This window comes from Dipodomys spectabilis, unplaced genomic scaffold, assembly GCF_019054845.1.
Source record: "Dipodomys spectabilis isolate Male_0828 unplaced genomic scaffold, ASM1905484v1 ptg000552l, whole genome shotgun sequence".
NCBI classification, from domain to species: domain Eukaryota; kingdom Metazoa; phylum Chordata; class Mammalia; order Rodentia; family Heteromyidae; genus Dipodomys; species Dipodomys spectabilis.
This window is the reverse complement of record NW_024871229.1, coordinates 627,096-688,043: the sequence shown is the minus strand read 5'-3', so window position 1 is coordinate 688,043 and position 60,948 is coordinate 627,096. Positions and strand designations below refer to the sequence as shown.

At 59.7% G+C, this 60,948-nt stretch overlaps 4 protein-coding genes across 4 annotated transcripts; 1 reads left to right on the top strand and 3 right to left on the bottom strand.

The window, feature by feature from the left end:
• The first annotated feature begins 404 nt into the window (after positions 1 to 404).
• On the top strand, positions 405 to 2,170 carry Mesp2 (mesoderm posterior bHLH transcription factor 2). Its single transcript, XM_042670458.1, has 2 exons — positions 405 to 1,058; positions 1,574 to 2,170. The coding sequence occupies exons 1-2, from the start codon at positions 405 to 407 to the stop codon at positions 1,841 to 1,843; spliced, it is 924 nt and encodes a 307-aa protein (XP_042526392.1). The 3' UTR covers positions 1,844 to 2,170.
• Positions 2,171 to 8,736: 6,566 nt separating this feature from the next.
• Positions 8,737 to 19,986, bottom strand: LOC122099993 (alanyl aminopeptidase, membrane). The gene is made up of 20 exons (XM_042670431.1): positions 19,324 to 19,986; positions 18,681 to 18,823; positions 18,411 to 18,550; positions 18,104 to 18,230; positions 17,823 to 17,977; positions 17,618 to 17,731; positions 17,308 to 17,451; positions 17,154 to 17,219; positions 17,005 to 17,070; positions 15,866 to 16,041; positions 15,608 to 15,684; positions 14,916 to 15,052; positions 14,751 to 14,806; positions 14,214 to 14,361; positions 12,358 to 12,449; positions 11,775 to 11,885; positions 11,520 to 11,687; positions 11,183 to 11,323; positions 10,429 to 10,510; positions 8,737 to 9,274 (listed from the first exon to the last, which is right to left on the bottom strand). Exons 1-20 carry the CDS (start codon positions 19,929 to 19,931, stop codon positions 9,122 to 9,124), a joined length of 2,904 nt encoding a protein of 967 aa, XP_042526365.1. The 5' UTR covers positions 19,932 to 19,986; the 3' UTR covers positions 8,737 to 9,121.
• Positions 19,987 to 32,658: 12,672 nt separating this feature from the next.
• On the bottom strand, positions 32,659 to 49,328 carry LOC122099998 (AP-3 complex subunit sigma-2). Its single transcript, XM_042670444.1, has 6 exons — positions 49,076 to 49,328; positions 46,282 to 46,373; positions 45,728 to 45,839; positions 44,133 to 44,204; positions 36,023 to 36,130; positions 32,659 to 33,180 (listed from the first exon to the last, which is right to left on the bottom strand). The coding sequence occupies exons 1-6, from the start codon at positions 49,142 to 49,144 to the stop codon at positions 33,052 to 33,054; spliced, it is 582 nt and encodes a 193-aa protein (XP_042526378.1). The 5' UTR covers positions 49,145 to 49,328; the 3' UTR covers positions 32,659 to 33,051.
• Positions 49,329 to 52,258: 2,930 nt separating this feature from the next.
• On the bottom strand, positions 52,259 to 56,878 carry LOC122099999 (arpin-like). The gene is made up of 6 exons (XM_042670445.1): positions 56,786 to 56,878; positions 55,696 to 55,771; positions 55,020 to 55,152; positions 53,876 to 54,082; positions 53,607 to 53,767; positions 52,259 to 52,823 (listed from the first exon to the last, which is right to left on the bottom strand). Exons 1-6 carry the CDS (start codon positions 56,875 to 56,877, stop codon positions 52,815 to 52,817), a joined length of 678 nt encoding a protein of 225 aa, XP_042526379.1. The 5' UTR covers position 56,878; the 3' UTR covers positions 52,259 to 52,814.
• Between the last annotated feature and the right edge of the window lie 4,070 nt (positions 56,879 to 60,948).

Genomic DNA, 60,948 nt, shown 5'->3' with positions numbered 1-60,948 from the left:
GGGTCCGGGCGGGGAGGGGTCCGGGCGGGCGGGGGTCCGGGCGGGGAGGGGTCCGGGCGGGCGGGGGTCCGGGCGGGGAGGGGTCCGGGCGGGAGGGGTCCGGGCGGGAGGGGTCCGGGCGGGGAGGGGTCCGGGCGGGCGGGGGTCCGGGCGGGGGTCCGGGCGGGGGTCCGGGCGGGCGGGGGTCCGGGCGGGAGGGGTCCGGGCGGGAGGGGTCCGGGCGGGAGGGGTCCGGGCGGGGGTCCGGAGGCGGCCCCGGCGCCCCCGGGAGCGCGGGTCGCACCTCCGCACACGGCCTTTCCCAGGCCGGCCGCGGGCTGGCACCTCGCGCCCGCGGGGGACCTCGCACCTCCGTCGGATAAAAGCCCCGCGGCGGCGCCGGCCGCCCAGAGCCCGGACCGGCCATGGCGCAGTCGCCGCCGCCGCCGCCGCCGCCGCGGGGCCCCGCGGGCCCGGAGCCCTGGGTCTTCGCGCGGGGCTGGGCCCGGGCGGGACACGCGGACTCCGCGTCGCCGGCCTCCTCCTCGGACTCCTCGGGCTCCTGCCCGTGCGACGGCGCCCGCCGCCCGCCGCGGCCCGCGCCCCCGGCCGCCGCCGCCGCCGCCCCGCCGGCGCCCCGCCGGCCTCGAACCCGCGTCGCGGGCGGCGGGCCGCGGCGCAGCGCCAGCGAGCGCGAGAAGCTGCGCATGCGCACGCTGGCCCGCGCGCTGCTGCGCCTGCGCCGCTTCCTGCCGCCGTCGGTGGCGCCCGCTGGGCAGAGCCTCACCAAGGTGGAGACGCTGCGCCTGGCCGCGCGCTACATCGCGCACCTGTCGGCCGTGCTGGGCCTCCGGCGCCGGCGCCCGGACGCGGCGGGGCCCCGCGGCTGCCCGCTCTGCCCCGGCCCGGGCCCCGGCCCCGACGGGGCGGCCTGGGGAGACCCGCCCGCCGCGCCGCCGCCCCCCGGCTGCCCGCCGTCCCCGCCGCGCCCGGCCCCCGCCGCCCCGCTCTGGACCCCGCCCCGGGCCGCGCCCTGGACGCCGCCCCCCGCGCCTCCGGAGCTGGCCGAGGTGTTCCGGGTAGGCGCCTGCTCCCCACCCCGGGGGGGGGGGGGGGGACGGGAGGTCGGGGGAGGACGGGGGATCGGGGAGGGGGGACGGGGGGTGGATGCCATCCGGGCCACCTGCGGGGGGGGAGGGGGGACGGAGCACGCTGTCCCCCCTCCTGGGAGGGAGGGTGCTGAGTTCTGAGTACTGGAGCCGGTGGCCTGCTGCGTGGGGTTTTGTCATTCATTCATGCATGCATTCATTCATGCATGCATGCATGCAGGACTTGGGGGTCCAAAAGAGAGGGTGTTCGTCACCAGATGGCTTTAAACAGGGGCCCCAGGGGTCTGCGCGTGCCTTTGTTTACCCAGCCCTTCCTGGGGAAGCCGGTTCCCACGCTCCCTGAGCTGGGATTGCGAGGGGGTCCGGGCCGGGTCGGCCTCTTTCCGGGGTGTGTGTGTTGGGGAGAGGGGGGAGATCAGATTCCTGTCCGCAGACTCCCTGCGCCATCCGCTGACCGTCTGCCCCGCGTCGTCCGTCTCTTGCAGAACGTCCCTGTGTCTCCAGAGCCCTGCCTGTCCCTGGAGAGCCCCCCCCTCCTGGCCCTCCCTTCCTGCCAGAGACCCCAGCCTCAGCTCCAGTGGGGGTGCTGGGGTCCCGACGTCACAGAGCTGCTGCCGGGTCCCGGGGACCAGGAGCCGGGCCCCATCTTCCCGCTCAGCGTGGTGAGCCCCGGCCTGAGCCCTGGCCTGAGGCTGGGCGGCTGCCCTGAACTTTGGCACGAGGATCTGGACGGGCCACAGCTGGGCATCTTCTAACGACTTTGCTGCCCCTGGGCAGCCCCATCGGCCCGCGGCGTGAATGCCTTCCCTTCCTCCTTGTTTGCTTCCCGGGGGGCTTTTGAGCTCTCTGGCAGCCACTGGTTTTTCTGAAGGATGCCTCAGTGCCAACAGACGGACAGATGGGTGGTGGGGTCCTCCTTGGCTGAAGGGGGCGGAGGGGGGGCAGGAGCACCCTCCACTGCCTGGCACCCCCGTGCTCTGACCCCAAAGGCAGCCAGGCTGGAAAAGGGGGGAGGGGCGGGGCCAGGCCTGGGCTCCCCACCCTTGGTCAGTGCAGTTCAGAATCCTGTGGTTTATTTTGTAATTGTTTTAAAGAGCAAAAGTACCCACCCAAAATTCGGTGTTGTCTGTGTTTTCTTCTATCAACCCCGGCTCTTCTTGGAGTAGGAAAAGTGTCTTTGTGTGGGGAAGAGCCTGCTCCCTTCCCCCCCATCAATCCGGGCACGCCAGCTTCACGCGGGCCTTCACAACAACTGGACGTTGGTTGTGGCCAGGGGTCTCTATCATTAAGTTTCTGTTCCCCAGTCCTGCGGCTGTGACAGGAGCTAAGAATAAAAGGCAAGGGGCTGGGGGCTGGGAAGGTGGCTCAGTGGTAGAGTGCTTGCCTCAAGGCCCTGGGTTCGATTCCTCAGCACCACATAAGAAAAAGCTGGACATGGTGCTGTGGCTCAAGTGGTAGAGCGCTCACCTTGAGGACAAAAGCTCAGGGGACAGTGCCCAGGCCCTGAGTTCAAGCCCCACAACCAATTAAAAAATAATAATAAAAGGCAAACCAGGTGTTAGCGGCTCACACCTGTCATCCCAGCCACTCAGGAGGCTGAGTCTGAGGATCGAGGTTTAAAGCCAGCTTGGGCAGGAAAGTCCGTGAGGCTCTTCTCTCCAATGAACCACCAGAAAACCACAAGTGGTGCTGTGGCTTAAGTAGTAGAGCGCTGGCCTTGAGCAAAAAGAGCTAAGGAACAGCGCCCGGGCCCTGCACCGCCAGGATCTCAGAATGGAAGCCGTCTCCAGGTTGCTCTTGGCATTTGAGCCAACCCAGCGTGATCTGGTCTGCTGGCTCAGGGAGACGCTGGTGGCTTTGCGGCCGGCATGATGGGTGTGGGCGTGCGGGAGTCTGATGCGCCAGGCCAGGGCAGGTGACAGCTGATGCAACCGTGCGCCGGGAAAGGGTTAACTGGAATTGGAGGAAAGGCCGGGGAGGCTGGGCCTCGCTGGGCCTCGCTGGGCAGGGGCGCAGCCAGGCGGTTGACCTCTTTGCTGGGTCGTGGGAGGCAGTGGAGGGTGACTTGGCTGAACTGGCCAGACAGAACTCTTGGACCCTTCATCTGGTTCACAATCAGGGAGGCCGCAGTTCAGGCCAAGCTGCGTTCGGCCACCCCGAGAAGCCTGCGTGGCTGCCGGCGTCCCGGGCATCGGGCCTCCCTTCCTCTCCAAGCCTCCCTTCTCCCCCCTTCTAAAGCAGAAACTGGCAGGAGTGGGCACCCAGACACCACACCTCCTTCCTCTAACCTTCTAGAACCTACTGTCCCCTGGAACGGCCAGCCAGGATGACGGCACACACAGCGGGACTGTGTGGTGACCGCCGTCCCTGGTTTTGTGCACGTGAAGACACGGAGCTGCCAGAGGGAGAGGACCGTGGCTGGGGGGGGGCTGCAGCCCCCCTCTCCTCCCCAGGAGGTCCGTCAGTGACATCCTGGGCCACACGCCCCGCCCGCCCGGGCACCTCTGGAGGGGGGGGGGCTGAGGCGGGTCCCCACCCCCATCCCCACCCCAATGACAGCTCGCTCCTGGGGTCCCTGGCAGACCCATGGGAATCAGATATGGCAGAGCCTGCTCCGGACCTCCCGAGGACCGCGTGACCCGCGTACCCCCGCCGAGGGCAAGCGCCCAGGGCAGGCCGAGCCCTCCGCTCATGGGGTCCAGACTGCACCCTCAAGGCGTGACGGCTTCTCTAGAACCCCTGGAGGAGCCGGGACTGAGACACGGGTCCCCAGACCCCTGCCAGCCTGGCCCCCACCCCGCCTACCTTTCCCTTCACTGCACCCTGCAGTGTACAGAGGTTAGTCTCCTCTCCCCGCACGCCACTGCCTCTCTCATTGCTGTAATGAGACAGCCGTTGCGGTGTGGTGTGGTGTGGTGTGGTGCAGTGCGGTGCGGTGCAGTGCGGTGTGGCGTGGCGTGGCGTGGCGTGGCGTGGTGTGGTGTGGTGCGATGTGGTGTGGTGTGGTGCGGTGCAGTGCGGTGCGGTGCAGTGTGGCGTGGCGTGGCGTGGCGTGGCGTGGTGCGGTGTGGTGCGATGTGGTGTGGCGTGGCGTGATGTGGTGCTGTGCGATGTGGTGTGGTGTGGTGCGGTGCAGTGCGGTGCGGTGCGGTGCAGTGTGGCGTGGCGTGGCGTGGTGCGGTGCGGTGCAGTGTGGCGTGGCGTGGCGTGGCGTGGTGCGGTGTGGTGCGATGTGGTGTGGTGTGGCGTGGTGCGGTGCGGTGCAGTGCGGTGCAGTGCAGTGTGGCGTGGCGTGGCGTGGCGTGGTGCGGTGTGGTGCGATGTGGTGCGATGTGGTGTGGTGTGGTGTGGTGCGGTGCGGTGCGGTGCAGTGTGGCGTGGCGTGGCGTGGCGTGGCGTGGTGCGGTGTGGTGCGATGCGATGTGGTGTGGTGTGGTGTGGCGTGGCGTGGTGCGGTGCGGTGTGGCGTGGCGTGGCGTGGCGTGGTGCGGTGCGATGTGGTGTGGTGTGGTGTGGCGTGGCGTGGTGCGGTGCAGTGTGGCGTGGCGTGGCGTGGTGTGGTGCGATGTGGTGTGGTGTGGCGTGGCGTGGTGCGGTGCAGTGCAGTGTGGCGTGGCGTGGTGTGGCGTGGTGCGGTGCGATGTGGTGTGGCGTGGCGTGGTGTGGTGCGGTGCAGTGCGGTGTGGCGTGGCGTGGCGTGGCGTGGCGTGGCGCAGTGCAGTGTGGCGTGGTGTGGCGTGGCGTGGTGTGGCGTGGTGCGGTGTGGCGTGGTGCGATGTGGTGTGGTGTGGCGTGGCGTGGCGTGGCGTGGCATGGTGTGGTGCGGTGCAGCGTGGCGTGGCGTGGTGTGGTGTGGTGCTGTGCGATGTGGTGTGGTGTGGCGTGGCGTGGCGTGGTGCGATGTGGTGTGGTGTGGCGTGGCGTGGTGCGGCGTGGTGCGATGTGGTGTGGCGTGGCATGGCGTGGCGTGGTGCGATGTGGCGTGGTGTGGCGTGGCGTGGTGTGCTGTGCGATGTGGCGTGGTGCGATGTAGCGTGGCGTGGTGCGGTGCAGTGCGGTGTGGCGTGGCGTGGCGTGGTGTGGTGCTGTGCGATGTGGTGTGGCGTGGCGTGGCGTGGTGTGGTGCGATGTGGCGTGGCGTGGCGTGGTGCGATGTGGTGTGGCGTGGCGTGGCGTGGCGTGGTGCGATGTGGCGTGGTGTGGCGTGGCGTGGTGTGGTGCTGTGCGATGTGGCGTGGTGCGATGTGGCGTGGCGTGGCGTGGTGCGGTGCAGTGTGGTGTGGCGTGGCGTGGCGTGGTGTGGTGTGGTGCGATGTGATGTGTGGCGTGGCGTGGCGTGGCGTTGCGTGGTGCGATGTGATGTGGCGTGGCGTGGTGTGGCGTGGCGTGGCGTGGTGTGGTGCGATGTGATGTGGCGTGGCGTGGTGTGGCGTGGCGCGTGGCGTGGCATGGTGTGGTGCGGTGCGATGTGATGTGGTGTGGCGTGGCGTGGCGTGGTGCGATGTGGCGCGGCGTGGCGTGGCGTGGTGCGATGTGGCGTGGCGTGGCGTGGTGTGGCGTGGCGTGGTGCGATGTGGCGTGGCGTGGTGTGGCGTGGCGTGGTGCGGTGTGATGTGGTGTGGTGTGGTATGGCATGGTCTCATCTGCTGAGAGTCTGGGAAAACCAGAAAGCCATGGCTCTGACCCTAAAACGAGTAACCTCTGGGCCGTTTCTGCTGGATGAGCTCAGCGGGTCCTCTTCCCGCAGGCCTTGGTGCTGGGTCTCCCTGGGGTTGGGGGGGGGGGGAGAGTTTCCTGCAGCCTAGGAAGGCCGGCAGCCTCTACTAGAGTATAACTGACCCCACCTCCACCAGCTCCAGATAAAGGATGGGCTTGGCTTCGCTCAGCTGGGGCATGGCAGCTAAGAGTTGTGACTCACCCTCCTGTGCCTCAGTTTCCTCATTTGTAACACGGAGGTAGGGCTGGGCTGGCGGTATAGCTCAGTGATAGAACACCAGCCTCGTTAGCTAGTGGCCCAACACTACTACTCAGGAAACTGGAAACTGAGATCTTTGATGTTCAAAGCCACCCTGGCTGACTCATCTCCAATTAACTGCTAAAAAGCTGGAAGCAGCACTGTGGCTTACGCTAGAGTAGAGCAACATAAAGGACAGCGCCCAGGCCCTGAGTACAAGCTTCAGGACTGGCACATGCGTGTGTGTGTGTGCGCACACACACACAGAGGAAACCCTAGCTTAACCTGCCTGCACCCAAGTTCCATCCCAGGACGGCAATAAACAAGAGCTTGCAAAGCAGAGCTAGACAGTGGTCACTTAGCATCAGATGGCGGTGCCAGGCACAAAGGATGAAGACTCTTCCCGCAGCCCCCAGCGCGGAGCCTCCGTGGACTCAGACGGGGAGGGAGAGGCAGGCCCCTCCCCCAGCTAGATCTCAGTCAAGTGCCAGCCGAGGCCGCTGGGCCCTGGCGACAGGAAGCTTGGGCTGGGCAGTACCCGGGGACTTAATCTGGGGCCTTTGAGGTGCAAATGGTGGAGAAGATGGGGTTGCTTCTCACCTGGGAGGGGAGAGGAGGGGAGGCAGCAGGCTGGGAGGAGGAGGAGGAGGATGTGGGACAGAAGTTGTTCAGGCCCTGCTCCCTAGTGTCAGGCCGCCCTCCCAGGCTAAGTATGCAGATGCCCAGAGTCACAAACCCACTCCACAGTCCTGTCCCCCCAACAGCAGCTGGGCATCGTCTAGAACCAGAACCCAACATGCCTGCGGGGTGCCCACCCACCCTTGCTGCTGTCGGTTACCTCCAATTTGCTGCCGTCAAGCTTGGGATTACCCAGGGCATGGAGAAATACCGTGTGTAAGTGTGTGCATGTGTGTGTGTGTGTGTGTGTGTGTATGTGTAGTGCGTTCCTGGAGTGCAGACTTCTCAGCCACCCCGCGTGATAGGCAGGGTGCACCCTCATTTCCTGAGCCCAGATTCCACATGCCCTCCCCATGACCTGGAAAAGCACAGCTCAGGACCCCAGTGCACACAGCATGGAGAAGGGTGGGACCAGGCACTGATAGCACCCACTCCCATCCCTCCTGTAGGGGAAGGGCTTCCACTGCCCTGCAGAACCTGCCCTCACCACCTTGGGGAGACACCACGCCCTTACCTGTCCCCCGCCTCTGGCCAGGTCACCTCCTGGACACCCCAGTACCCAGCCCCCCTCCAGCCTCCATCAGAAGTGTGGCCTCAGGTATTGGGAAACAGGAGTTGGGGACCTGAGCGGGAACCTGGAAGTCTCTAATTTAGGACTTGTGCCTGGCCACGACTGCCCAGTGGACTGGATCTAGGGAGATGAATTCCCAGGAGCTGTCACCAGATGTGCTCAGCCCCCAAGGCTAAAGCTCTTCTCCCACTTTTTTGTGTGTTTTGGTTAGTTGTGGGGCTTGAACTCAGGGCCTGGGTAGTGCTGTCCCTAAGCACTTTTGCTCAGGACTAGCACTCTAACCACTCTGAGCCACAGCTCCACTTCCAGTTTTCTGGTGGTTCATTGGAGGTAAGTCATACCGGGACTTTCCTGCCCGGGCTGCCTTTGAACTGTGAATCCTCAGATCTCAGCCTGCTGATAGAGACTACTCTGTTCCTGCCTGGCAACTCTGCCTCCATTCTGTGTTTCTCTGTCCTTTGTTCGAAGCCATTCCCTCCCTGGTTTCCGGAAGGATGGCACGGAGAGGCCTTAGCCAAAGTACAGCCATTCTGGACTTAGACTGCACTGTGAAGGCCTTTACCGAAAGTAAGAACTGGGTTCCTGGAAAAACTATGAAATGTCCCAATAACGTTCCGCCCGTAACTGCCCTAGCGTAGCTAACATAGTTTGCTGCTTAGCCGCTTAGCCTGCACACGCTGGCCAGTAAGACTGTTACAAAATTCGCTCACTCAATGTCAACCAATCATGTAACTGCCAAGCTAGGAACCCCCTTAGCTCAACCCTATACCCTATAAAACCCTGTTAACTGAAGGGTTGGGCTCTGATGGAGGTGAGTCCAGGCTCCAGCTTCCAATCAACGGCTCTGACTCTCTTGGGCTTGCACTGGAATCGGCAACTTGGTGGTCTTTGGGGATCCTTATCTGGGCACAGGATCTCCTTTATGACAAAGGCCCAAAGACCCCGCAGAGCCCTGCAGGACACAGCTCCCCCAAAGAGAACAATTACCTCGAAGGACCAGGCTGTGCCTTGAACCAAGAGCTGTCATTGCATGGAGCCAGATGCACCCCCCTCCAGTGAAACCAGCCATACTCATTCCCTGGAACCCCCAAAACCAGCACCCAGAGATGACCAGCCAGGCCACGCCCGTCTACCCTGCCCCAAACCGACTTAACCCCGAAGCCCCTGTCTGTACCCAGATGATCTGAGGCGCTGTCTCCCCGCGGCCGGCCTTTCTGATGTCTCCTCAGAAACTTCCTGGTCACTTGAGGAAGAGTCTTCTTTTCCTCAGTTTCTCTTGTGCAAGATGGAGGTTGAGTGGCTATGAATCTCAGCAGCAGGCCGGCACCTCCGCCTCTCCTCTCTGGGGTCCCAGACTCCCCCCAGTGCATCCACATATCCCGGGCGTCTGATTGCTGCCTACCTGCTCGGGCTCCAGCTCCGGCTGCAGGACTGAGACTCGAGGCTCATCTACAAATTCTTTATTTACATTTTTACTTAGAAAAAAAAATATACAGATCTGGTGTGCCATGGATTCCTTGGGTTTGGGGTCCTCACGGAGAGGCGAGGGGCGAGCCCCCGCAAGGCCGCCGCTGTCCACCAAGGATTTCTGTTCACTTGGCCCTGGAGCTGGGGGTCCCTGAGCTCAGCCCCCAGCCCGGGGCGGGCGTGGGGGACAGACCGGGGCCAGGGGTGAGGTCTCGTGAAGGGCAGTGGCTGGGAGGGGAGGGACTGGGGGTGGGGAGCGCGAGGCCTCGGGAGGGCCTCGGGCCTGAAGGCTACCCTTGAGGGGCAGGCCGCGGCTTTGCGAGGCTCTGCCCTTGCCTGGTGACTTGACAAAGGGAGGCTAAACTACTGGCTGTTGGCCGTGAACCAACTGAGCACCGGGTCCTTGTTCTCCTTCACCCACTTGATGTTGGCTTTCGTCTTCTCCAAGGCCTGCTCCAGAGCCCGGGTGCCCGAACCGAAGCCCGTGTCCATGTTGTCCATCTTGAACTTCTCCAGCTGTCGGCCAGACAAAGAGTCTCAGCCCTGGGCTGGGGGAGGGGGGAGGAAGAGGAGAGGGAGGGGAGAGGAGGAGGGAAGGAAGAGAAAGGAGGGAGGAGGGAAGGGGGAAGAGGGAGGGGAAAGGAGATAGGAAAAGGGAAAGGGAGAACAGGGGGAGGGAGGGAAAGAGGAGGGAGAGGGAGGGGACAGGGAGGGGAGAGTCTCCCACTTCCCATGGGCACTTGCAGGCCTGGGATGGGGTCACGTCTCTCCCCAGGAGGACAGGGGGACAAGGCCCCAAGCACCCCAGATTGCAAGGCTACAGCCTCAGCAGAATTCGGCTGGAGCAGGTGCCCCGGCCTTCCTTATGCAACTTTTTATTAACTGAAGTCTAATCTCCCCGCAGCCAAGACAGGCGGAGGGGCGCACTCCAGAGGCCCCACGGAAGCTGCTAGAAGCCTCTGCGAACTGCAACCTGGTAGAAATGCCCACCACCCAATGACCCAGTTGCTGGCATAGATAATCGGCTTTTGAGGGGGGAGGGGGCTTTAGATAGAAAGCCTAGAGGTTCTAGCCAGGGCAAAGTAGGTCAGAAAATGGAAGAAAAGGCAACCCAGAAAGGAAGAAATCAAACTCTCTTGATTCAGATAGCAGAAAATCTGCCACTCTGGTGATTGATTGAGGATTCTGTTCATTACGGTAAGAATATTCTGGACTTAGTGGCAGTGGGCATACAGACAATATTGTAAACATATCAAAAAGCACTTAACATATTGAGTTTTGTGGTGCTTGAATTCTACCTCATCTGTCAGTCGTGGGACTTGAACTCTGGGCCTGGGCGCTGTCCCTGAGCCCTTCAGCTTGCAGCGAGTGCTCTAACACTTGAGCCACAGCGCCACTTCTGGTTTTCTGAGTATTTTGTTGGAGATGAGTCTCACGGCCTTTCCTGCCCGGGCTGGCTTTGAACCGTGATCCTCAGATCTCAGCCTCCTGAGTAGCTAGGATGACAGGCGTGAGCCACAGTGCCCGGTTCCTACCTGGATTTTTAAGAAACAGAACTGGACACGTAATCCAGCTGCTTGGTGAGGGAGGCGGGATGACCTGTGCCCAGGAAGTGGGGATGGGGCAGCCTGGGGGACAGCGGCGCCTCTCAGCCAGGCTCTGCTGCTTACCTGCTGGAGTTCGTACTCGGTGGAGAAGCGTCTGGTCACCGCCTGAATGAGGTTGGCGAAGGAGAAAGAGCCGCCGCCATAACTGCAGGGTGGGGGAAGGGGGTGAGTCCCGAGTGGGGGGGGGGGGGGGGGCGAGGCAGAGTGCCCATCCTCGTCCTGCACAGTCCCAGGCACGCGGGGCACTGGGCACCAGCCTGGCCTGGCTCCTCCCCCTCTCCTCCTCCAGCCTGCCCTGGCTCCTCCCCCTCCCCTCCTCCAGCCTGCCCTGGCTCCTCCCCCTCCCCTCCTCCAGCCTGGCCCTGGCTCCTCCCCCTCCCCTCCTCCAGCCTGGCCTGGCTCCTCCCCCTTCCCTCCTCCAGCCTGCCCTGGCTCCTCCCCCTCCCCTCCTCCAGCCTGCCCTGGCTCCTCCCCCTCCCCTCCTCCAGCCTGCCCTGGCTCCTCCCCCTCCCCTCCTCCAGCCTGGCCCTGGCTCCTCCCCCTCCCCTCCTCCAGCCTGCCCTGGCTCCTCCCCCTCCCCTCCTCCAGCCTGCCCTGGCTCCTCCCCCTCCCCTCCTCCAGCCTGGCCTGGCTCCTCCCCCTCCCCTCCTCCAGCCTGGCCTGGCTCCTCCCCCTCCCCTCCTCCAGCCTGCCCTGGCTCCTCCCCCTCCCCTCCTCCAGCCTGCCCTGGCTCCTCCCCCTCCCCTCCTCCAGCCTGCCCTGGCTCCCACCCCCACTTCCTGGCGGGCCAGCTGCCCCCTCCCCTCCTCCAACTCACTCCTCAAACAGCTTCTTCCAGTTGCTCTGGACGAAGTCCCAGACCAGAGTCTGCCCGACCACATTGCTGGCGATGCTGTTGATGGTGGAGGTAGCGTCCTGCTTCCGAATGTAGTCAGGGTTCAGGGTGTAGCTCAGGTACCTGTGGGGGGGCCGGCCTGGTGACCCTCCGGGGACACACGGTGGGCGGGCGCCCGCACCCCCCCGCACCCCACCCTCTGCACACCTAAGGGGGGGGGCCCTGGCCACACCAGGTGTGTGGCCGCACCAGGCAATGGGTGTGCGGAGCGGGGAGGACGTCGAGGGAGGGGCCTGCGGGGCGGGGCTCGGCTCCTCACCTGTTCAGGATCCACACCTGGTTGCTGCAGGCCAGGGCGGCGCGGAGCTTGTCGGCCTCGTTCACCAGGGTGGCGTTGCGGAACTGCTCCCAGGCGAAGTTCCACTCCACCTCCCCGCCCTGCGCGATGGCGTTGCAGTACACGGTGGAGCGCAGGTTGGGGTGGATGCTGGGGCGGGAGGGGGCCGGGTGAAGCAGCTGCTGGGGGGGGGGGGGAGGGGAGGGCCAGGCCCAGGGCAGCATGGGAGACACTCACGGGTTTTGGCTGGGGTTGTCCATCCACTGCTTGAAAAGCGAGGACACCAGGTCTTTGCACTCGGGGAGCCCGTTGGAGCAGGCCGTGCTGATGGCGTTGACCTCGTTGTACCTGCCCGGGGAGCCACGCGGTTGGCAAGTCCGGCCCAGACTCAGCCAGTGTCTTACTCTTCACACACAGCCTCAGACCTGTGCCCTGGGCGACCGGACCTTCTGGGTCTCTCCCTCTCTCCTCTCTCTCTCTCCTTCATGCTTTGGCCTGACTGAGCTTCCAGATCTTTGGAGGAGCCCAGGAGCCCCGCGGGGTCCTCACAGGGTCCACCCCAGCATGGCTGGAGGCTGTATGGCTGCCAGCTGGCCGGGGCGTGGTGTGCAGGCTTGTACAATGAAGTGGGTGGGGATGTGCGCACCGGCAGTCCCAGCATGTGGGAGGCTAGGGAACGTCGAATCCAAGGACAACCGGCCCTGCCTGGCCCAGAGCCCCTGCGCCTGCACTTTCTGCCTCCTGGGCCCCCCTGAGTCAGGAGCCAGGAGCCATGGGGAGACTTTGGGGCGCTCCCCCTCCCCCGCTGCATCTAACTCACTGCTCCATGAGGGTGGCCGGGCGCTGGGTCCAGTTGCCGGTGAGGTTTTTGAAGTAGTGGTAAAGCGGAGTGACCTGCTTCCTCAGGTAATTCTGGGGAAAGAACACGTGGGCAGCTTCAGCCTCCTGCCAGGCTGGCTCATGCCTGTGATCCCAACTGCTTAGGAGGTAGATCAGGAAGACTGAAGTTCAAGGGAACCGGCGGTACCCCCAATTCCCTTTCCCAATCTGACCCCCAGAAATGGGCCCACTGGTCTCATTACATATTTTCTGGAGAAAATACAAAGTGGTCAATTTTTCCCTTTGGAGCTAGGGTGCAACCCCGGGCCTTCGCACATGCTGAGCACATGCTCTACCACTGACCCCTTAGCTTTTAAGGATCCCCAGTGAAGAATTTCTTGCCTACCAGGTCACCCTACAATGTGAGAGAGTTTTAAAATATGGAACACTCCACAGGGCCGCATGACATCCTCGAGTTCGGCTGTGCTAACCTGAATTGAACTGTGGGGTTCTAGAATATTCTAGAAGAGCCAACAGCTTTTTTTTTTTTTTTTTCACTTTCAGGCCCCAACAGCCTTGTACTTGAAGGGAGACCAAGACAAACAGAAAACTTGGAGGAAGAGAAAGAAAACCCGAGAAGCCTGCAAAAACAACAAGGAGACATTGCGCAAGTCACCGGACTCGAGAGCACTCAGAAATGCAAAATAGGAGAGATTAAAACTGCTCTAGGGGAGAGCCGTGTGCAAAGCTGGGGGCTCCGGCCTGTGGGCGGAATAAAGACGTCGAGCTGGAAACAGACAAGAGAGCAACAGGGCCCGGGCCAGGAGCTACCGGTGCTTCTAGAAAGAGACAACCAGGAAGCAGAAAGGGAAGCGGGTTCAGAGAAGGCGCATGGAAATGTTCTCATCCCCAAAGGCACCCGTGTCTGGATTGAAGAGACCCAGACCGAGGCCCACTGACGTTCCCAGGAGAGTCTGGAAGCAGGAGAAACTGGTCACATTCTAGAAAGAAGAAAGGGCCTGGGCTTTGTAGGGAAGTCTGATGTCGGCAGAGGGATGGTTGTGGTTGTTGTTATTATTATTATTTGCCAATCCTGGGCATGAACTCGGGGCCTGGGCACTGTCCTGGAGCTTCTTTTGCTCGAGGCTAGCACTCTACCTGCCACTTGAGCCACAGTATCACTTCCAGCTTTGTCTGTATATGTGGTGCTGAGGAATCAAACCCAGGGCTTCATGCGTGCAGGGCAAGCAGTCTACGGCTAAGTCACATTCTTAGCCCCCAATCTAGAAACTTCTAAACGCAGCTTAGCTCTCAAAGTGACAGACATTTTAGATGTCTAACCAGGAAACTCATTCTCATGAACGCTTGAGCCTTAAAACTTGAGAGCAGGGCGTGGTGGCTCACGCCTGTCATCCTAGCAACTCAGGAGGCTGAGGCCTGAGGAGCGCAGTTCAAAGCCTGCCTGGGCAGGCAAGTCCACAAGATTCTTTTGTTTTATTGGGGGGGTCCGGTTGTGGGATCTGAACTCTGGGCCTGGGCGCTGTCCCTCAGCTCTTCAGCTGTAGGCTAGCGCTCTACCACTTGAGCCACAGCACACTTCCCACTTTTTCTTCCTATGTGGTGCTGAGGAATGAAACCCAGGGCCTCATGCATGCAAGGCAAGCACTCTACCACTGAGCCACCTTCCCAGCCCTCCACAAGATTCTTATTTCCAATGAGCTGTGCCTGCTGATGCTCCTCTTTCAACCGGCGCCTTGCTACACGTTCCCCTTTTGGCCTCGCTTGTGCTGCCTGCTCTTGGGTGCATCCCCCCGCCCCGTCCCTGGCGGCCGGGGCCGTCTGGGGCCAGCGTCCTACCTTCATGGGGCCGTAGACCTCGGAGCGGTCAAACATGAGCTTGAAGTAGTTGAGGCTGCTCAGCGCGGCCTCCCACGGCATGTACTCTCTCTCCTGGTACAGGAAGAGGGTGTTGTCCAGCGCCAGCGTGACGGGGACCCTGCGGGCACTGGGGACACACAGGAGAGCTAGAGCACCCCCAGTCCAGCCACAGGCCGAGGCCCCAGCCGGCCTTCAGGGCCGCCCCTCCGTCCCGGGTCCCCTGCCTGCCGCAAGAGGAAGAGGCCGGCTCTCCGGGAGGGCCGAGCGGAGGGTGCCTGGCTGCCACCCTAGAAGGACAAGTCCTCGCTCCTCACTTGGCGCCCTGCCGCCCCCCCCCCCCCGTTCCTCCCCTGCCCAGGTCTGTGGGTTGCGCGGCTCCCAGCACCACATTAGGTGCTGGACCCCTTCCATGCACACATGGTAGACAGGAGGCTGTCCTGGGCCAACCGTCAGGGGGCTCCACACACACACACACACACACACACACACACACACACAGCGAGGGGAGGGGCTCACCTGGCCAGATTGAAGGCATCGTTGATGATCTGCGCCCGATTGATGACAGGGATGGCCTAGAAGAGGCAGAGAGTGTGACCTGGTCGGGTAGCAGCCACGGCAGACGCGGCAGCCCGGCCACGGCAGGCCCGGCCACGGCAGCCCACCCACCGACAGCCCACCCACCGACAGGTCGGTCTGCAGCTGGGTCTGGATCTTCTTCCAGTTGCCCTCGTCGTAGTTGACCTGGTAGTAGCCGGTCACGTTCAGGTTCAGCAGGACCCACTCGTTGGCCGCACTGGTTTTGAACAGCTGGTTCTGGGCTGCAGGGCAAGATGGGCGCTGGGTGGGGTCCCGCGGGGGAGGGGGGCCCCGTCCCCTCCCTGTCCCCTCCCAGCCCCCCCCCCCCGGCCTGGCTGCCTGACCCCTGCCTCGGCCTCCCCTGCCTCTGCCAGCCAGCTCGCCTCCCCTCCTCCCCAGCCCCTGCCCTGCGCCCAGCCCGCATGCAGGAGGGCGGGGCGGGCTTCGGCCGCTGCCCTGCTCTACGCAGCTCACCTGGGCCCGGCGTGCTCAGCGGCCGGCTGAACAGGGCCGTGCCTGCGAGACGGCAGGCACTGGTTCAGGTTTTTATGTCAATTCTCTCCTCAGTCCTCACACAACCCCGCAGAGTAGATACTGCCCTTAGCTCTACCTTATAGATGAGGAAATGGAGACCAGAGGGGGATGTAACATGACCAACACTGCGCAGCCGGGCAGCGGCAAAGCGGACATTTGTTCAACCAGATGCAACCCTCGCTATGCCCCGCCGAGGCCTCCGGATCAGGGCGAAGGGCCAGGAGCGGCCGGGCGCCTTGCCCACCGGGGAAGGCCGGGATTACCTTTTTCTTCCTTCAGCCAGTAACTGTCCTGCTCGGCGCCGTTCCTGAGAGACGTGATCGGCACGATCCACAGGTAGCTGCGGACACGCGTGAGAGGCGGCTGCCGCGCCTGGCCCGGTTCCCAGCCAGCACCCAGCAGCCCAGGCTGCCGGCCCCGGAGGAAGTGACCGCCCCTCACTGACCGCAGTGGGCCGGAGGCCGCCCCAGTGCCCCCCCGCCCCGCCCGGGACACGGGCCGCAGCGACCCCATCTGCTCACCTGAAGTTTGAGGGCCGGGTGACGTTGGACTCAGGGTCCAGGAGGAAGTGCTGCTGGGAGATGTCCCCGGTCTCTGTGTTCACCGTGATCACCGGGAAGCCCATCTGCAGGATCCAGCGATCCATGATGGTGCCCACGCTGGCCGGGAGCTGGATTTCCTGCTGGCTGTTCACAGCCTGGGCACAGAACGAGGGGCAGCGTGGGTGTGGGGACAGCCATCCCCGCCCCTCCCCCAGGACCCCCTCTGTGGACTCCAGCCTCTGCCCCCGGGTGCCATCCAAGTTAAAGGTGACAGACGGGGCCCTTGTCCGGCAGTCTGCCCCTGTCTAATGGGGTCTGCCCCTGTCCAGCACCGTCTGCCCCTGTCTGACACGGCAGTACCACATACACAGAAAAAGCTGGAAGTGGCGCTGTGGCTCAAGTGGTACAGTGATCGCCTTGAGCAAAAGGAGCTCAGGGACAGTGTCCAGGCCCTGAGTTCAAGCCCCAGGACTGGCAAAATGTAATTAATTAAAATGAAAAAGCCAATGATGCAAAGCACAGGGGAATGCGCCATGAGAGCCCATGGGGAGGGGGAAGGGAGGGGGAGGGGTGTTGGGGGATCCTGGGGCGGGCGAGGACTTTGCCCCAGGTGGAGGAGGCTGGCAAGGGGAGGGGAGCCCCTGTGGGGAGGGCGTGGGCTCAGCCCGGATGGGCCTGTGGCACCCCACAAGGAGCAGGAATGTGGGCGGGGCAGGATGGAGGGTCAGAGTTTGTGTCTAGGGTGCCAGGATGTCCCGGGAGGGGCCGTGGGGCACAGGGCACTCCAAGTGCTGACGCGGTCTAACAGCTGGCCCCACAGTCCTGGGGGAGGGGGGACGGGCCCAGGACCACGACCCGAGGTGGACTGCAGGGGAGGGCCCTGCCCCAAAGCAGGGTCCGCCATGAGGCCTGCCAAGCCCGCCCCCCCCCCCCCCCCCCCCCGGGCTGAGTGCAAAGCCTGCGCAGGCAGACAGCCCTAGGGTCCCTCCCATCTCGTTTCCAGTGACCCAGCAGGAGCGCCACAGCCCCAGCCTTGAGCAAAAAGGGGCTGGGGGAGAGTGAGGGCCTGAGTTCAAGGCCCAGCAGCTGCCCGGGCGCGGGGCGCTGGCCTGGCTCACCTTCTGCAGGTGCTCCCACAGGTGCAGGTAGTCGGTGCTGTTGTACTTGAAGGCCTGGAGGTAGGACTGTGGAGAGTGGGGGGTGAGGGGGGGGGGGTCCCAGGCCTGGGGGAGGGGCTGGGCAGGCCGGCTGGGGGCGGGGTGCTCACCGCCAGGCCCTGTTTGAAGAGGTTTTCAGTGAGGAAGCTGGACAGCATCCTGAGGACCGAGGCGCCCTGCGGCAGGGGTGGGAGAGGGCTCAGCGGGCTGAGCAGCAGGGGTGTGGGGGGATCTCCTCCCTCTTGTGGGGGGCAGGGGCTTCACCTTGCTGTAGGTGATGGAGTCGAAGAGCTCGCTGATCTGGGCGGGCGTGTTGACCTCGTCGGCGGGGGAGGACAGCGGGTGGGAGGAGGCCAGGGCGTCCACGGCCATCACGCGGTACACATCATTCAGCACGATGAGATCCTTCTGCAGATGCCCCCCCCCGCCGCCGCCCGGGTCAGGGCACCGCCGGGGTCAGGGCACCGCCGGGGTCAGGGTGCCGCCGGGGTCAGGGCGCCGCCGGGGTCAGGGCGCCGCCGGGGTCAGGGCACCGGCCCAGGGCGGCCCCTCCCCCGCCCCCCCCGCTCCTCACCAGGTTCCAGGTGGGCTCAGCGTAGTCGGCGCCCAGGTACTCCACGTAAGAGGCAAAGCCCTCGTTCAGCCACAGGTCATTCCACCAGCCCACGGTGACCAGGTTGCCAAACCACTGCGGGGCAGCGGGAGCAGAGCGCCTCGCTACGCCGCCCCCCACCGCCCCCACGCCCCCACACCCCCACACCCCCTCCCACAGGACCCACCTGGTGCGCCAGCTCGTGCGCGATGACGGTGACCACGCGCTCCTTGTTCCCGATGGACGAGGACTGCGAGTCGAAGAGCAGCGCGTTCTCGCGGTACGTCACCAGCCCCCAGTTCTCCATGGCGCCCGCGTTGAAGTCGGGCAGGCCGATCTGGTCTGCAGAGGCCGGGCGTTGGCGGGCGCCCGCTCGGCCCGGACGGGAGGCCCCACGCGGGCAGGGCCCCCCTCCCCTTCCCTCCCTTCACCACTCCCCTGCTCCCCGGCCTCCGGCCTCTCGCTCACCAGACTTTTCCAGGGGGTACGAGGTGTTGTAGTGGTTGGCGAAGAAGTTGAGGATGGGGCCGGTCACATTCAGGGCGTAATCGCCGTGGCCCTTGGCTATGGCGCTTGGCCGAGCCCAGATCCGGATCTACAAGATGGGTGGAGGCGGTCGGGGAGGAGGATGCAGACCTGGAGGCCGGAGGCCCTCTGGGAACCCAAAGGTGGGCCGAGCGGCAGGGCGGCAGCTGGAGAGCGCCCCTCCCGTTTGCCGGGCTGCGGGGCTGCGGGTGGCTTCCGCTCCCCACATCCCCACATCCCTGCCTCCTACCAAGACGTTGTTGGGGGAGAGCGCCTGTATGTGGTGGAACTCGCTGACGATGTAGGCCAGCAGGTAGGTGGACATCTTGGGGGTGGTGTTGAACTCCGTGACGCTCCAGGCAGCGTCGTCCGGGTAGGAGTAGGTGGGAACTGGGCAGGTGGCAGACAGGCGGGTGAGCTGCCAGGCTCCCCAGCCCGGGGTGCCCCCGCCCGCCCCCCCCCCCGCCGTTCCCCCCCCTCCCGTCCCCTGGCCGCATGGCCCCGGGGCGCAGCCACTCACCTCTGGGCAGCATGTTAGACAGCGCCACGTAGTCCTTGGGGTGGATGAGGGTGATGTTGAACGTGGCCTTCATGGCGGGCTCGTCGAAGCAGGGGAAGGACTTGCGGGCGTCCGCGGCCTGCATCTGCGTGGTGGCCACGACTCTGTGCAGACCAGAGCGTCAGAAGACGCGGGGGGGGGGGGGCAGAGATCCAGGCCCGGGGCCCCAGCCTCCCCACCCCTGTATGGGCTGAGATCCGGGCCCAGCTCCCCTCTGAGCCTCTACCATCTTTCTAAAACCCCCTGCCACGGGCGCCTGCCGGCCACGACTCCCAGTCTGTCTCCCTGGCGGCTGGTGACGGCAGGTGTGGATGGAAGCACGGACCAGGCACCAGCTGGAGAGGTTCAAAGTCCCCCACCTCCCGGCTGCGGCTCAGCCTCCAGCCTCCAGCCTCCAGCCTTCAAAGTCCCCCACCTCCCGGCTGCAGCTCAGCCTCCAGCCTCCAGCCTTCAAAGTCCCCCACCTCCCGGCTGCGGCTCAGCCTCCAGCCTCCAGCCTTCATCCCCATAAACTCCTTTTCCTTTTTTTGGCCGGTCCCGGGGCTTGAACTCAGGGCCCGGGCTCCGTCCCCCGAGCCGCTGTTGCTCAGGCCCCTCCACTCACTTCTTGACGTCCCCTTCCATGTACTCGCTGCGGTAGAAGCCAGCCAGGTCGTCGGCCAGCTCCCCCTGGAACACGCTGTCCATCTCGTACTGCAGGCCGGCCCTCAGCGGCTCCCTCAGGTGCACCACCAGGTACTCGGTGCGCTCCACCAGCTCGGTGCGCTCGATGGCGGGGTTGGGAGAGCCATCCACGGCCCGCACCAGCACCCGGTGGCCCTGCTGCAGGGTGTAGTTGAGCTTCTTGCTGTGGATCAGGATGAGGTTGGTGGCTTCCAGGCAGGTGAAGCGCACGGTGCTCGAGCCCACGAAGACGTACAGGCCCTGGCTGTTGGGGGTGAGGTAGGGCCTCAGGGTCACCTGGTAGGAGTCGGGTACCAGGGAGGCGGGCAGGCGGTACCGGTTCCAGGGCTTGCTCAGGTCCGGGGTGGTGGCCCCGGGCTCGGTGGGGGGGGTGGGGGGGGCCGTGGGCCCCGGGGCGCCCTGCGCATTGTTCCTGTTCTTCTCCTGCGCGTACACCACCGACAGCGCCACGATGGTGCACAGCGCGGCCACGCCCAGCAGCAGGCCCAGGAGGCCCAGGGACTTGGAAATGTAGAAGCCCTTGGCCATGGCGGGGCTGGGCGGGAGACCAGATTGGGGCAGCCGCGGCCCCGGCTTATATGCGGGAGGAGGAGGAGGGGCGCCGCCGCTCCCGTTACCCTGGGCAAAAATTAACCAGGGCTGGCACAGGCGAAGGTCACGGTCCAGCCCCGCCAGGCAGGGGCCGCTCTGCCCAGCTCCGGCTCCCAAGTGGTGTGCCTGGTGGAAGCAAATAGCGCCCGGTTACAGGAAAGCAGGAGGCGGGAGGAATGGGGAGGGGGCTATAGGCTGAGGGCTGGGGGAGAGAGGGAGCAAGCAGCCAGGCAGCATGGATCAATCCACCTGGGAACAGAGATGGTGCCAGTGGTAGCAGCAGAACTGAGGCTAGACTCGGGGAAGGACTTCCCAGGAGTGAGAGGTGGGACACGCTCGCTCGGCGCAGGGTGGAGGCCAGGTCCGGCTGGGGGTCAGAATTGTGCTTGATTGCTGGTTCTCATGGGAATCCTGGAAAGGGGGCCAGGGGCTCCTCAGGAACAAGACACACAGCCCCCCAGATCCCAGCTCCCTCCCGGTCTTTTGGACAGTTCCTCCGTCCCGTTCCTCCCTCCGGCCAAACGCCGCGGCCTCCCCTCAGCCCGCTGTTTGAGTGGAGAAGGGGTCCACTTCAGCCAGGCCCCTGCCCCCCCCTTCGCCTTGCTGTCTTGCTTTAATTAGGGTTTTGTTTTGCTAAACCACTGCACAAAGGACGGGGGTGGGGGAAGAGGAGCGTGGGGGCGAGCACGGGTCTTTTGGGGAGCCCTGGAATGTCCACTTTCCAGACCAAGTGAGCTAAGTCCCCCGAACCCGACCCCACCTACTGGCCAAGGAGCACCCTGGGAAGCCAGGGTCCGGACCCCCCAGCTGGCACAGCCAAGAGATAGAGGAATGGCTCCAGTCCCCTCCACGCCGGGCCGAGGCCCTCCACCGCTGCAGCACAAGGACCCACAAGTCTGCGTGGCCTAATCTGTCTCCAAACAAAGAGCGAGGCCTGCCCGGCCCACCGCCGGCTCTTCCTGTTTGCTTTGGACGCAGACCACGGCCCAGCCGGCCGGACTCTGAGAAGGACCTGCGCTTCGTGCTGCCCCACGCTCCCTCTGGGGACACCAGGACGGACCGCCCGGCTCTCCACCCCAGTCGGGTGCTGGCTGCCCCATCGGCTGGCGAGGGGGTGAGACCACCCCCCCCCACCCGATCCCAGACCCCCGCTGCTCTGGGACCCAACTGAGCTCTGGCTTCAGCCGCAAGGCCATCTGTGAGCTCGACCCTCTGGCCTTTCCTCTTCCCGCATTCCACTGTGGTCCCGAGCTGCCAGCATTTCCCCAAGGCCTCCTGTTTCCTCTACCACAAATGCCTTTCCTTCCCCCAGCCCCTCCCCAACTCCTACTCGTGCTTCAAAACCCAGCTCGCATGCTACTGCCTTGTGCGTGGCAGCTCTCTCCCGGCTCTGCTTCCCAGATCGCTGTTCACAGCTGAACCACGCTCAGCCCTTCCCCAAAGGCCATCTTTGTGTTGGCCTTACTTCACAGCAGGGCAGTACCTAGCACACAGCACATACCACATAGCACCTAGCACACAGTACCTAGAACAAGCACCTAGCACACAGTATCTAAAATAAGCACCTACCACAGAGCACCAAGCACACAGTAGTGGCAACCTACGCTCATGGAGCAGCAGCAGCGTGGGCACACGGTGAAAGGAGCTAGCACTGTGCCCAGTGTGTCAGTCCCGGGACAGCCTTCCAGCGGGACCCGCCCGGGCTCCCAGAGCGCACACACAGCACCTTCACACACACACACACACACACACAGCACCTTCACACACACAGCACCTTCACACACACACACACAGCACCTTCACACACACAGCACCTTCACACACACACACACACACACAGCACCTTCACACACACAGCACCTTCACACACACACACACACACACACACAGCACCTTCACACACACAGCACCTTCACACACACACACACACACAGCACCTTCACACACACACACACACACAGCACCTTCACACACACACACACACACAGCACCTCCACACACACACCACCTTCACACACACACCACCTTCACACACACACCACCTTCACACACACACACACACACACACACAGCACCTTCACACACACAGCACCTTCACACACACACACACACACACACAGCACCTTCACACACACACACACACACAGCACCTCCACACACACACCACCTTCACACACACACCACCTTCACACACACACACACACACACACACACAGCACCTTCACACACACAGCACCTTCACACACACACACACACACAGCACCTTCACACACACAGCACCTTCACACACACACACACACACACAGCACCTTCACACACACACACACACAGCACCTCCACACACACACCACCTTCACACACACACCACCTTCACACACACACACACAGCACCTTCACACACACACACACAGCACCTTCACACACACACACACACAGCACCTTCACACACACAGCACCTTCACACACACACACACACACACAGCACCTCCACACACACACACACACACCACCTTCACACACACAGCACCTTCTCACACACACACACACACACACAGCGCACACACACACAGCACACACACAGCACCTGCACACACATACCACCTACACACACACACCACCTTCACACACACACAGCACACGCACACACCACCTCACACACACAGCACCTTCACACACATACACACAGCACACACACACCACCTTCACACACACACACAGCACACACACACCACCTTCACACACACCACCTTCACACACGTTACCCAACCACTGCTCTACTTCTCCACCCCACTGAGCCAGAAGCCTCTGGGGTGGGTGTGTTCAGTTCTCCTTTTCCTGATACCTTTTCCTGATGGGGAGGTTCACCTGGGAGCCCCCCCAATCTGGGGCCAGGGAGCGAGCAGCTGGCTCTCCCCTGTTTCCGGGGATGGGAGCAGAGATCCCCCCCCCACACACACACACACACATGCACCTCAGGTTAAGCTGCTGGTATTTCCCTTCAGAAAGCAAGCAATTCAGGGGCTGGGAAGGTGGCTCAGTGGTAGAGCACTTGCCTTGCATGCCTGAGGCCCTGGGTTCGATTCCTCAGCACCACATAAGCAAAAAGAAAAAAAGCTGGGAAGTGGCGCTGTGGCTCAAGTGGTGGAGCACTAGCCTTGAGCTGAAGAGCTGAGGGACAGCGCCCAGGCCCAGAGTTCAGGCCCCACGACCAACAAAAAGAAAAAAAAAAAAGAAAGCAAGCAATTCTAAACTGAGACTAGGAAACAGCACAGCAAGGAGCCGGTATGGAGCCAGGCGCCGGTGCTCACACCTGTCATCCCAGCGACTCAGGAGGCTGAGATCTGAGGATCAGGGTTCAAAGCCAGCCCAGGCAGTAAAATCCCTGTGAGATTCTAATATCCAACTAATCACTCAAAAACCGCAAGTGGGGCTGTGGCTCAATGTGGTAGAGCACTGGCCCTGGAGAGAGCTGTGGGACAGTGCCCAGGCTCTGACCTGACGCCCCGTGACTGGAAAATAGGAGCTGGTAAGGGTGTGCAGGCGCGGGCCTGGCCTCCGTGAGGCGCCGGCGATCCAGGGCCGGGCAGTGTCGGGGCAGGCGGGCGGCTGGACCAGCTGAGTCCTCCTCGGCAGCAGCTGCGGCGGCCCAGCCCGGCCCGGCCCCCAGGGCGCTTCCTCTGCGCTCCCGTGAGAACCACACAGGCCCACGGGAAGCTGGCCTTGGCAATGGCGGGCTGGGGGGGTGGGAAGGACTAGGAGCGATCCTGCTTCACACAGCCTCTCTCCCTAAGGAACAGGCATCCCCGGCCGGAACAGAGAGGCCGAGCGACCAGCAGGGGCCACACGGGTCCACCCCAGGTTCTACAACTCCCTGAGGGGCCTGGCCCCGCTTGCAGGGGCCCCCTCTCCCCTCAGACGCAGCCAGGAGCTGGGGGGAATTGGGGAGGTGTCTGACACCTGTTGGTGGGGACCGCCAGGAGCTGCCACAGGGGGGAGCCGGGCCAGGCCACTTCATGCCCCCAGCCCCCAGGGGCTCAGATTTCCACCCAGCCCTGCGGTTCTAGCACCCGGGCCTCCTGCTGGGTCCCCTGCACCCCACAGGGACCTGGGTCCCCGGGCGGTGGGCGAGGGGCGCTGCCCAGTGATCCCCCAGCCCCCAGCTCCTGCTGCCCCCACCACCAAAGGCACCATCAGGGCCCCATGAGGCCCACCGCCTGTCCCCAGACACCCTGGAGCACGGCCTGGGGCCCCAGAACCGGCCACCACCAGAGGGGACCCTGGAGCCCCCAGGCCAGCTGGCCACCCCCAGAGGAGACCCCGGAGCCCCAGGCCGGCCACCTCCAGAGGGGACCCCGGAGCCCCAGGCCGGCCACCCCCAGAGGGGACCCCGGAGCCCCAGGCCGGCCACCTCCAGAGGAGACCCCGGAGGAGCCCCCAGGCTGGCCGGCCACCCCCAGAGGAGACCCCGGAGCCCCAGGCCGGCCGCCCCCAGAGGAGACCCCGGAGCCCCAAACAACCCCAGGACGACGCCCACCTGGCTGTGGGAATGGGGCTGCGGGGTCCTGGGCTGCGGGGCCGGGGATGTGGGGACCCCGCTCCTCTGGGCTCAGCCCCCCCCCCCCGCCCTGCGGAGACCCCGGAGCCGCCGCGCCCGTCCCCGGCCTCAGTTTACCCATGCGGGAAGGGGCGTCGGCGGCAGATGGTGGCTCCCGCACGCGGCGCGGGCCGGGACCCCGCGCCCCGCACCCCGCACCACGCTCCCAACGGCCGGGGGCCGCGCGCCGCCGCCCCGCCCCGCCGACCCCGCCGACCCCCGGCCCCGCCGACCCCGCCGACCCCGCCCCGCCGACCCCGCCCCGCCGACCCCCGGCCCCGCCGGCCCCCGGCCCCGCCGACCCCGCCGACCCCCGGCCCCGCCGACCCCGCCGACCCCCGGCCCCGCCGACCCCCGGCCCCGCCGACCCCGCCGACCCCGCCGACCCCGCCGACCCCGCCGACCCCCGGCCCCGCCGGCCCCCGGCCCCGCCGACCCCGCCGACCCCGCCGACCCCGCCGACCCCCGGCCCCGCCGACCCCGCCGACCCCGCCGACCCCGCCGACCCCGCCGACCCCCGGCCCCGCCGGCCCCCGGCCCCGCCGACCCCGCCGACCCCGCCGACCCCGCCGACCCCCGGCCCCGCCGACCCCGCCGACCCCGCCGACCCCGCCGACCCCGCCGACCCCCGGCCCCGCCGGCCCCGCCGACCCCGCCGACCCCGCCGACCCCCGGCCCCGCCGACCCCCGGCCCCGCCGACCCCCGGCCCCGCCGACCCCCGGCCCCGCCGACCCCGCCGACCCCGCCGACCCCGCCGACCCCCGGCCCCGCCGACCCCCGGCCCCGCCGACCCCCGGCCCCGCCGACCCCCGGCCCCGCCGACCCCGCCCCGCCGACCCCCGGCCCCGCCGACCCCGCCGACCCCCGGCCCCGCCGGCCCCGCCGACCCCCGGCCCCGCCGACCCCGCCGACCCCCGGCCCCGCCGACCCCACCCCGCCGACCCCGCCGACCCCGCCGACCCCCGGCCCCGCCGGCCCCCGGCCCCGCCGACCCCGCCGACCCCGCCGACCCCCGGCCCCGCCGACCCCGCCGACCCCCGGCCCCGCCGACCCCCGGCCCCGCCGACCCCGCCGACCCCGCCCCGCCGACCCCCGGCCCCGCCCCGCCGACCCCCGGCCCCGCCGACCCCGCCGACCCCCGGCCCCGCCGACCCCGCAGTCTCCCCGCCGACCCCCGGCCCCGCCGACCCCCGGCCCCGCCGACCCCGCCGACCCCGCCCCGCCGACCCCCGGCCCCGCCCCGCCGACCCCCGGCCCCGCCGACCCCGCCGACCCCCGGCCCCGCCGACCCCGCAGTCTCCCCGCCGACCCCCGGCCCCGCCGACCCCGCAGTCTCACCGCCGACCCCCGGCCCCGCCGACCCCGCCGACCCCCGGCCCCGCCGACCCCGCAGTCTCCCCGCCGACCCCCGGCCCCGCCGACCCCGCAGTCTCACCGCCGACCCCGCAGTCTCACCGCCGACCCCGCAGTCTCCCCGCCGACCCCGCAGTCTCACCGCTGGTCCCGCCGCCCCCGCCGCCGCCGTCCCGCCGTCCGGGCCTCGGCCGCCCCGCCCGGCCCCGCCCCGCCGTCCGGGGGAAGCCCGCCCCGCCCGCCCGCACATCTGGGCGGCATCTGCGGGGTCCCCGCCGCCCCTCCGTTACTTTTGGTGGCGCTGAGCTCGAACTCGGGACACAGTCACCGGCTGCCCCGGACCCCGAGCCCCGCCCGGCCCGGGAGAGACGGAGGTCAGAGCGAGAGAGAGAGCCGAGGTCAGAGAGAGAGAGAGAGAGCCGAGGTCAGAGAGAGAGAGAGAGAGAGAGAGAGAGAGAGAGAGCCGAGGTCAGAGCGAGAGAGCCGAGGTCAGAGAGAGAGAGCCGAGGTCAGAGAGAGAGAGCCGAGGTCAGAGAGAGAGAGCCGAGGTCAGAGAGAGAGAGAGCCGAGGTCAGAGAGAGAGAGAGAGAGAGAGAGAGCCGAGGTCAGAGCGAGAGAGAGCCGAGGTCAGAGAGAGAGAGAGAGCCGAGGTCAGAGAGAGAGAGAGCCGAGGTCAGAGAGAGAGAGAGCCGAGGTCAGAGAGAGAGAGAGCCGAGGTCAGAGAGAGAGAGAGAGCCGAGGTCAGAGAGAGAGAGAGCCGAGGTCAGAGAGAGAGAGAGAGAGAGCCGAGGTCAGAGAGAGAGAGAGCCGAGGTCAGAGCGAGAGAGAGAGCCGAGGTCAGAGAGAGAGAGAGCCGAGGTCAGAGAGAGAGAGAGAGAGCCGAGGTCAGAGCGAGAGAGAGAGAGAGAGCCGAGGTCAGAGCGAGAGAGAGAGAGAGAGCCGAGGTCAGAGAGAGAGAGAGAGAGAGAGAGCCGAGGTCAGAGAGAGAGAGAGCCGAGGTCAGAGAGAGAGAGCTGAGGTCAGAGAGAGAGAGAGCCGAGGTCAGAGAGAGAGAGCCGAGGTCAGAGAGAGAGAGAGAGCCGAGGTCAGAGAGAGAGAGAGCCGAGGTCAGAGAGAGAGAGAGAGAGCTGAGGTCAGAGAGAGAGAGAGCCGAGGTCAGAGAGAGAGAGAGAGCCGAGGTCAGAGAGAGAGAGAGCCGAGGTCAGAGAGAGAGAGAGAGAGCCGAGGTCAGAGAGAGAGAGAGCCGAGGTCAGAGAGAGAGAGAGAGCCGAGGTCAGAGAGAGAGAGAGAGCCGAGGTCAGAGAGAGAGAGAGAGAGAGCCGAGGTCAGAGAGAGCCGAGGTCAGAGAGAGCCGAGGTCAGAGAGAGAGAGCCGAGGTCAGAGAGAGAGAGAGAGCCGAGGTCAGAGAGAGAGAGAGCCGAGGTCAGAGAGAGAGAGAGAGAGCCGAGGTCAGAGAGAGAGAGAGAGAGCCGAGGTCAGAGAGAGAGAGCCGAGGTCAGAGAGAGAGAGAGAGAGCCGAGGTCAGAGCGAGAGAGAGCCGAGGTCAGAGAGAGAGAGAGAGAGCCGAGGTCAGAGCGAGAGAGCCGAGGTCAGAGAGAGAGAGAGAGAGAGAGAGCCGAGGTCAGAGAGAGAGAGAGCCGAGGTCAGAGAGAGAGAGCTGAGGTCAGAGAGAGAGAGAGAGAGAGAGAGCCGAGGTCAGAGAGAGAGAGCTGAGGTCAGAGAGAGAGAGAGAGAGAGAGAGCCGAGGTCAGAGAGAGAGAGAGAGAGCCGAGGTCAGAGAGAGAGAGAGCCGAGGTCAGAGAGAGAGAGCCGAGGTCAGAGAGAGAGAGAGAGAGCCGAGGTCAGAGCAGAGCTGGAGGTCAGAGAGAGAGAGACAGAAAGAGAGAGCCGAGGTCAGAGAGCGCCAGAGGCCACCCAGCCTAGCTACCCAGGAGGCCGAGATCCGAGGCTCCCGCTTGGAGCAGCCCAGGCAGGAAGGCCTGAGACTCAGCACCACTTACCCAGCAAAAAGCCAGACGTGGAGCTGTGGTTCAAGTGGTATCGTGACAACCTTGAGTGGAAGAAGAGTGAGCATGATGAGGCCCTGAGTTCAAGTCCCTGTATCAGTATACATGTGCACACACACACACACACACACCAATGGTGAGAGGAAAAGCAAAGGCTTGGAAGGCCGAGTCCAGGAAGAAAGAGTTGGAAGGGCGGGGCTGGCAGCCCCAGATACTCAGGAGGCTGAGATCTGAGGATGGTGGTTCAAAGCCCCGGCAGGAAAGTCTATGAGACTCTTATCTCCCAAAGCTGGAAGTGGAGCTGTGGCTCAAGTGGTAGAGCGCTAGCCTGGAGCCAAAGCAGCTCAGAGACATCACCCAGGCCCTGAGTCCAAGCCCCAGGACTGGAGAAAAAAAAAAGAATTCAAAGGGCTCACCTAGTAAGCAGGAGGCTATGAGTGCATACCCCAGGACCACAAATCATCACTTAAAATCCGGGTGGGCCTAGGAAGCTGCCAAAGGTGTGGCACAAGCTAAGAACGGCAGAAGCTCCGGCCCCTGCAGAGCCCAGCAAGGCCGAGCAAGGCGCCTCCCCCCCCCCCCCCCCCCCCCCGTTGGTTCACAACAGACACAGTCCAGGAAGAACGAATGTGGCAATGCTTCTCCCACAGAACCACACTCCCCGGTGACTTCCAGAAGCTTGTTCCGCAAAGCACTCGTGCATGAGTGACCCGGGACTCAGACACGGAAGGCTTTGGCGCACTAGTGCTTATGGCTGGGAATAACTCACACATCCACTCGGAAGAGAAATCATCTAGTATTTGCTCATTTGGTAAGGGAATGTTAGGGATTAAAAAAATAACAACACTCTTTATGGAACCATCTCTAGGAGAGGCCATTCGGTAATAAAAGCAGGCTACAAGAGCCATGTTCAGGTACTTAATCTTGGTGGGGGTTTGTTTTTTGCTGTTGCCAGTTGTGGGGCTTGAATTCAGGGCCTCCGCACTGTCCCCGAGCTTTGTTTTTTGTTCGAGGCTAACGCTGTATCACCTTGAGCCCCAGCTTCACTTCCAGTTTGGGGGTGGTTCATTGGAGAAGAGTCTCACAGACTTTCCTGCCCAGACTGGCTTTGAACTTGGAGCCTCGGATCTCAGCCTCCTGAGCAACCAGGATTACAGGCATGAGCCCCCAGCGCCTCGCCTCACTTTGTATTCTTAAAAGGCTCATGTAGCCTGTGCTGGGGGCTCACGCCTGTCTGCGGCCGGCTTGCTCCCATGGACCCAACACACAGCACACCTGTAGGTCAGCCACGCAGGTGTCCCATGCTGGGCACCCATGTGCGGACTGCGTCCTGTCTCCTGTCAAGCACGCTAGCCTCCCAGAAGGCCCAGGTCTACCTCCTCTGTCTAGCTCAGCATTGCACTTCCAATTCCTGCCTGGGGGGTCGGGGACCCCCGTCTATGTGTCTGTCAGCCCCCGATGAACATAGGGTCTGTCTGCATCTTCCGTCCATCGTTCTGGAACTCCTCACTCTGGGGGTTGTGGATTCTCAGTTTTTCCTTAACACTAGCCCTAGACCAACAGCAGCAGCAGCACATGCAGAAGCCGGGGCTGTGGATAATGGAAGATGAGACCTGGCCGTCTCTGGCAGCATGTTAGTGCTTTGAAGGCTGGGATAGGTGTTTTTGGCTGTTTAGGGGCGCTGAGCCCCTGTGAACTTTGAGAAGAGGATCAGATTTGTTTTTGGAAGAACCCCTGGGGACAAGCAGAGCAAGGGCTCAGCAGGAAGGTAGCAACCTGGGGGCTTTTGGAGGTCTGGAGTGCTTAGCAGACAGGCCTGGGGCTGGGGGGGGGGCGGGAGGATTGGGGGGGACCAGCTCAGCACTTATGAGATCTGTTTTTTTGTTTGTTTTTTCTTTGCAAAAATAATTTCCCATTGCTACAGCTTTCAAGAATTCAGCTTGGATTTTATTATAAAATTGATTAAAAACACATTTTTTGGGGGGGAGGGAACAAAAAAGGAGGGGTGAAAATCACCACAAGGAGCTGCTTTTACAGGAAACTTTCTTGGAGTCAGGAAGTGGGAAGGGGACTGTGTGAGGGACCGTGTGGGCTGGACCTGGCGGGCTGGGGGCAGCGGGGCGCTCTGGGGCTCTCTGGGCACCCTGTCCCCACGGCGGACAGCTGCGGTCACCTCCAGAGTCTGACAGGGCACTGGGGCCGGGCCGTTCAGGACCCTGGCCCAGCCCCCTGGCGCTGCTTTGAGAGTTCAGCCAGGAAATTGGCCCAGTGCTCAGCCACAAAGCCACATCTCTGCCTCGGCCGGGCGTGGCGTACAATCCCCTCAGCCCCAGTGGAGGGCAGGTCTACGGGGTCCCCGGAAGACATTGGTGTGGAGATGGTGGGAAGTATCAGCACCTTCACGAGGATGCCAGGGCCTGGGGGGGGGGGGGGAGCTCGGGCCTGGGGCGTCAGGTGACTGGCTGAAGTCACAGGGCGGGCGGCCTGACCTCACACCCGTCCTGGCCCAGGTCCCCGGCTGTCCTCGGCAGTGATCTGCAATCTGTGGGATGATCTCAGCCCCTCCTGGCCACAGCTGGGTGTGTGTGTGGGGACAATGGAGGGACGCCAGCCCTGGCCACCACCTCACACCCACGTGTCTCCGCTTGAAACCATGGGTCATCTTTGAGCTCAGAGCTGGGCTCGTGCTGGGCGGTGAAGCTGCCCTGCTAGTTCCTTGTTGGTCCTGAGACTGTGACCCATCTCCCCAGGGTGTCAGCGAGCGAGTTCCCAGACGGGAGGCATGCAGGACTGGCTGGCTCCAGGGGTCACTGGGGGACTAGGAGGGTCAGGAGGTTGTTGGGAGAGAATTCATAGCTACAAGGTAAAGGAGTTGAGAATTGGGGTCCTACAACCCTTCCTCCCCTTCTCAGGTGAGGAACTGCCCTCCCCCCCAGCCACCCATGCCTCCAGGGACACTGAGGACACCATGTTCCCCTTTTCTGGGCAGGGCCAGGCTGACCTGACCCGGCCTGTCCCGAAACCACCCTGAAGGCCAGGCCTGTCCCGAAACCACCTGGAGGCCCATTAGTCACTTTCTAGTCCTGCGGCCTGATACCTGAGCTAATCAGCTCCGGGAGGAAGTGTTGGTCTTGGCTCAAGGCTCTCTGGGGTTTCTGTTCCCAGCGCCACAGAGGGCGTGGAGCCCGGCCTCACCTGGGCCTCATCCGTACCCTCTCTTCCTCTTCTTGCTTCCCCTTTTAGTCTCATGGGATGGTGTCCCCATTGTCTTCCCCCCCATATTCAGGGAGAGTACTCTCTTTGTTCACACACACACACACCTAGCAACAGGCTTTACCCACCGCCCCGGCTTCTCAGTTCAATCCAGTTGCCAGGAAAGCTTGAGCCACGCGGTCCACAGGTGTTCACACCTGTGATTCCAGCCACTCCAGCCACGCTGAGACTCAGTCACCACCAGAAGCCAGCCAGGGCAAGAAAGTCCTCATGACTCCAGGCGCTAAATAACCAGCAAAGAAGCAGGACTGGAGGCATGGCTCAAGTGCTAAGAGCAGTGTGAGTTCAAGCCCCCATGCCAGCGTGAGTTCTACCACGCAGGCCACGCTTTTCCCCAGAAAGCCTCAGATGGGGCCCCCCTCCACCTTCTGAATGCTTCCCCTTCTGGCTTTTTTTTTTTTTTTGTAGTTAACTGAAGTCTCATGGACTTTCCTCCCAGCCTGGCTTCAACCCATGATCCTCAGATCTCAGCCTCCCGAGTAGCTCAAGGGGACAGGCGTGCACTGGGGCTCCCCTCAGGGCAGGGGACCGGTGCGGGAAGGCAGGCTGTAATGGCCAGCTGGGGAGGCCCACGGTGACTGAGGAGGGGAAGGGCAAGGAGGGAGAGGGACAGAGGTTCTTAGTTCTCCTGCATGGAAGCCCTGTCCCCAAGCCTCTGCAGGTCTAGAAGTTTCTCCCCCGGCCGCAGTCCTGTGCGTCCTCCCTGGCCATGCCCTGGGCCGTCTTGGGGGTGGGCACATACTCCCTCTCTGTAGTGGCCTTGCTCCCTTCTGTCCTCCCCCACCCTCTGCGGGCCACACCCGGCCCTCCCTCCCTCCCTCCCTCCCTCGATGCAGAGCACCGGCCTGGACCGTGCGGCCAGTGCCCGCCAGGGGCTGGGCTTAGGCAGCAGAGTGGACAGCATGCGCTGGTCAGGACGTGGAGCCGAGGGGTCAGTGCTGAGGCCGGGCCCCAAGGTCAGGTGCATGGAGCGCCACGTTGAGGAAAGCCCCCGTTTTGATAACGACGTGGGAACTTGCTTCTTTAGCCTTTGACTTGGACCCCGGCTGCCGTAGCCAGGGCTGGGGCGGCTGGGGGGGGGGGGGGGCTTTAGCTGAAGTCTCTGGTTTTCTTACAGTTAGAACTAACGGAACGAGTTTCCTTTTTGAAGCGAAAAAGGGAAGCAGGAAAGGCCTGGCCGCTGCGGGGCCGTTTCCCCGCCTGTCTCTTCTGCGGGCGGTGGTGCAATTCTGCTGAGGGTGAGGGTGAACCGGGGCTGGCCATCCACCGGCCTCGGGGTGCAGGGCGCGCCCGGCCCCCTCAGAAAGCAGGCTGCCTTCTGTGCAGCTTGTGGGGTGCTCAGGGCTTGGAAACGAGAGGACCTGTGGGGAGATCAACCTTGGGAGAGGCCGTGTTGGGCAGGGGGGCGGAAGAAGCTGGGCTCGGCCACGCAAGAAGTGCGTTTCCTTCCTTTATTCCCATTTTACCATCTTGGGGCGAAGGGACGTGGGCGTGGGGAGACTCGAGAGAGGGGCCCAGTCCGCTCACCTGCGCCAGCTCGTCCAGGCCCATTCGGGAGGCTGCCTCTCCCACAGCGGACGCGGCACGGGCCCGCCCCACCGTGTCTGCAGGACTCGGAAGCCCAGGAGCTGAGGAAGGTTCTAGTCAGACACTTGCTTGCACTGGAGGCTCTGCCCCCCCCCCACAGTCCCTGTCCTGCAGCAGCTGGGGACTACCACAGGGGCCGTGGGGTGCGGGGAGGCAGGGCGGGGGTGGGGTGCTCCCCGTTCTCCCGCGGTGCCCGCCTCTGGCTCCAGGTAGAGGCGCTCTGCGGCTGAGGAACTGTGCGGCTCACACGAACTGGGACAGGTTGGGGACTTTGATGTTGAGGTCACCGAGGTTGATGTTGCGCGGGATCTCGGGCAGGTTGATGTTCTTCACTGCGGACACGGCGCGGGCCGGGGCTGCGGACAGACCGCCCTGGGGAGACAGAGGGACAGCCTCAGCGGCTTCCCCCTCCTTCCCCCCCCCACGCTCTGTCTCTGTCTCTCTCTTCCCTCTCTTTGCCAGCCCTGGGACTTGAACCCAGGGCCTGGGTACTGCCTCTGGGCTTCTTTTTTACTCAAGGCTAGCTCTCTATCACTTAAGCCACAACCCCACTTCCGGCTTTTTTCCGGTTAATTAGAAATAAGAGTCTCACAGATCTCAGCCTCCTGGGTGGCTAGGATTACAGGTGTGAGCCGCCAGCCCCCGACGCTATTCTTTTTATTCTTTTTTTTTTTTTTTTTTGGGGGGGGGTCCGGTTGTGGGGTCTGAACTCTGGGTCTGGGCACTGTCCCTCAGCTCTTCAGCTCAAGGCTAGCGCTCTACCACTTGAGCCACAGTGCCACTTCCGGCTTTTTTCTTTTTTTTGCTTATGTGGTGCTGAGGAGTCGAACCCAGGGCCTCATGCATGCAAGGCAAGCGCTCTACCACTGAGCCACCTTCCCAGCCCCCTGACGCTATTCTTTAAACACCAAATAGATGGGAGATGTAGAAAACCTTTGAATTGAGCGCACACAAGAGAGGCTTATATTCAGCAGACGTAATCAATGGAAGGAGTTTAGTTCATGGGGACCGAGAGCCTGCGCCTCCCTGCCCTGGCTGCTCAAAGGTGGGCTGTAGCTACACAGCGCCTTACGCCCTGGCCCTGGCACGCTCTGGACGCCGCTACACTGTGCTCTGAGTCGCAGGAATGGCGGCGGCCGGGCCATGCTGGCTGCTCAGGAGGCTGACTGGGATCTGAACCCGGCAGGCAGGGAAGTCCCCGAGACTCATTTCCCATTAACCACAAAAAGCTGGAAGTGGAGCTGTGGCTCAAGTGGCAGAGCGCTAGCCTGGAACACAAAAACTCAGGGACAGCACCCAAGCCCTGCATTCAAGCTCCAGGACAGACAGACAAGACAGACAGACAGACAGACAGATAGACATACACACACACACACACACACACACACAATCACAGGTGCTTTCCTAGTTGTAGAACACAACAAAACCTTCCTGGAGAAGCTGTGTCTCTGACGAGTGCGGTCATGGAGACTAGCTGGGCAGCTGCTGGGCAGCCCCACCGTGAGCTAGGAGAGGGGAGCCTGGCGACAAAACCGCAGGAGAGAGACACTGCCAGGCTCACCCATGCGGCTCACCCCAACGTGCAGAGAGGAGAGCTGACCAGGGCTCCCGAGGCCCTTCCCACAGCAGTGGGCCTTGGGCTCTTCCGCTTTCCAGACCCTCCTCTCTGACTCACGTTCCTGGAAATGTCCCAGGCTGCACTGCTCAGAGCACTGCGCGCCCACCAGGGCAGAGGCCTGGCCAGGCTTCGTGCAGGGAACAGACAGTCCCCAAGAACAATGTCTGGCTTCAGAAGATCAGCTTCCATGGCACCAAGTGTGTAGTGTGTGTGTGTCTGTGTGTGTCTGTGTGTGTTTGTGTATATGTGTGTGTGTATGTGTGCATGCGCTCCCATGCTGGGGCTTGAACTTGGGGCTTGGGTGCTGTGCTGTCCCTTTTCTGCTGAAAGTTGGCACTCAACCATTTGAGCCACTTCTGGCTTTTTGGTTAACTGGAGATGAGTCTCGCAGACTTTCCTGCCTGGGCTGGCTTTGAACCATGATCCTCAGATCTCAGCCTCTCAAGTGATACGAGGTGTGAGCCACCAGCACCTGGCTTATTCTATTTCTGCACAGGTTAGGGTTCATCTCAAGGGAAGAGGGGGCACACGTGGCAAATGAACTGGCATGGTACTTTCTTCCTTTTTTTTTTTTTTTGTCAGTCCTGGGGCCTGAACTCTGGGCCTGGGCACTGTCCCTCAGCTCTTCAGCTCAAGGCTAGCGCTCTACCACTTGAGTCACAGCGCCACTTCCGGTTTTTTCCACTTATGTGGTGCTAAGGAATCGAACCCAGGGCTTCATGCATGCAAGGCAAGCACTCTACCACTGAGCCACCTTCCCAGCCCCTGGCATGGTACTTTCAAACCCTGATTCCCAACTCTGCTGCAGCTTTTCACAAGGCCAACTGAACACGAGGAAGCCTAGGACTCTGGGGCTGAAAGACATCACAATAAATGGCTCAAAGAACACACAAACTAGGGGAATGTGAGAAGGGAATTCTGGGTCCCTGGGGGAACATGCGCCTTGGAGAAGGAATTCTCAATAATAAATGGGCCATAACTAGGGTGAGCACTGGCGGCTCTGGGATCTGAGAACCCCATTTGAGGCCGGCCCATGTAGAACAGTCTTTGAGCTGGGTGCTGGTGGCTCATGCCTGTCATCCTAGCTACTTACTCAGGAGGATGCATAGATCTGAGGATTGTGATTCAAACCAGCCCAGGCAGGAAAGTCCATGAGACTCTTATCTCCAATAAACCACCAGAAAACTGGAAGTAGTGTCGTGGCTCCAAGTAAAACAGCGCTAGCCATGAGCAAGAAAGCTGAGTGATAGCATGAAGTCCTGAGTTCAAGCCCACTACTTACTGGCAGGCAGGCACGCACACACACGTGTGTAAGCATGCACGCACGCACACACATGTACATGCGCATACACACAAATAATAACCAAAATCCAGAAGCAGGTTGCTCCTCTGTCAGAGCCTTTCTGTTCATACGTCGCCTTCAAAGCCTAAGGTTCCATGCCTCCTTGTCCTCCTCCTTTTCAGACAGCCTTCCGACTGGTCCGCCCCACGGAATCGGGGAAGGAGGAGGCGCAGAGGGCATTTCCAAGCCCCCCTCCCACAGGAGTACATGTGCACACTCACCCAGGTATGGCGAGGATGCGGCTGCTCACTCACCTCCGACTTCTCCAGCCTGCTCTGAGCGTCTATCTGAGCCACGATCTCATTCATGTTGGTCTCCAGCACCATCCCGCCCATCACCACCTCCTGGAGGATGTAGTGCACCTGGGGGAAAGCAGACAGGGCGGGCGGGAGCTCTGCAGGCGCCTTCCTGTGGCTCGGTGGTCACGCGCGGGCCTGGGGTCCAGGCTCCTGCTGTCCTGCTGTGACACCAGGGCCCTGCCCGGTTCCCAGCATGAGGCCTGGCTCCAGTCCCCGATTCTCACACATCCAGGCACGAAGCCCCCCCCGCCCCCCCCCCCCACCCCATCCTAAGCATGCCCAGCATGGAAAGCCTCTCTCCAGCAGTGCCAGAGGAGTTGGAGAACAGAGGCTGAGGTCCGGTCCAGGGCTGTTTAAGCCGAGTTGTTTCAGGCCCTGGCGCAGGGAGGGGGTGGGACAGGGACCAGCGCTCCTTCACAGGAGGACTGAGCCTAAGACAGGACCAGGACGACCACAGAATGCTGCACCGAGTCTCACCACAGAACGCTGCACCGAGTCTCACCACAGAATGCTGCACCGAGTCTCACCACAGAACGCTGCACCGAGTCTCACCACAGAACGCTGCACCGAGTCTCACCACAGAATGCTGCACCGAGTCTCACCACAGAACGCTGCACCGAGTCTCACCAAAGGGGCAGGACGGGGAAGGGAAAGGGAGGGACACAGAGGCTGGGCCTGCTCTCCCCACGGCCAGCGCTCTACCACTTGAGCTACAGCGTCACTTCTGGTTTTCTGGTGGTTTATTGGAGAGGATTCTCATGGACTTTCCTGCCTAGGCTGGCTTTGAACCTCGATCCTCAGATCTCACCCTCCTGAGTAGCTAGGATGACAGGCGTGAGCCACCCGCACCCAGCCAAAACATTTTTTTAAACTTCATTTTAAAAACAACTTTTGTGCTGGTACACAGAGACCTGAAACATCACACACCCGCTCTGGTAGGCACAGCCCCCCCTAGGGGAAGCCAGCGGACGAGCAGCAGCAGCCCGGGCAGTCTCCTGAGCAGGGCGTGGTTCTCGGGGTGCAGATGGAGGGGCCTGAGCCTGCTGCAGGCTGTGCAGCCCAGAATCGAAACCGAACCCATGGCCTTGCACGACACCTGCACCCAGAGATACAGTCAGAGTGCAAAGGGCTCTGCGGAAGAACAGGAAGAGACGGATGACTGGACAGACAGATGGACAGACCTAGAGGGCACAGATGGAGATCGAGATAAATACCAAAGGAATTGACAACCCAGGGAACAAATCTGAGCCCTGAGCCCTGTGGACAGAACCCCAAATGACAGGGGTCAAAGCAAGTGAAGAGCAGAGATCTCCCAGGACCCCAAACGCGGCGCTACGTGCACCGGGCAATGGGAAAGCTCTTGGCTACCCACGACGCACTGAGACAAAGACCTTCAAAGTCTACTTCCAGGGTCTGAACAAAAGTGCTATTGATTCCTTCATTCCTGGCAAATCCAGCCATCATCTGATCTGGAAATAATCACAACCAACAAGAGTCTCACCTCAACACAAGGATTAGGACAGCTCAAGACACCGAGAGACCAACAGGGGAGAAAGGAAAATGCCAAAGAGTGCAGTGAAATGTGAGGAACGCTGCGTCCCAGGTCCACACCCATGAAACGGTGAGCGAGAGCACATGTTACAGCTCTTCATACTCCAGGTCTTCTCCTGACACCCTTTAAAACAGTCAACAGTGAGAATTTCAGGCCAGGGCGCCTGTGGCTCACGCCTGTCATTCTAGCTACTCAGGAGGCTGAGATCTGAATGATCACGGTTCAAAGCCAGCCCGGGCAGGAAAGTTCTGTGAGACTCTTACCTTCCATTAACCACCAGAAAAACCAGGAATGGCGCTGTGGCTCAAATGGTAAAGTGCCAGCCTGCAGCGAAAAGACAACTAAGAGTACAAGGTCCCAACTTCAAGCCCCAGTGCCATCCATTCTCCCAAATCCAGTCAAATGTGGATTCCTGACCCCCTATGAAGCCTCTCCACTGTCCTTGCCCAAGCCTCTGTGTCCCCTGCAGTTTTTCGTTTCTGTTGCTGGAGGCACTGGAGTTGAACTCAGGGCCTGGAGCTTGCTAAGTGGGTTCTCTACCACGTGAGTCGCGCACCGGTCCCTTTTTGCATCGGTCACTTTCAAGACAGGCTCGTGTTATGCCCAGGCCAGCCTGGACTGCAATCCTTGTGCCCTGTGTGCTGGGATGGTAGGCACACACCAGTATACCCAGGCGCTGGCTGAAATGCTGACTCAAACTGTGACCGAAGTGGCCTCAAGCAGTAAACCTCAATCTCTGCCTCCCAGGTGGCCTGGGACACCACACCTAGCTTCAGGTGCTGTGTGGTTTTTTTTTTCACTGAATCATCATGTCCTCCTCACTCTGAAGGACCTTGTTTCTCTAACCAGATCTACCTTGTACCCAATTTGACCTTGCCATAACATTGTGTGAGTAAAGCTACCTCTTCAATGCTGGGCATACCTGTGCATACCTACAATCTCCGCCCTCAGGAGGCTGAGACAGGTGGATCAAGAGTTCGAGGCCAACCTGGCCTATCAATGAAACCCTGTTTTGAAAGGCAACCCACAAGGGAAAGCTATCTGTTTGAGACCTTGCTCATCCTCACCCCCGCAGGCTGTATGAATGTCCCAACCAGGACAGAAACCCAGAAGCCAGCGGGCAGGCCTCCTGGGGGCCGGCCTGCTCCCAAAGGACACAGGAAGACACATGTGCCTGTGCTAAGGACACGGCGGAGCCTGGGGACCATGGTCCCCTGGAGGGCGGGCCTCCCCGATGCAGCGCATCGAATATTTAAGCTGAAACCTTTTAGTGCACTTTCTACACACACAGTAAGACTCTTGGGTTAACAGCTCACAAAAGCCAACGTAACCCATGGAGATGCAGCCCTGAGGACATGGAGTGAGAGCGAGCCCCTAGGTCACGCAGGGCATGGGACACAGCCAGCCGGGCACAGTGAGCAGCGCTGGTCCGGGGAAGTGGTGGGTGGAGGCGGCAGGCCGGGCAGCCGCAACTCTCCACACCATGCCCCGCACCTACACTACCTGCACTAACCCAGGGCAGGAGAGCAGCAGCACTCTGCACGCAATTTTCTTTACTCAAACCTGTAATCTTTTTGTTTTGTCGGTTTTGGGGCCTGAACTCTGGGCCTGGGCGCTGTCCCTCAGCTCTTCAGCTCAAGGCGAGCACTCTACCACTTGAGCCACAGCGCAACTTCCGGCTTTTTCTGCTTATGTGGTGCTGAGGCATCAAACCCAGGACCTCATGCATGCAAGGCAAGCGCTCTACCACTGAGCCACCTTCCCAGCCCCTCAAACCTGTAATCTTAACTACTATGGAGGCAGAGATGGAGAATGACGGTTCAAGGCCATGAAACTCCATCTCGAGTCATGGCTAAAGTCACATGCCTACACTGTGTCAGCACATAAAAGTAACGTGTGAGGTTCAAAGCATCTCATCTTCAACAAAAGAATATGACTGTAGTAGGAACTGTTCTCAGGTATGCTAACATCAGAGGCTATGTGGAGTAGGAAGAAGAACTGAAGGTAAGATGTAGACCTGGGCCAGGTGCAGTGGCCACTCCTGTAATCCTAGCTACTCAGGAGGCTGAGATCTGAGGATCAAGGTTCAAAGTGAACCTGGACGGAAAAATCCATGACTCTCTATCTCCAATTAGCTACCAAAAGGGCTGGGAAGGTGGCTCAGTGGTAGAGTGCTTGCCTTGCATGCCTGAGGCCCTGGGTTCGATTCCTCAGCACCATATAGCAAAAACAAAAAAAAAGCCGGAAGTGGCGTTGTGGCTCAAGTGGTAGAGCGCTATCCTTGAGCTGAAGAGCTGAGGGACAGCGACCAGGCCCAGAGTTCAAGCCCCATGACCAGACCCAAAAACAACAACAAAAAAAAAACAATTAACTACCAAAAAAGCCAAAAGCAGCTCAAGTGGTAGAGCACTAGTCTTGAACAAAAAAAGCTCAGAGACTGCACCAAAGCCAGGAGCTCAAGGAACAGCGCGCGCGCACGCACACACACACACACACACACACACACACACACACACACACACTCACACTGATGGACCCTGTCCTCAAAGCTCTCCAAAGCAAAGAAGATAAAAACAGCAAAGAATTGACTGCAGTAAGAGAAAGACGAGGGAGATAAGAACCAGGACCAAAGTACAGGCACCGTCAGCTCAGGGAGGGAGCCCCTGGCACAGGGAGTGGTAAACCATCCGCAATGCCATTACCCTTCCAGCTCCGAGATCCCTCTTCTGTAATACAAGTCTGGTCCTCCACGGCAGAGGTAAACTACCTCGAGAGAGGGGATGAAGGGAGAAGCTCAAGGCAGGGCATCAGCAAAAGCCCAGCTGCCTGGGGAGTAACCAGCAGCTCCGGAGAAGCAGGGCTCCAGCCCCGCCGGCCACGACCAGCTGCCTCCTTCCGGGTGGCAGGGCGGCTATCCAGGACTCCTAGAGGAAATATTTAAGGCCTAGGCACTGAGAGAGTGGCCGATCCGAGACTCCCACGAAAAACAGTGGAGAGCAGGAAGCATGACTCCAGTGGTAGAGCACTTGCTTAGCGGGTCTGAGTTCAAACCCCAGTAACACACACACACACACACACACACACACACACACACTAAGGATGGCATGGCATTTACTGGGATATACTGATATCTCTATTGTCTTCTGACAGACTTTAGATTTACGTAAAAGAACAAAAAGCCCACTTTCTATTAACAAGATACAACTGAATTCACAATTATATTACATGAGGACAAGAATAAGGCTGAAATGTCCTGAGAAGAAAGTCACCTGCCAGGGCTGGGATGTGTCTCAGCGGTAGAGCGCTTGCCTAGTATGCATGAAGCGCTGGGTTCGATTCCTCAGTACCACATACCTAGAAAAAGCCAGAAGTGGCGCTGTGGCTCAAGTGGTAGACTGCTAGCCTTGAGCAAAAGACGCTCAGGGACAGTGTCCAAGCCCTAAGTTCAAGAACCAGGACTGGCACGAAAAAAAAAAAGAAAGAAAAGAAAAGAAAAGAAAAGAGGGGGGTGGAGGAGGGAAGAGAGAAAGTCACCTGCCAGAAAACACCTTTGGACACTGTAAAGGTGAGCAGGGTAGATTCTGACATATGGCATTATCACTTTTCAAAAGCTCCAAGAGATACAGTCATTTCCCAATGCCACATCAACAGCAGAAAAAATAAACAGTTCCATAAATGGTGCAAGAAATGTGCAGTGGCAGCAAAGTGCTTTATGGAACTGACTTAAAGATAAGTGCACGAGATGGAGCCAGAGTTGATGACCTTTATCTCCCTGGGAAAGGCATGGCAGGGCTGGAGCAACCTCCTCCCAGATGCCCACCGGGCAGGGCTGGAACGGGGAAAATGAACACAGAAAGGGCTTCCATCCATGCTGACCTTCATGTTGAAAACACTCGCCTCCAAGAGGAATATCCACAAGAAACTTACCACCATGGGATGGAAAGCTCCCTCTGAAATCAGGAACAAGACCTGACACCTATGACTGCAACTGGAGAGCCTCATCAGCAGAGTATGACAAGAAGGAAGGAAGGAAGGGAGGAAGGGAGGGAGGGAGGGAGGGAGGGTGAGCCCATGGGCTGGAAAGAAACTTACACAATAACTCATCTACATAAAATATCAGAATTAGTAAGAATTTAACGCAGGCTTTTGTCTCAATATCAACATATAAAGTGGTTTTTTTTTTTTTTTTGGGTCCGGTCGTGGGGCCTGAACTCTGGGCCTAGGCGCTGTCCCTCAGCTCTTCAGCTCAAGGCTAGCGCTCTACCACTTGAGCCACAGTGCCACTTCCGGCTTTTTTCTTATGTGGTGCTGAGGAATCGAACCCAGGGCCTCGAGCATGCAAGGCAAGTGCTCTACCACTGAGCCACCTTCCCAGCACAAAGTGGTCTTCTTTTATCCTTTTTTTTTTTTTTTTTTGGGTTCAGTCGTGGGGCCTGAACTCTGGGCCTGGGCGCTGTCCCTCAGCTCTTCAGCTCAAGGCTAGCGTTCTACCACTTGAGCCACAGCGCCACTTCCAGCTTTTTTCTTTTTGCTTATGTGGTGCTGAGGAATCGAACCCAGGGCCTCATGCATGCAAGGCAAGCGCTCTACCACTGAGCCACCTCCTCAGCCCTTTTATCCTTTTTTTTTTTATTATGGCTTGGACTGGAGTGTGAATGTTAGGGCCTCTTGCTTGCTAAGCTGGTTCTCTTACCATTTGAGCCACGCTCCAGCCTGGCTTTTTACTGGTATTTTGGGGGCAGTATTATGGGCTTTTCTGCCCAGGCTGGTCTTGAACTGCACACCCTCTAAATCCTCCAAGAGGATGGAGACCCTTCTGCTCCCACTAGTAGTATGGTGTGAACTCCTGGTGCTTGACTCTTATAAAGTGATGTCTTATCTATAGCAACAATAAATTAAAACTGAGTATTCTAAATGCCATATGCATACAAAAGTGGTATCTACAGCTGGATACCATGACTCATGCTTGTAATCCTAGCTGTTTTGGAGGCTATCTTTTTTTTTTTTTTTTGGGGTCTGGTTGTGGGGCCTGAACTCTGGGCCTGGGCGCTGTCCCTCTAGCGCTCTACCACTTGAGCCACAGCACCACTTCCGGCTTTTTTCTTTTTGCTTATGTGGTGCTGAGGAATTGAACCCAGAGCCTCATGCATGCAAAGCAAACTCTACCACTGAGCCACCTTCCCAGCCCCTTGGAGGTTGAGATCTGAGGACTGAAGTCTGAAGCCAAGCAAGACAGACAAAGTTGAGAGACTCTTATCTGTAATAAATCTGCAAAAAGCTAGAAGTGAGGTGTGGCCCAAGTGGTAGAGCCTCAGCCTTGAATGAAAAAGCCAAATGAGTGAAAGGCCACCGGGCGCCGGCGGCTCACGCCTGTCATCTTAGCTACTCAGGGGGCTGAGGTCTGAGGATCACAGTTCAAAGCCAGCCTGGGCCGGGAAGGGTGAGAGACCCTTATCTCCAACGAACCACCAGAAAACTGGAAGTGGTGCTGTGGCTCAAGTGGTAGAGCACTCGCCTTAAGCTGAAGAGCCCAGAGTTCAAGCCCTACAACCGACAAAAAAAAAAGAAAAGGAATCAAATAAAATGAGAAGACGCTGGAAACACTAGGAACAGCGCATCCACATGCACTCTGATGCTGGCCTGGTGAGAAACAAGCTAGCAGGGAATCGGGGCGTGGAGGCGCTGCCTCCGGCGTGGACCACGCAGGCCGGCATGGGGACAGCGTCGCTGGCGGCCTCCTGTGGTGAGCACCCAGCCCAGGCCGAGCTCACACAAGCACACAGCTGTGAGCGTTTCCTCGGGGAACGGACACATGCCCTGGTCTCCACATTGCTCTGAGGAACGGCGTCAAAGCCGAGTTAGGGTTTTTCTAATGTGTCATTCCACTGGCGTAGGCCTGGCTAGCTCCCTTCATAATCAACATGACAGCTGCGTGCATCTCACGCGTGGCCGTCTACTGCCTCAGTGTCACCACTGCCCCAGGCCAAGGAGTCTGCCTGAGAGGAAGGGACACGGGACACAGGCCCCGTCAGGGTCCCATGCGTGCTAAAGGGTGGGAGATCGTTGAAATAAAAGCCTCTCAAAACTATGAAGCATACTAAACAGAACAAGTTCAGGCTGGAAGCACGGCTCAGAGGTACTGTGCTCATCCGGTGGGTGAGGTTCAATCCTCAACACTGCAAAGGGAATTTGAATACTAGAACGAGAGAGAGTAAAGCATCCAAAGAAAGAACTCGGGGGGCTGGGAAGGTGGCTCAGTGGTATAGTGCTTGCCTAGCATTCATGAGGCCCTGGGTTGGATTCCTCAGCACCACATAAGCAGAAAAAGCCATAAGTGGTGCTGTGGCTCAAGGGGTAGCGTGCTCTCTTTGAGCTGAAGAGCTGAGGGACGGTGCCCAGGCCCAGAGTTCAAGCCGCATGACAAAAAAAAAAAAAAGAACTCGGAGGCTCAGGGGCGGTAGCCGTGCCCTCGGCTTACAGCCCCTGGCAGCCCCAGCGGGGAGGGGAACATACCTTGTCCATATGGAAGATCAAGTCCAACTCACACACATTTTCAAAACACTTATCCAGAGTCTCCACAAAAACCTAGACAGGAGGAGACAGGAGGAGACATCAGCACATGTGACAGTAAGAGTCCCCGGTCTCATGCCTGGACACAGCGTCCATCTTGGAGGCTGGGGTGGGACACTGCCTGGCACCGGGGTCTCAGACGAGGCAAGGCCAGGGGCCAGTCACCACACTCCGCACCGACCATCACTCCCGGCCCCACCCCGCCTGCCGCCATCAGTCACCCATCCTCCCACCGCCCCAAATTCACCTAAGGCAGGAAAAGCTTGTGTTCGTGGTGGCAATACAACCAGCACGCTCACACAGCCCCCTTCCCTCCATGAGATGCGAATCTCCATAAAGTAACTGGGCAACAACTACTTCTACGAACGCCAGTCCTTTCCTCCGGCCTCAATGGAACGTGCGTACAGAACACATTTCCATTACTATCAACAGCGTAGTCTGCTGATTTCAGTGGACTTCAACTTCAAGACATCTCACCGTGAACCAGCTTAACTTCTGCCTCCCACATAGGTACACCTTAACTTTTTTTTTTTCCAGTCCTGAGGATTGAACTCAGGGCCTGGATACTGTCCCTGAGTTTTTGTGCTCAAAGCTAATGCTCTATCACTTGAGTCATAGCTCCACTTCTGGCTTTTTGGTGATTACTTGTAGATAAAGAGTGTCACAGACTTTCCTGCCCTGGGCTGGCTTCAAACCACCATCCTCAGGTCTCAGCCTCCTGAGTAGCTAGGATGACAGGCATGAGCCAAAGACACCCAGCTCTCTTTCTTCTTTCTTATCATTTTCCTTTCTTCACTAGTGACCATTTCTTCTATATTACTTGTCATTGTTTGTTCCTTTTGTCTGGTTCCTCAATTCACAGATTTTTCTCAGATACCTGAAAACCCTTGTTTTCGTTAATAAAAAGCCTAGCTAGCCGGGCGCCACTGGCTCACGCCTGTAATCCTAGCTACTCAGGAGGCTGAGATCTGAGGATCTGGGTTCAAAGCCAGCCCAGGCAAGGAAAGTCCGTGAGACTCTTGGCAGTAGAGCGCTCGCCTTGAGTTGAAGAGCTGAGGGACAGCGCCCAAGCCCAGAGTTCAAGCCCCACGACCGAAAAAAAAAAGGCCTAGCTAGGTGCCAGTGGCTCATGCCTGTAATACTAGCTACTCAGGAGGCTGAGGTATGAGAATCACAGTTCCAAAGCCAGCTTTGGTAGGAAAATTCATGAGATTCTTACCTCCAATTAATACCAAAAAGTTAGAAGCGGAACTGGCTCCAGAGACAGAGCTCCAGCCTTTAGTGAAAAAGATATGGGACAGAGCCCAGGCCCTGATATGAAGCCCTAGACCAGAACCAGCACAAACAAAACAAACAAAAAACTATGAAAAGCAAGCACAGTGCTAGCTAGGGCTGTCCAGACGCTTCCCTGGAGCGCCACCTGGTGGCCATCGGCAACCTTTACCCCCCCACCCCCACCCCCCAACAGAACCAGAAGACCCCATAAGCTGCTGACTCAGAAACGCAGTGTCACCACAGCTGACTGCACCTGGATGTACCTGGATGAGGTCCAAGATCCCAAGTTCACTCTCTGACGAGTCCACACAGAACACGAAGTAGAGGGTGGCGTAGTGCCGGTAAATCAGCTTGTAGTCAGAGCCGCCAATCAAGCTGTAGGAGATGGAAAAGGCGTGGAAGCAGCACTGTGGCTCTAGAGGTAGAGCGCTCGCCTTGAGCTGAAGAGCTCAGGGACAGTGCCCAGGCCCAGAGTTCAGACCCCCTACACCACCCCCCCCAACACACACACACACACGATGAAAAAGGCTGACACACCTGCACCAAGGGATGAGAAAACGGCCCACAGGAGGAGGAAGGCTAAACACTGGAACAGGACCCTTTCCACTACCTCAGGGCAAGCTTTCACCTCACCCGTCCTCCCTCCTGTCCCCCCAGACACCGCACATCTGAGTAACAGAGGAAGCACCATCGCACAATGCCTTCCAACACAGCCATGCCAGACCAGGGCAAGCTGTGGCAGAGACCCCTCTGATAGCCACGGTCCAGGGCAGTCATGCCAATGGCCGCTCGGGAGAGAACAGGGGCGGACGGTTACCTTCCACCTTCCAAGAAGTTACAGATGTTGTCGTCACGCTTGAGGACCAGATGGAAAGTCTCCCGGACAATCTGCTGTTGAATGTCTTCTGGCTGCAGGACAACCATGAAAATGAACTCAGTGGGCATGTCTCAAGAGCCACAGCCTGGGGCTGGGAAGGTGGCTCAGTGGTAGAGCGCTTGCCTTGCATGCCTGAGGCCCTGGGTTCGATTCCTCAGCACCACGTAAGCAAAAAGAAAAAAGCCGGAAGTGGCACTGTGGCTCAAGTGGTAGAGAGCTAGCCTTGAGCTGAAGAGCTGAGGGACAGCGCCCAGGCCCAGAGTTCAGGCCCCACGACCAGACCCAAAAAAAAAAAGAGCCACAGCCCATGGTGAGGACCGTAAGGACCGGAGGACTTAGGCGAGCTCAGTCTCCGGACTCCCGGATTGAAGATAGAAGCCACTGATGCCTGACTGGTTTTTTGTTTGTTTTGTCTGGTGGGGCTTGAACTCAAGGTCCTGAGCATTTTTGCTCAAGCTAGTGCTCAACCATTTTGAGCCACAGCTCTAGTTCCAATTTTCTGATGGTTAATTAGAGATTTCTGGTGGTTAATGGGATTACAGGTATACAGGTATGAGCCACCAGTGCTTGGCTTTTTTTTATGTATACTTCAATCTATGTAATAAAATGTAATCTAGCTGAGTTTGGTGGCTCATGTCTGTAATCTTATCTACTCAGGAGGCTGAGATTTGAGGATCTGAGTAGCTAGAAGTAAGGCATGAGCCACCAGCACCTGACCCGAGATGCTTATCTCCAATAAACTACTCAAAAAGCCAGAAGTGGAGCTCAAGTGGTAGAGAGCTTGCCTTGAGCAAAGAAGCTCAGTGACAGAGGCCAGGCTTTCAGTTCAAGCTCCAGGACTGGTACCAAGAAATTAAAATAAAACAAATGCAACCTGCTTTACAAGTTCCATAAAAAGGCTGGGGATGTGGCTTCAAGGGCCGAGCATTTAAACATCAGTACTACACATACTCACAGAAAGGATATGAGGAAAATCCCAGCAAAAGGGATTAAAACCTGAAAGGTTTATTAACTTGCCAACAGATACAAGAGTAGCTCAGGTGGAGCTGGGTCCTGACTCAGTTTTCTACTTCTCTTCTCTCTTGGATCTCGGAAACCCAGACACAAAGAAAATGTTCAGCCAAGTGCTAGAGGCCCAAGCATGTAATCCTAGCTACTGAGGAGTCTCAGATCGTAGGATCACAGTTCAAAGGCAGCCTAAGCAGGAAAGTCTGTGAGACTCTTATCTCCAATAAAGCACCAAAGAAATCCAGAAGTGGAGTTGTGGCTCAAGAACACTAGCCTTGGGGATGGGAAGTTGGCTCAGTGATAGAGTGCTTGCCTTGCATGCATGAGGCCCTGGGTTTAATTTCTCAGCACCACATAAGCAGAAAAAAGCCAGAAGTGGTGCTGTGGCTCAAGTGGTAGGGCACTAGGCTTGAGCTGAAGAGCTGAGGGACAGCGCCCAGGCCCAGAGTTCAGCCCCCACAACTGGCCAAAAAAAAAAGAACACTAGCCTTGAGTACAAAAACTCAAGAGACAGCCCTGAGTTCAAGCCCCAGTACTGACATAAAAAAAAAAAAAAAAAGAATAAACTATACAGAGACAGGAAGCAAATAAAAAAATCTTGTGTTTTTCCAGGGGAATGCTTTTGGAAAATTCAAACATGACCACATTGTGACCGCATGTGACAGACAATTTCTCACCACTTCTCCATTTTTAAAGAGACTTTTTTTCCTCTACCTACAAAAATGAAGGGTATCTGGTCAGTGGAAAGTTCCAGCCAATAATAAAGTAAAATAACTCCAAAAAGGAACTTTTCCAGTTCCTAGATGGAAAAGAAATGAGAAGAAAAGAAACCCAATGTTTCCTGGACATTTAAAATACTATCAAAACGAATCCCAGAGAATGGAAACATGGTTTTCTGTTGGTAGTGGTGGTGTTTTCTTTTCCTGTGGGTTTGGGGGAGTGCAGTAAAGGGAGGGCACAGAAGGGGAAGGAGGATGAAGAGATGCACTCAAGCTCTTCACGATGTGGACAAATGTAGACATGAACTGTGTAACGTGTGGGCATGGGTGGGAGCGGGAAAGTGAAGGCCGAGGTGACACTGTCCAAAAAGAAATATACTCACTACTAGATCCATGAAATGGTAACCCCTCTGTACATCACTGTTGTTTATATTTATTTATTGCCAGTCCTGGGGCTTGAACTCAGGGCCTGGGCGCTGTCCCTGAACTGCTTTTGCTCAAGGCTAGCGCTCTACCACTTGAGCCACAGCACCACTTCTGGCTTTTGCTGTGTCTGTAGTACTGAGGACTCGAACCCAGGGCTTCGTGCATGGTAGGCAAGCATCTACCACTGAGCCACCTTCCCAGCCTGTACATCACGTTTATGATAACAATAAAAAATGAAAATAAAAGTGTAGTTATGTATTTTTTTTTTAAAGCGCAGCCAACAAGCCTAACAGCTGAAGGAAGTGACGTCAGCTACAGGAAGCGGCTGCACCTGAGGTTCGCACCGTCACCCACACCTGGGGCCCGGAGTGCGAGAGTCACCCAGCGCAACGCAAGGCCGGGGCCGCGGGACGAGAGGCTGGGGGCGCGGGGCGCGGGGCGCGGGGCGCGGGGCGCGGGCGGCCGGGCCGCGCCCAGGCCCAGGCCCTCGCGAGCGGGAGCCCCGGCCGGGCCTGAGCGGCGCCCGCGGCCGCGGGGCTCGGGGCGGGGCCCGGGGGCGCGCGAGGCCGGGCCGCACTCACGAAGCGCTGGTAGAAGCGGACCAGCCGCGGCTTCCCGTGGTTGTTGAAAACCAGAATCGCCTGGATCATCGTTGACAGCCACGCTTCTCCCTCCACTACTTCCAGAGAGCACCTACTTCCGCCACAACAAGGGGGCTTCCGGGTGGTGTCCCGCTGATAGAACGCCCCCGGAAGCGCATCCGGACGCCTCTCATTGACGTCATCCTGGCGTCCCCGTCCCCCCCGGAAACTCAGCCCGAGCGCGGAGGGGTCCGGCCTGGGGCGCCGCTGGGCGCGGGAGGACACGGTGCTGCAGACATGGCGAGCGGCGGGATGAGCGCTCTGGGCTGCAGTTTGTCCGACGCACCGGCGATCCCGACTTGGTGACATGCTTGTTTCCGGTGCAGGTGCAGTGCAGCGTGCCTGCAGACTGCGGGGGGGGGGGGGGACCCCAGGGGAAAGCAGCCCGTCGTCCAGGCCCCGGCGTCATGTATGAAGTCTTCACGACCTTCGACTCCGAGAATTAAGTGCATTTTGTTCCACGCGCATAGGAGGAAGGCTGAATGCGTCTTCAGAATTGATCTGAGACATGTATGCCTCCGGGGAATGCTGGTGGCCTGTCTGGTAGTTCATATTACATGGAGTAGATTTGCTTTGCTCTGGGTTGTGAGTGAATACGGTATCGCACGAATGGTAATTGTATGGGGGGGAGGGGGGACTGGGTCCCTGGGGACCAGGCCCAGGCCCTGGACAGCGCCCTGACGTGCCACCCTTTGGATCCTGGGCACTTCAACCAGAGTTCTCATCTGTCCAACAGAAATGGAGCAGCTGCTCCATGGAAAGCCGGAGGAAGTCTGCTCACCTCAGTGTTACAAATACCAAGGGAGCCTGCACCGGGATGGCCCAGGATGCACTGGGAGTGCAACATAAGCGGCTCCCCCCCCTCCCCCCCCCCCCTCGTAGGGCTTGAACTCGGCCTGGGCACTGTCCCTAGGTGATCACTCTACCATTTGAGCCACCTCACTTTTCTGGATAGTTCATTGGAGATGAGTCTCATGGATTTCCTGCCCAGGCTGGCTTTGAACCACAATCCTTAGATCTCAGCCTCTTGAGTAGGATAACAGGCATGAGCCACTGGCGCCCAGCATAAGTAACTTTTTTTTTCTTTGGGGGGGGTCTGGTCGTGGGGCCTGAACTCTGGGCCTGGGCGCTGTCCCTCAGCTCTTCAGCTCCAGGCTAGTGCTCTACCACTTGAGCCACAGCACCACTTCCGGCTTTTTTTCTTTTTGCTTATATGGTGCAGAGGAATCGAACCCAGGGCCTTAGGCATGCAAGGCAAGCGCTCTACCACTGAGCCACCTTCCCAGCCCCCATAAGTAACTTTTAAAACATCATTGGTGAGGTCTGGGAAGGTGGCTCAGTGGTAGAGTACTTGCTTTGCATGAGGCCCTGGGTTCAATTCCTCAGCACCACATAAGCAGAAAATGCTGGAAGTGGTGCTGTGGCTCAAGTGGTAGAGTGCTCTTTTGGGGCAAACAAAGCTCATGGACAGTGCCAAAGCACTGAATTCAAACCCTAGAACTGGCACGCACACACACACACACAGTATCTAGAGCCAGACACTGGTGGCTCACATCTGTAGTGTCAGGTATTCAGGAAGCTGAGATCTGATTATTGAGGTTCAAAGCCAGCCTGGGAAGGCCATGAGACTTTTTTTTTTTTTCCTTTTTTTTTTTTTGCCGGTCATGGGGCCTGAACTCTGGGTCTGGGCGCTGTCCCTCAGCTCTTCAGCTCAAGGCTAGTGCTCTACCACTGGAGCCACAGCACCACTTCTGGCTTTTTCTGTTTATGTGGTGCTGAGGAATCGAACCCAGGGCCTCATGCTTGCAAGGCATGCACTCTACCACTGAGCTACCTTCCCAGCCCGGCCATGAGACTTTTATTGGCAATTAACCAGCAAAATGCCTGAAGTGGAAATGTGGTTCAAGTGGTAAAAAAACATCCTTAAGTAAGAATAGAGACAGTATCCAGACCCTGAGCTCAAGCCCAATTATCGACATACCCAATGCGCAAAAGTAATAATCCATAATCATACATCCACACACTACAATCCCCAAAGAACCAGTTCATGCTAGGGACTTAATAGACATTAAACATTATTTAAACATCTTTGAGCCAGGAGCTGGTGGCTCAAGTGGTAGATCACTAGCCTTGAGCTGAAGAGCTGAGGGACAGTGCCCAGGCCGAGTTCAGGCCCCACAACTACAAAAAAAAAAAAAAATCATTGGTGACAAGATAAAGATATACAGAGGTATAGACATAGAGCTTTTGTAACTATGGATTGTTACAGTTTTTTTTTTTTTTGTCCGTCGTGGGGCTTGAACTCTGGGCCTGGGCGTTGTCCCTCAGCTCTTCAGCTCAAGGCAAGCACTCTACCACTTGAGCTACAGCGCCACTTCCGGTTTTCTGGTAGTTTATTGGAGTCTCACGGTCTCTCCTGCCCGGGCTGGCTTTGAACGGCGATCCTCAGATCTCAGCCTCCTGAGTAGCTAGGATTACAGGCGTGAGCCACCAGCGCCCGGCTTTCTTTTTTTTTTTTTTAAATAAAAATCAAAGGAAAAAAGCCTGAAGTGGATGTGTGACTCTGGAAGACTCTAGGCTTGAGCAAAAAGCTAAGGATTCTGAGTTCAAGCCCCATTACTTGTACACACACACACACACACACACACAAAACAGGCAGACTTTTAAGTTTGAATCTTTGGGTTCAACTTTCTTCCTCTGATAGTAGAATCTCAGCACTTCAGTCTCATATGCAAAACTAGGGGTAACAGGGCAACACCCTGTCATAGAACTGCTGGGCCTATTGAGATATTCACAGCACTTAGCATAAGCACTAGCACTAGGAAAAGCTCAATGCTGTCTGGCTGTAGTGACCAGCACCCAGCACTGAGTCTGCCCCAGAAGGGAGATTCAGCAATCATCAGCTCACACGCCCCCCTCTTCCCTGTGCTGAAGCAGGACCCGCATGACCTGGTCACCTAGGTTTCAACTGAGGACACACAGACCCTGTTCAGACAGCCACACACCCTGGGCCTGGGCGCCCTCCCCAGGTGCGGTGGTCAGGGCTGCAGACAGGACTTTTTTTTCTTTTTTTTTTTTTAAGGATCATCACCACCGGATAAGAACCCAGTCGATGTGGAGGAATTCTTTCCTAAAGATTTACTCATCTGTAGAAAGTTCTCCAAGTACAAAACAATTAACAAAGAAAGGTGGAACCGAGCGTGTGTGCCAGGCCACAGCTGGCGGTGCAGCTTGTTAGCGAAGCCCTTGCCTGGCCCACACGAAGCCCCGGCTTTGATCCCCAGACGTAAACAGACATAAAGTGACCTGGCAGAGAGTCTGAGAGTGGAGGCACCGGTCACACCTGAAAGGCTGCCGGCCTCCCTGAGAACCGAGCCCACAGGGCAGCAGCCAAGGAGGGCAGATGGCAGCGTGCAGGAAGGCAGGGACCCTGTCCACCACCACCTGCCCTCTGCCACACAAGCTGCAGCTGAGGTCCCTCCACCAGTGTCCAGGGCTTGGATGTGATTTCAGCTGAGCTCGTTTAAAGGCTAATCCAAAGGCAGCATGGGGAGAAGCAGGTAGGGCCTGGTTGGCTGGCTGCTCCCTTCAGCTCCAGGGTAGAAGTGGAAAGGGGCAGTTCTCGAAGGTTCCACGGGACATGCAGGCTGGACCTGGAGACATCCATGGCCCATTAATGTCAGTCATCCTAGAGAAAGACAAGGCCAACAGACCTGTGAGTCTTCAGACAAATGAGGTACCCAGCCGTCGAGCTGACCCCACAGCCAGCGCGGCAACTCTACTGCTTGACAGCTAGCTTTATTGGAACAAAAGGACCTTCACACGCCGTCTACAGCTTTAGCCAAAATCGAAATGCTCTGTGGAGAGAGGACTTTCCAAATCAACAGGGCTGGGCACTCTGGCTCACGCCTGAAATCCTAGCCACGCAGGAGGCTGAGATCTGAGGATCAGTGTTGGAAGCCAGCCTGGTCAGACAAATCTGAAAGAGCCCTTTCTCCAAATAATCAGCAAAAATCTGGAAGTAGAGGCGTGGCTCAAGGGAGAGAGCACCAGCTGGGAGAGGAAAATGCCAGGTAAGAGTCAGCAGCTGCAGCCGGGCGCTGGTGGCTCACGCCTGTAATCCTAGCTACTCAGGAGGCTGAGATCTGAGGATCGCGGTTCAAAGCCAGCCCAGGCAGAAAAGCCTGTGAGACTCTTATTTCCAATAAACCAGCAGAAAAACAGAAATGGCACTGTGGCTCAAGTGGTAGAGCGCTCGCCTTGAGCTGAAGAGCTGAGAGACAGCGCCCAGAGTTCCAGCCCTATGATGACAAAAGAATTCTCCTGGACTTCCACCAAAGCTGGGAGCACCATGCTCCCCCCTCCCCCCGGGTCTAGCCCTGCCCCAACCAGAACCAGGACGTCCAACCACTCCCACGAAGACGCACACAGGCACCATGCCGGTTCCCCGGCCAACCTTGATCTGACCTACCCACTCCTCATCCTCTACCCCGTCTCCCTGCTCGCGGGTCTCGAGGGTCCCCTCGGAAGACTTCTGGGCCATGATGTTGTCTGTCCAGGACGCGCCTGTCTTTGCATCACCAGCAAAATTACACTTGGTCACGGTCCCAGCCTCCAGCTTGGCTAGCGACTCTGCAAGAAGAGAAACCGCCAGTCCCCTCCCGTGGCTGGACCCATCTGGACAGGTCGGGGGGGTGGTCTCTCTGAGGCCCTGGGTAGGACGGGCATGGCACAGCTCACCTAGGAAAGGGCCATCGCCCCGAGTCTTCAGCCGCACCCCGGTCCCCAGCTCCAGCTCCATCGCCTCCATATCTGCCTCGGGCACCCAGAAGGCCACCGTGCGCTCGGGGGCGAGGCCGGCAGTCAGGGCCAGCAGCTCCGGCTTGTTCACCAGCTCCTGCAGGGCCTCGGGTGTGAGCCTGTCTGTGTCCCCCTTGGCCTCCACCTCTGCAGGCACAGAGTCTCGGGTCAGCAGGCCGGACTAGCAGGGGAGGGCTGAATGCCACCCGTGCCCCACCGTCCGCAGGATGGGACTCCCCCAGCCCAGCACTGTCAAGGAGCTCCGGCCCGGGCTGTCCCGCCCTGCTGCCTAAGCAAGCCTCACTGAGTGACTTCCTTTCTGTTAGGAGAAATAGAAATGGAGACAGGGCCTACCTGTCAGGAGGTGTGAATGGGGTGAAGCCTGTGTACTGCTTGGCACCAGGCCTGGCACACAGCAAGCCTGCTGTGACAGTTAATGTGTTTTTGTTTGGTTGGGTTTTGTTGTGTGTGTGTCAGTCCTGGGGCTTGAACTCAGGGCCTAGGTGCTGTCCCTGAGCTCCTTTTTGCATAAGGCTAGCACCCTACCACTTGAACCACAGCTCCGCTATCAGCTTCTTGTTGGGTAACTGGAAACAAGAGTCTCACTGACTTTTCTGCCCAGGCAAGCTTCAAATCATGATCCTCAGATCTCAGCCTCCTGAGAAGCTAGGATTACAGGTATGAGCACCAGTGCCCAGCTGATGTTACCCAGTTCACGATGTGGTTATAACTGCACAAAGGGGTGAGGACAGGGCCTCAGAACCCGGTGAGGGTCTGGACAGTAGACAGGAGGGCACCGGGCCTTGGCACAGGCACAAGGAGAGCCCAAAGCCACGCTCGGGCTGAAAGGCTGTGGGAAAGAGCAGAGTTGGGAACGCCAGCCTGACCCCTGACCCCTGACCCCTGACTGAGAGCAGGTGGGGAGCAGGAAGCTGGTGCCAGGGAAACCCCAACATCAAGGCCAACCATGCTTGTATATGGCAAGGGTCAGAGATGAGGCCAGCCACATGTGCCTGGAGGCGGGAGGAAGCCGAGCTGGGGGGCGCGCAGGGTGGAGGCCGGGCACCGGAGGCTGAGCACCTACTGTAGGAGGACAGGAGGAAGCCGGTGTTCACCTTCCTGCTGTCACTGAAGTTGGGCTCGATCTCATTTCCCTTGGCATCAAATTTCCGGCGGTGAACGCGGCCGGGCCGGATGTACAAGACGTAGTACCGTTCCTGGGGTGGGGGGACAGAAGAGTGAGGGGCCACCCTGTCCCCACCCTCACACCCCTCACCCTCTGTCCTGAACCCCACTTCTGTTCAAAGAGGCCCAGGCGGGCTGGATGCCCCATCTGAACCTCCACCCACCCAGGCAGCCACAGCACACTGGCAGGACGGCACAGAACTCCACACAGAGGCTGAACCCCAAGCTCTGTGACCCCCAGATACCATAAGGCTGGAGTGGGGTATGGTCAAGATAGCATAGAAAGGGCACCAGAGCCGGGCCAGGTAGCGGAAGCCTGTGACCCGGCCATTTGTCCCTGGACACCTGGAGGACAGCGGAGGGCATGACCCCAGGGCAGAGGGCATGGGTGGCACGGAGTGGAGTCGGTCAGGATGCATCCGGTGAGGGCCGGCCTTGTGCTGTCTGGGCCCCAGGCTGCCCTGGAAGCTTCGGCCTGGCTCTGGGCCTTGACCTCCGGGGCCCGGCCCAGGCCATGGAGGGGCCCGCAGGGGGGACCCGATGTCGGGACTGAGCGTGGCCAGGGGTGGCCTCACCTTGCGGCCCCGGGCGTCGCAGACGCTGTGGCGGGAGACGTCGGCCAGTTCCCCCTCCAGCAGGACGCCGGGGCCGCTGTGGGGAGAGGCCGCGGGCTGGGCGCAAGGCCTTCGGAGGCCGCACGGGGCCCGCCGGGGCAGCCACCACTCCTGCCCGGGCCGGGGCCTGGAGGGCCAAGGGCTGGGCGCCGGCTGGACCCCCGTGCGCCCCGGGTCCCCGATCCCGAGCCGGGGGCGCCCGACCCCCGCTGGGCCCCGGCCCCCGGCCCCGGCCCGACCCCCGCTGGGCCCCGGACCCCGTCCCTGGCCCTACCCCCGCTGGACCCCGGCCCTGGCCCGACCCCCGCTGGACCCCGGCCCTGGCCCGACCCCCGCTGGGCCCCGGCCCCCGGCCCTGGCCCGACCCCCGCTGGACCCCGGCCCCCGGCCCCGGCCCGACCCCCGCTGGACCCCGGCCCGACCCCCGCTGGACCCCGGCCCTGGCCCGACCCCCGCTGGGCCCCGGACCCCGGCCCCGGCCCCCGCTGGGCCCCGGCCCCCGGCCCCGGCCCGACCCCCGCTGGGCCCCGGACCCCGGCCCGACCCCCGCTGGACCCCGGCCCTGGCCCGACCCCCGCTGGACCCCGGCCCCCGGCCCCGGCCCGACCCCCGCTGGACCCCGGCCCCCGGCCCTGGCCCGACCCCCGCTGGACCCCGGCCCTGGCCCGACCCCCGCTGGACCCCGGCCCTGGCCCGACCCCCGCTGGACCCCGGCCCTGGCCCGACCCCCGCTGGACCCCGGCCCGACCCCCGCTGGACCCCGGCCCGACCCCCGCTGGGCCCCGGCCCCCGGCCCTGGCCCGACCCCCGCTGGACCCCGGCCCTGGCCCGACCCCCGCTGGGCCCCGGCCCTGGCCCGACCCCCGCTGGACCCCGGCCCTGGCCCGACCCCCGCTGGACCCCGGCCCCCGGCCCCGGCCCCCGCTGGACCCCGGCCCGACCCCCGCTGGGCCCCGGCCCCCGGCCCCGGCCCGACCCCCGCTGGACCCCGGCCCCCGGCCCCGGCCCCGGCCCGACCCCCGCTGGCCCCGGCCCCCGGCCCCGGCCCTACCCCTGGTGCGCGGCGGGGTCCCAGGCGCCGGGCAGCCGCGCGCCCCGCACCGCCCGGTTCCGCAGCGCGCGGTCGTCGTAGAGGCGGCTCATGGCCCCGGATCCCGCCGCGCCGCGCCCAGGCCGCGGGGCCGCCGATCCCGGAACTGCGCCGCCCGCCCCCGGGCCCCCGGGCCGGGCTTAAAGGCGCCGCGTCCCGCCCGAGCCCGCGCTGCGCGGCGCCCCGGCTGGGGGGGGGGGGGGTGCGCTGAGGCGCCGCTTGTCCGCCCGCTCTCCCCCCTCCCATTCCCCCCTCCTTGCAACTAAAAGGGAAATCTCGCACCCGTGCACAAAGGGGAAACTGAGGCCCAGGGAGCAGACTGGGTGGCGGGTGGTGGCACGGGCCCTCCTCGGAAGAGTAAGCAGGGGCACTCCACCACTTGAGCCACGCCTCCCGCCCGCCGCGAGCAGATCGTTTCAATGCATGTTTACTACTGGGTTAGTGTAAAGGTGGACAGATTATGGTCTATCCCCTTTCTGAGTCTCAGATTGGTTAGATTGCGTTGTGGGCACCCTTTTGGAAGACACCTGAATTCTTTCCAAAAGTCAGCCTAACAGGCCACCTTCCATCGCATCTCAGGAAAGGAGACTGGGACTTGAACTCAGGGCCTGGGTGCTGTCCCTGAGCTGCTTTTGCTCAAGGCTAGTATCACTTAAGCCACAGCTCCACTTCCAGCTTTTTTCTCTTTGCTTATGTGGTGCTGAGGAATCGAACCCAGGGCTTCACGCATGCAAGGCGAACACTCTACCCCTGAGCCACCTTCCCAGCCCAAGCACTCGCATCTTAACTCCAGCTCCTCAACACAGTCTGCAGAACAGGCAGACAGGAGCAGAAGCCCTGCACCAGTGGCTCATGCCTGTAATCCTAGCTGAGATCCAAAAATCTAGGTTCAAAACCAGCCCTGGCAGGAAAATCTCTGATCTCCATTTAACCACCAAAATGCTGGAAGTACTGGTATGGCTCAAGTGGTAGAGCACTGGATTGAGCCCTGAGCCAAAAAAAAAAAAAAAACTAAAGGACAGTGTTTGGGTCCTAAATTCAAGCCTCCCTCCTGGCACCAAAAGCAAACAAAAATAGAAGAACTAGCCCAGAAGAAGCAGCAAAACAGCCTGAAAGAAACACAAAGACACTGCAAACAAAGGCAGCAGTAGGAGAGAAAAGCGTCAAATCAGATGCCAGGGGAGGACTGACCATCCATCATGCTCCCGTCAATAAATGCAAATGTGGGACCTGGTTTGGAAAGAAAATCCATGATGGGGTTTGAATCCGACATCTCTTCATGTCACCTCAGTGTGCCGGGCTCACAGTCCTCTGTCTACACTGGCAGAAACACCTCCCCTCCCCCTGCCCACACTTCACCCCACTGCCTCAGCCTGAACTCACTCCCGAGTTCAAGCCCCAGGACCAGCACAAAAAAAAGAAAAAGAAAAGAAAATGATTACAAGACGTGCAGCAGTGGTCCATACCTATAACACTAGCTACTCAGGAGGCTGAGATCTGAGGATTGTGGTTCAAAGCCAGACCTGGCAGGCAAGTCCGTGAGATGAATCAATCACAGAAGATGTTGGAAGTGGTGCTGTGGCCCAAGTGGTAGAATGCCCAGCCAGGCCAAGTTGGAGCCCCAGGATCAGAAAAAAAATCATTACAAACACCTGTCACCATTTACCAAGGATAGCAGTGAATGATATGTATCCCAGAATGGCAGAGAGACAGAGAGAAAGAGACAGAGACAGAGAAACAGGGAGAGGGAGAAAAGGAAGAGGGAGAGGGAGAGGGAGAGGGAGGAAAGGAAGGAAGGAAGGAAGGAAGGAAGGAAGAGGTAAGGGGTTGGAGGTATGACTCAGCTGGTAAACCACTAACCAATGAGCAAAAGTATCCAGTACCAAAATTGAGACCAGTCTCCGACCAAAAAAAAGGGAGAGATGTGTACATTTAACCTAAGAGGTAAACAAACTTAAATCAATAGTTATTGGCAATTTGTGTCTTTCTTCTTTTATTCTAGATCAATCTGGAGGTTTATCAATTTTATTGATCTTCTCAGAAAACCAGCTTTTGTCATGTTGATTTTCCTCTAATGCTTGTTGGTTTCCTATTTTATTGATTTGTTCCCTTCCTTCCTTCTTACTGCAGACTTTTGAAATGAATTTGCTCCTCTTTTCCTTTTCGTTTTTGAATTCTTAAAAATTCTTACAAGTTCTTTTTCTTTTTTGAATTCCTACAAATTTCCCATTCTCTCTCTCTCTCTCTCTCTCTCTCTCTCTCTCTCTCTCTCTCTCTCTCTCTCTCTCCAGTCCTGGGGCTTGAACTCAGGGCTTGGGCACTGTCCCTGAGTTTTTTTTGCTCTGAGCCACAGCGCCACTTCCCACTTTTTCTGTGTGTGTGATACTGAGGCATGGAACCCAGGGCTTCATGTGTGCTGGGCAAGCACTCTACAACTAAGCCACATTTCCAGCCCCAAACATCCCATTTTCTATAACAAATGGTTGTACATCTATAAATTCCCTTCTGAAAGACCTGTGTGCATGTGTGTATGTGGAGATTTTGTGTTTAAATGACAGGTTGAGTTTCTGCCACAGAAAGTAGGATATCTCACTTATTTTAGGACTTGAAGTTAGGGCCTGGGTACTGTCCCTTAGCTTTTTTCTTTCTCAGAACTCGTGCTCTACCATTTGAGCCACAGCTCCACTTCCAGCTTCTGGCAGTTTACAGGAGGGCTTGGAGTCTGGATCCTCTGATCCCAGCCTCCCGAGTGGCTGGGATTGTAGACAAGAACTTGGGAGCTGGGCTTTGACCTACCCTCTCACAGGAGCACTTGATTTTTTTTCTCCTCTGAGAGTGACAGGAGACAATTAGCACAGTGGCTGGAGCACCCACAGCTCGGGGACACGCAAAGAGAACTAAAATGGAGGAAGTGATCACATGATTTCACAGAGAAAGCCAGGCAATTAAAACTCCCAGCTGGGAGGGCACAGGTTCAGTCTCGGAAGGTCCGGGTCTCAAATCCCACCCCACACCTAAGGTTTAAATTGGCTTCCTCCAGCCTAAAGTGAGAGCTCAACCAACTACCCCAGAACAATAGACTAACTTAACAAAACAAAGGCGCTCAAGGATCCGCCTACCACTACCTTACCCTGGGGGCAAATTGGCCTATCTGTATTTGTTTTTGTGATAGTTTAGGGGCTTGAACTTAGGGCCTCAACACCGTCCCTAAGCTTTTTCACCCTTAATCACTTAAGCCACAACTCCACTTCTGGCTTTTCGGTGATAAATTGGAGATAAGCCTGTCAAGGACTTTTCAGCCTTGGGCTAGCTTGGAATTAGATCCTTTAGCTCTGCTATCTCAGCCTCCAGAGCAGCTATGATTACAGAAGTGAGCCTCCGAGCCCAGCCCCCACCAAACCTGTCTACATTGGAATGCTGGGAACTCTCCCAGCCTAAGGCCCCAGCCCAAGCCAACACCGTCTTTGGGACCTGGGGCTAGGAATTCCTTGGGGCCAATCAGAATGAGTACTCAAACCCCCGAGGCTCAGGTTGTCCACTCCCCTGCCTGGAAACCACCTGCCTTGAAGAACTTCACTCACATTTGCTCTTTTCTTGACTGACTGCTTTCCGTGGAAGCCAGAACTGGGACAGCTGCGCTGAGAACAGGAGCAAGCTTTGTTTTCAAGTTTTGCCAATCATAGTTGGTCCTTGCACATGTGCATGAGTACATTGCACAAGTGTACACCTGTGTGCACTGGAGTGTCTTCTGTGTGCAGGTGTGCACCAAACATACTAACCCAGTGCCCTGTCACTGAGCCTTACATTTGTGCTTAATGTGCTTAATTTTAAAATAATCAAAAGTATTTTTTTTTTTTTGGGCCCGGTCGTGGAGCCTGAACTCTGGGCCTGGGCGCTGTCCCTCAGCTCGTCAGCTCAAGGCTAGGGCTCAATCACTTGAGCCACAGCGCCACTTCCGGTTTTTTTCTTTTTTGCTTATGTGGTGCTGAGGAATCGAACCCAGGGTTTCATGCATGCAAGGCAAGCGCTCTACCACTGAGCCACATTCCCAGCCCTCAAAAGTATTCTTAAATAGAATAAAAATTTAAATACTGACCTGTGCAGTAAGTGGAAATCAGGAAGTA

What these genes read in the sequence shown, in the direction of transcription:
- LOC122099993 (XM_042670431.1), bottom strand. Translation starts at nt 19,931, where the DNA reads ATGGCCAAGGGCTTCTACATTTCCAAGTCCCTGGGCCTCCTGGGCCTG. An exon ending in ACCCGGCCCTCAAACTTCAG is followed by an intron (nt 15,685 to 15,865) that starts GTGAGCAGATGG and finishes GCGTGTCCGCAG; the next exon opens with CTACCTGTGGATCGTGCCGA. An exon ending in CAGGTGTGGATCCTGAACAG is followed by an intron (nt 11,324 to 11,519) that starts GTGAGGAGCCGA and finishes GCCCCCCCACAG; the next exon opens with GTACCTGAGCTACACCCTGA.
- Mesp2 (XM_042670458.1), top strand. Translation starts at nt 405, where the DNA reads ATGGCGCAGTCGCCGCCGCCGCCGCCGCCGCCGCGGGGCCCCGCGGGC. An exon ending in AGCTGGCCGAGGTGTTCCGG is followed by an intron (nt 1,059 to 1,573) that starts GTAGGCGCCTGC and finishes CGTCTCTTGCAG; the next exon opens with AACGTCCCTGTGTCTCCAGA.
- LOC122099999 (XM_042670445.1), bottom strand. Translation starts at nt 56,877, where the DNA reads ATGAGCCGCCTCTACGACGACCGCGCGCTGCGGAACCGGGCGGTGCGG. An exon ending in GACCCCGCCGCGCACCAGGG is followed by an intron (nt 55,772 to 56,785) that starts GTAGGGCCGGGG and finishes CTCTCCCCACAG; the next exon opens with CGGCCCCGGCGTCCTGCTGG. An exon ending in GCGACGCCCGGGGCCGCAAG is followed by an intron (nt 55,153 to 55,695) that starts GTGAGGCCACCC and finishes CCCCCACCCCAG; the next exon opens with GAACGGTACTACGTCTTGTA.
- LOC122099998 (XM_042670444.1), bottom strand. Translation starts at nt 49,144, where the DNA reads ATGATCCAGGCGATTCTGGTTTTCAACAACCACGGGAAGCCGCGGCTG. An exon ending in AACTTCTTGGAAGGTGGAAG is followed by an intron (nt 45,840 to 46,281) that starts GTAACCGTCCGC and finishes CATCTCCTACAG; the next exon opens with CTTGATTGGCGGCTCTGACT. An exon ending in TGATCTTCCATATGGACAAG is followed by an intron (nt 36,131 to 44,132) that starts GTATGTTCCCCT and finishes GCTTTCCCCCAG; the next exon opens with GTGCACTACATCCTCCAGGA.